Genomic DNA, 72,089 nt, shown 5'->3' with positions numbered 1-72,089 from the left:
CATGATGGAAAAATAAAGTACATGAAAGGTATACTTCATGTTCCTAATATTACAAAAAACAAGTTTCTATTGGATAGATGATTAAGCAGGGTTTGCAAGTGAGGTTCAATCCTCAAGGGTGTTTGGTGGAAGACTTCGAAAATCAGCACCACTTGATTGTAAAAAGTAACAGAAATGGCAAGATGTCATATGAATATATAGTGGCTTAAGTCTATGCATGCCCAAAATATTGTTGTAGGTTTGTCAAAGTTTAAGGTTGATGGTATGCACAAAGTATGTGAAGCATGCCAACTTGGTAATAAGCAAGATATACATGGTCTCCCACATCAAAGCCACATTAATGCAAGGCCATTAGATGTTATACGTTCTCATGTATAGGGAACCGACCATGTTAACCCAATTCTAAGGTTGACAAGAGCTACCGCCATTATCTTACATCAGGGAGTCAGGGTAGATACACCAAAGGGTCATACATTCAAGATATAAAGCAATGGTGTCCAAAGCTATAGCTTGGACGAGCACCTCTTATGAGCCTAAAGTGCCCAGTTGGCCACAGTTTAAGTGAGTGTGAACACTTATGGCCATGTATATGAGTGTGAACACTTATGGCCATGTATATAAGTGAATATCTCTCATAATACAACATACTCTCTCATAATACAACATACTCTCCCATTGTGCAATTGTGTCTTGCTCTTGCTAATCCTCTTGATAATATCTCTCTCTAATGCATGGTAGTGAGTGTGTGTGAGTGAAGTGAGGAAGGGACGAGGACCCGTAGTGCAACGCGGCGGTGTGACAACGCTCACGTGGGAGGCGTGGTGGAATTGCTTCTCAAGGAGTTTTAGAGCTTGGAGACCTCAAGGGTTACGAGCTCAGTCATTGGAAAGATCCTTAACAGTTGCGGTTCACCAAGTAATCTCTTTTGGATGTGTTTCAAGGAGAGTTAGGGTGAGCCTTAACATTTTTGGCGCCATTGTCAGGAGCCATTCCTTGGCTTTTTCCATCGTTTTTTCTCTAATCTACGCATTGCCCATTATCTTGATTAATGGTTATCCATGAAAAAGATGTGGATTTGATGGTGATTTTTGTGTGATTTAGTGTAGAATAGCTCTCTTTTTGTTTTTGAGAAAAGAATGCCTTTTGCTTAATTTTTAGCTTAATTTGTTGTTTTTGTTGTTGTTATTGTGATTTTTCACATTCTTAGAACTTGCACATAGTTTGTAGTAGGCTTAGTTTACATGCATTGCATCAAACAATGTAATAGAATGCAATTTTTAGTGAATGTTAGCTCTCTTTAGTGTTGAACATAGAACTAAGATCATTAATTTTAGTTTAATTGTTGAATTTGTTGTTGTTGAATTTGTTTGGATTAGAGTGTTCGCAAGCATTAGCAATAGCTTAATCTTTCAAAAAATTTCTTTAAACCATCAACAAAAAACCCTTGAATTTGACTAATTTCTCTTAATTGACTGCTTTTGTCTCATTAAGGGTGATTAATCTTGTTCAAAAGACAAAACATTTAGAAAATGTGTTAATTGGGGTCTAAATTGATCATACGAATAGTTGAAATTGGTGTTTTTGAGTGTTTTGAGAGCATCTAGATGCATCAAAATACTTAATTATATCAATTTTTTTATTAATTGGAGAAATTTGACTCTCTTTGGTTAATTTTATCTTAAAAGAGGAGACCACAATTAAGAGTCTAATTAATCCCCTATTTTAGATTAATTTACACATTTGTTAATGCACAAAGATTAGCATTCCCTTGCTCTAGCCAATGATGTGCTTAATTATGTTAATTAATTAGGAATTATTGGTTAATTAAAGTCTTTGATTAGTATAAAAGAGGATAAGATTAGTGAAAGAATTAATCTTGGATTAATTCTTAATCACTTTTTTACATAACTCATTAAAGCTAATGAGCATTCAATGAGTAGATACTCATGAGTTGTCAAATTGCCTATTTTGGGGGGTCATTTATGAATGAAGGGTGTAAGGGGTGTCATAAAAAAAGTTGACTTTTTTTATTCCCACTTACCTTTTTGGAAAAATGCCCATATCTCTTTCATTTTAAATTCAAAAAATATCCCTCCCAAAAAGTGAAATTCGTATTTTCCGCTAGACTCCCAAAAAAATTGAATTTAATTTTTTCGTGAAGTCCGATTTTTTTCACGTGTGAACTATTTCTGTTGCAACTTCACGGCCTAAGGGTTCATGCCCTCGAACCCACACTAAAAAAAAATTAATTTAATTTTTCTATAAAATCCTGTTCACAACATGAACCAATAAGGGTTCACGACGTGAGACCCTTCGTTCACGCAACCAAAAAAAATCAAATTTAACTTTTTTGTGAAGTTCGGTTCACGGCGTGAACTGATAAGGGTTCACGGCATGAGACCCTTCGTTCAAGCAACCAAAAATTTTGAATTTAATTTTTCCTTGAAGTCTGGTTCACGCGTGGACCATTTTTGCAACTTCACAGCGCCTAAGGGTTTAGGCCCTCGCGAAACTCGTGCCAAAAAAAATGAAACGAATTAAATTTTTTTGTAAAGTCCAGTTCACGCGTGAACCATTTCTACAACTTCACGGCCTAAGGGTTCACGCCCTCAGAACCCGCAAAAAAAATGAATTTAATTTTTTATGAAGTCCAGTTCGCGACATGAACTGATAAGAGTTCACGGCGTGAGACCCTTCGTTCACACGACCAATAGAATAAAATAAAATAAATAAAAACTTTTTCGTGAAGTCCAGTTCACGACATGAACTAATAAGGGTTCATGGCGTGAGACCCTTCATTCACAGTGCGATGACCAAAAAAAAAGTAAAATTTAAAAAATCCATGAAGTTCGCTTCAGGGCGTAAATTGCACCTTGCTAGTTCACCATGTGAAAGGGGGATCCATCGACCAAAAAAAAAAGAATTAAATTTTTCCTTGAAGTTCAATTCACGCATGAACCATTTCTGCAACTTCACGGCCTAAGGGTTCACGCCCTCGTACCCGTGTCCCCAAAAAAAAAAGCGAGTTTAATTTTTTTGTAAAGTCCACTTCACGATGTGAACTAATAAGGGTTCACAGCGTGAGACCCTTCATTCACGCAACCAAAAAAAAATCAAATTTAACTTTTTCGTGAAGTCCGCTTCACGGACGTGAACCGATAAGGGTTCACGGCATGAGACCCTTCGTTCACGCGACCCGAAAAAAATCAAAATTTATAAAATCCATAAAGTCTGCTTCATGGTGTGAACTGCACCTTCCTAGTTCACGACGTGAAAGGGGGTCCGTCGGCCAAAAAAAAAACTCTAGAAAATGCCCATGTTTGGAGGCTCGTATCTCCTAAACCGTATATCTAATGAAGGCGCTCTAGGGCTCATCGAAAAGCTGACATTGAGCTCTTCAACTTTGGGCTTGGTTGTCCGAAGTCAAAATTGATCATTTTGGCCTCCAACCAGTAACCTCAAAATTCGTTCCAAAAATCGAGGTAAAAAACAGCCAAAAAACCACAAAAAATCATTAAAAGTAACAGCGCGAAAACGATGACGAGCCATATTCGGACTATTTTTTGAGGATCTAAGTAATAAAATCACGGACAACTCAGGGAAACAAAGTTGTAGTACTCCAAAAATAGTACAACTCTCTCATAATACAGAGTTTTTCAAAATTCCTTTTGGAACACCCTAAAAAACGTGTTGTGAAACAAGGAAAAAAAATTTCATCTTGAGAGAGTGATGGAAAATAGGTTTTAGGACCTCCTCTTCCATCTGGGAAGCTACTAGCATATGCCTTTTCGAAAAATTATCTCTAATAAGGGGTCGTTCACATGCATATAGCGCCTAAGCTATTTAGGGCGAACAAACACCCGTTTGACCCAACAAAGAGTACGCTAGGCCTCTTGAGACTATAACGGGCTATGAGAAAATCTAAAAAGCAAAAAAAAACATGTGTGCTTGCTCATTAAGGAGCAATTACAAAATCAGACATGGCAACGATAGAGGGTTTGTCAGGGATCACACAAGGACTGTACCCAATGGCTGACATCTTCGAGCCATTGAGATCTATGCCGCAAATGCACCTCCCAATACCATTGGCTATGTCTATAACAAGCGTGTCATTGGGTTTTACACCCCCTATCACTTTGATCCCACCGGACTTTGGTCCCTTACCTAACATTCCCACAAATTCTATAGGTACCAACCCTTTCCTGGATGCCCACACCTTAGACATACTTACTAGTCTAGGAAGGGGGTAGTCCAAGGACTCAGTGAGTCTCTCCCAACAAGAGCACTCACATATGGCCTTAGTGACTCATACAAAAATATGGCCGTACAAATTTCCAAAATTATGGGCAAATACGACGGAACAATAGACCCTATTCAATTCATTCAAATGTTTGAATAGAGATGTGAACCCTTTGGAAATCCCAACTGTCCCACCAAGGTACATGCGTAGTCGATGGTTCATCACATTGATGCCGGGGCAATCAAGACCAACTTCAAAACCTTGAAATCAACCTTTATACATGGCTTTTCTAGACAAGGTGATCAGTGGAGTGCAGCAACGGAACTCTACTCAATTGAGCGTCAACCAAATGAATCTATTAGAGACTTTATCCTTCGAATAAAACTCGGACTCACAATGCGAGTCATGGGAAAAATTAAATAATATTCAATTGAAGAGATGTTTCATATTGGGGTTGAAGAATAATAGCTTACACAACTTGATCATTGTATCCAATCGAAAACATTCGATCAATGTTGTAAAGAAGCAATACATTTAGATGACAACATGCTGGAAGATGATCATGCTACATTGTAAAAACAATTTTAAGATTACAAGATTCGTATTTGCACAACGCTTATTTTGGAGAGTAAAACATTGAAATCATTTTATTCCCAAATATTTCCAAATATTTACAAGGACGAGTTTTATTACAAAGATCTGAGACTAATATAATTAGTCTTATTTGCCATCAAGGGAAATTCCTAGGCTTGACTATGACATAAGGGTAGAGCGATCCAGACTCAGATTGGGCTGGTTGCTATGACACAAGAGTGTCCACAAGTGGTTTTTGTTTCATGCTCGGTAAAACATTCATTGCAAAATAGTCCTTAAATGGCAATTCCTAGGAGCTAAGATCGGCTCTCATACCAATTGTAAGGTTTCAGCATTCTGGCGTAAGACATTCCTTTAAGAAAACAAGGTTTCTATGCAAGTTTTCAATTTTGATTTTCTTTTGAATACAATGAGTATATCTTAATTCCGTATCCCAAGACTTCTAGATCACAGGTTTGGATTCCCAAGCAGAATTCCTCGAATTCTGAATTCTTGATCATCCGATCAAAATCAAAGGTCTCAACTTAGTTTCAGATTCGGTGGGTAGCTTTGAGTTATTTTGTCCCCTTGTTTCACGTTAGACTTCCGATGTGCGAGGCACCGCACAATTTTTCCCTTTCAATGTGAAGGAGATTGATGTTTTATCCAATTATCTAATATCTTAGAAGAGAAGGTTAGATTGCTATGGTCTTTCAGGGGATAATTTTTAAGTAATTGAAAAATTAAAAAATGGTCAGCCATACAAAGGAGGTTATGGCAAAAAAATTTTAAATTATGTGAAATAAGTTTTATCTTTTATTATTCAAAAAGAGTAATCCCCATCGTTTGTGTATTCTAAAAGTGTTATTTTCATTCTAGGCATACAATTGCATCGTGGCATGTCCACAGCGCAATATCGCCACTACGTGCGTAGCCAGTTGAGGCATTGACTTTTTGGAGCTATGTTGCTCTATGTATATATTACAAACCTTATGTAAATAAAGAATGTTTTGTGAGAATTCCATATTGTCTAAGTGATTATGAACACCAGATATTGAGTTTAAAGAAATAAGTTCTGTTTTCTCAGGACATATGTCGTGGATTTATAGTAGAATGATCACCTTGTTGAATGAATTAATTTTGAACTTCTTAAGTCTTAGAATCTTAGAACGAAGTTGAGTAGAAAATTTAACGATGTATCATTTTGGCAAAATCATGAGACGTGCGAATCGTGTGGTAGACAGCCAAATCCTCAAAACGGATGAGGATGAGCTTGACCCTGACATTCGCAAAGCTCTACACAGGCCCCAGCAGCCAGGTCCCTTCAAGGGTGAAGGGGAACACTTAGGTGAGACTCTAGAAAAGTGGATCGAAGCAATGGAAGAATACTTCGATGTCACTAGTATAATGGCAAAAGTAAAGTGGCTCTTGCCAGGTCCCTTCAAGGGCGAAGGGGAACACTTAGGTGAGACTCTAGAAAAGTGGATCGAAGCAATGGAAGAATACTTCGATGTCACTAGTATAATGGCAAAAGTAAAGTGGCTCTTGCCAGGCTGAAGATTATAGAAATAGCCACAGTAGCATGGAGAAACCACTGCAAGATAAACCACTTTGATCGAAACACCCAGATGTGGGATGATCTCAAAGCATACCTCAAGAAGAGATTATGTCCTCCCGGCTTCTTGGAAACAAAGATGAATGAGTTCCTAGAACTAACCTAGGGAAGCCGTACCATCGAGGAATATCACCAGGCATTCGCTCTTCTCCTCAAATACTCGCCATCGCTAGATGAAGAACAGCTGATGGCCAGGTTCATTTGGGGAATGAACGAACCTTTGGATACCCTAGTGAAGAATGCTAAGATGATTTCTATGGCGGGCCGAAGCAGTATGGATGGTGAAAGATTTCACCAAGGCCTTTGTTGTTGTAAGATTCCTCCCTCTCCAGCTTTTGAGGTGTAAAGGAGTAAGAACTTCCCCTGCAGCCTTGCTTAAAACCTTACAACTAACTTCTCTAAGAGAGGATGAGATCCTTCAAAACCAAACATCCTTAATGCCTCTACAAGTGAGGAACGAAATGCCTTGTGTTGAGTGCAATCACTATTATACGACCATCCCAATCCTCATTGTGCATACAAGAAACATGTTCTTCTATACTGCATACATTGTAAAACCTTTGACCATGATACTAAAAAGTGTCCCACTTCATCCACAATTGACTCAAAACCTCCATCTCCCATGCACCAAAGTAGAAACAGTCCAAAGGGTAGAAACTGCTCAGGAAGCAGTTAATCGAACACTTCAGTGTTTCTATTATCGTGGACCTCACAAGGTGGCAAACTGCACAGTTTGGAATACTTCCATGCCCATAGTCACTAACACTTTGCGACCCATGTGTGGACGATGTGGCATTGATCACATGTTCCTAGATTGCCCAAGACGAGTTAATTCAATGCAACTTGTCTCACAAAATACAACTCAACATCTTAAGCGTACAAAATAGGCAATTGGCCACAGTACCCTTGAATGTGCTTACATGCTTACAAGCCAAGGCACAAGAGAGACAGACAAAGAGGACACAAAAGACAATATCTCAATGTGGGTAGAAGAACATGCTTTAAATCAAAAACCAAAACAGAAAACAAAACCTTCTAAACCCAAGAAAGACAAGGGACTACAAACTATCAAAACCAAGGTTGAATTAAAAGACAAGGAAACGAAGCCTGTAGAGGACATGAACCCAAACAAGGACATAAACCCAAAAGAGCCAAAAGCTATACATGATGCAGAAGCATCCACCGCAAGAGCCACCACACAAACCACAAAACCCATATGTGCGACACATGGTACAAAAGCCCAAAAGAAAATTCGATCTCGTCACACATACGGGCAAATATAATGAAAAACTAACAATCCTCCAAAGAAAGTCAGAAAATGAAACAAGTTTTAGTATGTCACTAAGTGAGGATGAAATAAGTTCTGACTCTTCACTCAGTGCACCTCATAAACCAATCAAGAAACTAGAACCCACCCAACCACCTCAAATGGATAATAATGATCACATGATATATGCGGAACACCAAAAGCAAGCTCAGGAGAGCATGCTTAGCTTGGTTGAATGTCTTACAGGATCACCGTTTGTGATTGAGCCTCGTAATGCCAATCCTAAAAAACCAACCAAAAAACAAAGCCCAGAGAAGTAACGCTTCCCCTTTCAAGAGGAAGACATACTCTCTGCAGAAGAGTCATTTGAGACAGATTGCACAAACTATACGCTTGAGAAAACACGTGAGGAATTTAATAATTCCCTTACGGAATTAAAGCAGTTTCTCAAAACCCCATTTGGAGGAATGATCTTCTCTCATTTGTGAAGCTAGCATAACATCAACACTTGCATCTTTAAGGGCTCAACATGAGTTATACCAAGACATAAAGAACTCTATAAAATAATAGGACTGTGAGGATTCACAAGTTTCTAAACAGACCTCATTAAGAAGTGTCAGAGGACAAAGTGTGCCAGTGTACACATTGGGTACTCTTGAAAAAGCTGAGAGCCAAAATGAGGATGAAAGTGAATGGGAGTATGAAACAAAAACGTGATCTGAAGCCGAAACAAAAACTGAAACATACATGGTTCCTTTGGAAGATTCTATCATGGTATGGTTGGATTTCTCTACAGGCAATGATGTTAAGTACAAACGTGCATTGATTAGCTCTCAAGCTAGTCATAACATCATGACAATAGACACTTGGGTGTCATTGGACAACCTAAACTCATCCCTACACACAAATAGTCTTGTAAGAGGAGCCAATGGACAAAACATTGAAGTTCCAGATGTCGTCCTTGTTGGTGGAACTTGGACAGGTGAATCATTGTATTCAATAGATGAATCCATGCAAACAGCCACCTTGAACACTCCTGGAGACAATGTACAATTGCTATTTATGGGAGGAAGAGACCTTGGAGGAGTTGGAACTCCAACATATCTGAAAAGATCCCTAGGATTCTGGTTGGATTGGAAATTTCAAATAGAATCACCATAGCTCAAGCACAGCTTTATCCAACACGAGAACACAATCTCATGACCCTCGAGCTATGGGATTTATTAGGGCAACCAACACTCACGGAACATCCTGAAAGAATTTCCTTTAAACAAGACTTAAACATGCCATTTTTGGGTACTTTGAACATATAATGTATATTAAAACTAACCCCCTTATTACTTGCAAGTTTTTTGTGGTTGAGTATGTGTTGGAAGCAGATTTGATCTTGGGGCATTAATGGACTATTGATTCCCAAGCACCACTGTGCTTTGCTAGAAATAGAGTCATCATGGTGGTTAATGACAAAAAGTTGATAATACCATACTGCAAGGAAAAGGATCCAACTTTAATGGATTTCTATGATGCTAAACAGAAAAGGTTACAAGCCTCTTCCACAAAAGCCCCTCTACACAATGACCTGCCATTTGCGTCAACAAACTAACTCCGTTAGAGCATCTACTCCTTCAACCCCATCCTCACCTACGAAGTTTGATGCCAAAACCTCGTAATCAACAGCTATTCTAGAAGAAGTTCCTACAGCCACGAACCATCTATCTCTAATTGAAGGAACTCAAAGGAAAGGCCCCGGAGCCTATGCATCTTCATCAACAAACCTCGCCAAAGGAGACAACCACATGGTCAAAGGCCTCATCATCGATAGCCACTCCATAGGAGACTCTTGCCTCATCATCATCATCATCGACAGCCACTCCACACAAGAGACTCTTGCCTCATCATCATCAACAATGTCCATGAGCCTCAAACCTACAGCCTCAACGTCGCCAACCAAATTCAAGGAGGGCCCCAAACCTTCCACAACCACCCAAAAGAAAGCTCCACCAAGACAACCACAATCAAGGTATCTTCATAGTATCAAGATGTGGGTGGCAAAGCAGCTACTTGTAGCTCAAGGCTACTATGAAGGTGCCAATAAAATTTGGGTGCCTCAACACTCAAAACCTCTTCCTCCTCAACGCAACACTCAAAGGCCAAGGAAAAAGAAAAGTACTCCATAATACCATCCACAAAAGCCTATGCAAGTTCCTCAAGGAACTCCACCAAGTCAACAAGTGTGGGTACCAAAAAGATTACTACAAGCACAAGGGTACTACCAAAATACCAAAGCTTGGATTCCCAAGCGCATCACAAAGTCCCCTAAGCTTGCACAAAGAAGGAAGCCTCAGCACCAAGCACATTAGCCACTAGTTTATAATGTTCATTAAAGGTGGTTCTCATGCATGTGCTTCAACACCAAGGATACTATGCTGGTAATCCCATTAAATGGTTGCCAAAATCAAACAACGTGAAGAAAACCTCACCACAGTCTTCAACCCTAATAGCTTCACCAAAAGTTCGACAAGAGTGGAGGCCCAAGAAACACCAAGCAAGTCACTCAGCCACTCTCCTACACAAGAGCTTGTATGTTCAAGCAACACCAATGGTAACCAACGAGTAGTCTTATCTACTGCCTCAACAACATCTGAGCCAAAAATTCAAGAATCAATTTCCACATCTACCAACAGAGACTTATGAGCGCATCAAAGATAAACTCACCCCTCTGGATGTGAAGCATAAGGGCACAAGAACCTGTTGCTCGCATATCATGCTCTAGCTGACCCATAGAATCATTCATCGGGGTCAGAACTTGCACTTTCAACAATTTAGGCCATTTCTTGGAATAACCTTTCACGACCTTTTTAAAAAACCTACAATCTCACGGAATTACATCTCACAGAATTCCAACTTACGAAATTACATCTCACAGAATTCCATCTCACAGAATTACATCTCACTAGGAATTCCAACTTGCGGAATTCCATCTTGCAACCAAAAACCTGCAATCTCTCAGGATTAGGCCATTTCACGAAATATCCCTTCACGTGGCGGCGGCCAAAAAACCTGCAATCTCAAGAGTTCATGTTTCGCATGAATTAACAGACTCACGGCTTAAGAATCTGCACTTTCACTATTTAAGCCATATCACGGATTAAGTCATCTCATGTGTTAAGACCTTCCCAAAACGATCTTCAATAGCCATTATATATTTGTTAAGCTTATTGCTTACTATTCTTTTGGCTAAGTTAATGTAGCAGCTCCTTCATGAGTACATATCCATACTCATGCAGCACTAGAGAACATTTGCACCAAAGCCTCACCATTAACAACTTCTAGGTACATCTCTGGATGGGGGTGCCATGGTGGACAAAGCCTGGTCAATGGTACAACCCATCGCCTGGAATTTTCCTTCAAATTACAAACCTCTCCAAATGACACCACCATCTTCACAAATCAATGATCTTAAATCCTTAGTGAAGATATCTATATTAGCCTCGCAAGTCGACGTAATTCTTTCAATCCTCACCAACAAGTGTCTACTTCAACACAAAGCAGTTCAATAAGAGTCTATATGACTTAATTCTTGTACTTCACGTATATCTGCTTCATAAGAGAACTTAAATATACATAAAAACATAAAAAGCACATGGGCAGAAGAAGACAGGAACAGGTCCTACTCAACAACATTTGACAAGAATCCTGCCACACAAAGGGACATCATCAAAGGCCAATTTCTTCAAATGATGAATGTCGCTTCAATGAATCAAATGAGGAACTGAGAATCACCATCTCGTTCTGATGATTAAGTCTACATTCCTCCGGATCCTTCCCTCTTATCTCCCATTATTAACATCTCTTAGTGTCCCCACTAACAAATATCACATGTAACCTTGCTAATGATTGCCAAAAACAAATAGAGCCAAAAAAAAAAAACTCACACAAATACGCAATCATTCTCCCACAAAAAAACCCCACCCCCCACCTCGTTAGGAATTCCCAATAAACCAATAACCTTTTCATCCACTAATTAGATTTTCTTATTCCTTCTGGAGGGACAAAGACCATTGAGCGTCAATCAACTTCAAAGCCATCAACAAAGCTTGTCCAATCTCCCCACACAAAGGTCTTCAACGCGATGCGAGGACGCGATCACCATTAGGAAGGGGGGGATGTTAACCCAATTCTAGGGTTAACAAGAGCTATTGCCATTATCTTATATCAAGGAGTCACGATAGATACACCAAAGGGTCATACATTCAAGATATATGACAATGGTGTCTAAAGCTACATCTTAGACGAGCACCCATAATGGTGTGACGGTTTATGGCGATTCCCGCTTCAAAAGCTTGTAGTAGCAAGTTAGGATGAAGTCCTGAGTGAATTATTTTATGGATATATTATGAGAGTAGTCATTGTAATAGCATTAGGCCTCTTATGAGCCTAAAGTGCCCAGCCGACCATAGTCTAAGTGAGTGTGAACACTTATGGCCATGTATATAAGTGAATATCTCTCATAATACAACATACTTTCTCATTGTGCAATTGATTCTTGTTCTTGCTAATCCTCTTGTTTGGCTGATAGTTGTCCCTAATGCATACTAGTTAGTGTGTGTGAGTGAAGTGAGGTGAGAGGAGGTACGAGGACCCGTAGTGCAACGCGACGGTGTGACAACGCTCACGGGAGGCGTGGTGGAATTGCTTCTCAAGGAGTTATAGAGCTTGGAGACCTCAAGGGTTACGCGCTCGGCCATTGGAAAGATCCTCATGACAGTTCGGTTAACCAGGTAATCTCTTTTGGATGTGTTTCAAGGAGAGTGAGGGTGAGCTTTAACCGACCAAGACTGCAACAATTGCAGGTTTCAGGTACTATATTACATTCATTGGGTGATCACATTACAAAGTATGGGTTTACTTTATGAAGTAGAAAAGTGAGGTGTGTCCTCACTTTTAGAGATTTAAAGCCTTGTTCGAGAGAAAAAAAGATATACAAATCAAATGCCTAAGAATGGATGGTGGGAGAGCATATTTCTCCAATGAGTTACTGATTTCTTTTTGAGAAAGCTAGGAAATTAAGAGGCAATTCACATTCAAGTACACTCCGTCGCACAATAGAATGGTATTGCAAAAAGGAAAAATAGGCACACTACAGAAGCTGCTCTACTAATGCCTTGATGTCTAAAAAGAATATGCCGAATTATTTTTAGGTTGAAGTAGCAACAAATGTTGTTTACATTTTATGAAAAGGACCCCCATACAATTGTTCATGGTATGATGCCTACTTCAAAGTTTACAGGTATAAAACCAGATGTGTCTCACTTGAAAGTATTTGGATGTAACACATATGTGTATGTTCTTGATGAAGTGAGAACCAAGTTGGATCCAAATGCAAAGAAATACATCTTTATTGGTTAATATTCTTTGGAGCAAAAAGGTTATAGATGTTATACCCCTACCACTCGTGAGATGTGAGAGAAAAGACGTCTTTGATGAGATGAGCAGCTAGTACGCACTAGTGAAGGCAAATAAAGATGTAGATGTAATAAATAATGATGTTATCCCACATGTAGAGCAACAATCACAGGTGCTGATGAGTGGACTTGGAGAGTCCTCTAGCAATGGATCCAGTGCTAGTCCATGGTCAAGCAGGTTGAGGACAGCTATAAGGAATGTAGATACATCATCTCATGGTACTACATGTGTGCTAGTACACATGTATCATGCAAAGGTAAGGAAAAGGTAGATCAAACTTTTGTGCATGATTGTCAATGGGTCACACTTATGTGGATGGTGACTCTAGTGGATCCAAGTTGAGCCTTGATGAGGAGCTTGGCATTCCTTTGGTGGTGGTTACTCCTGGTGCATGGAGAACTAGGTTTTTTTTAAGACACCCGACAGTGATCTAGGTGTATGTAGGTCTACACCCGTTAGATATCTAGTTGACAAGTTAAGATATAATGGATATAAAACCCATCATTATGCTTAGTTAAAGCAATACAGGAGATAGATCCCACTTGTTTTGAGTAGGCACTTGAAAATAAAAAATGGAAAGATACCATAGATGAGGAGATGGTAGTATTATATACAAATGAGACATGGGAATTAATGCCTTTGCCTAAGGATAAGAAGGTAATTGGATGTAAGTAGGCGTACAAGGTCAAGCATAACTCAGATGGATCTATCAAAGCCAAGACTCACTTTGCCAGGGTTATACGTAGACATATGGCATTGACTAGAGGAGACATTCAGCTTAGTTTTACAAGATTGGTAGCTATGAGAGTTATCATTACTCTAGCTATAGCAAAGTGTTGGTATTTACATCATCAGATGGATGTAAAGAATGTGGGACCCGAGAGGGTGGACATGGCATGATCCAGAGAAGAAAATGAGGAGATTCTTGGAATTCCCTTTTTTGTATACTATGCATGGCTAGGTTGAGTGCACTCTAGCAACAGCATGACACTGGTAGTCCCAGGGCAGATGCCTAGGTTGAGGGCACTCTAGCAATAACATGACACTGGTAGTCCAAGGCCTCTCATCGCTTTCTCTCAGATTTCTAGAAAAGGTTGTGGGATAGTTTTTGGCCCGCAGAAGATCATTCCACAAAGCAAGCACATAGGAGCTTGGTAGTTGGAATTTGGTTAGCCGTTTAGAGATGGTCCATCCCAAGGAGTCCCAGCATCATTGTCTTTGGGATTACCCGAAGGCTCACTAGGTTTGACAGTGACTACTACACATTTTTACTATGGACTGGGCCCCCTCCCACATTGTTACATGGGGCACAGTTCCTTGGGCCATCCAGACCATGGCTATCATGTCATATGAGGAGGGTGAGGGACTAGCCTTTCACGTCTCTCACTTTCCTATTTCTATAGTGCCAGTTCCAACTCCACGTACAGGTCACTAAACTCTAGGTTCTAGCTAGAGATGGGAGATTTGTAGCAGTATTTCTGTATGGCACATCTAGAGAGCTCGATGGAGCAAAGCCATTGAAGGCACCCACACCCCACCAGACAGTGGAGTCCATCCAGAGACGAGTTTGTACTTAACTTTTGACCACGTGTCCCAAACTTGTGGGAAATTCCCATATTCCCCAATATGGTGTTCTAGAGGATGCATAGTTGTTTTACTATACTTTTCCATTTTGCATGTCACTCTGCTTCTTATAGCAATTTGCTTGAATAGCCACGTGTATCATTATGCTACCTTTTCCAATTACCACGACCTCGTTGACCCCCCTACCTCTAAACTGGCCTCTTCCACCTATATGTTGTTGTTGTGAATCCTGGCATCGACTCTTTTATGTTTGCACATCCTTCCCCTTTTATGTTTTTGGACTCTCGTTTTCCCATCATCTGGAGACGACTTAGCCATCATGGTAACTAATAGAAGGATCTTTTTCCTTCCCCTTTTATGTTTTTGGACTCTCGTTTTTCCATCATCTGGAGACGACTTAGCCATCATGGCTATTTTCTTGGTAACTAATAGAAGGATCTTTTTTCCAGAAAAAAAAATGTGTTCGTGAAGACAGACAAAGGGATTATGTTGTTAATCATCTATGTGGATGACTTGAATATCACCACTGATAGTGAGGTTGACATACATGACGTCAGGATGGTTTTGAAGTAGAAGTTCAAGATGAAAGGTTTGGGTGATCTACGATATATTCTTGGTGATAGAGGTGGTTGATGGCATTTTGTTATTACAGAGGTAGTATGGCTTGGATATGTTGTCCAAGTATGGTATGGCAGGTTGTAATCCCATTTAAGTGCCATTGGAGCATAACACTAAGCTTTCCATAGATACACGTGAGATTTTGGAATACCCCATTTAAGTGCCATTGGAGCATAGATACAGGTGAGATTTTGGAATACCCCACTATGTACAGGCACATAGTGGGTAGCTTGGTTTGCATGACAATTACTGGGCCATATTTGAGCTATGATGTTGCATTTGTGAGTCAATATATACAGGCCCTGAGGAAGCCGCACTCAGATGTGGCTATTTCATATACATAAAGTCCACTATTGGTTATAGGCTTTTCTATGAGGTTGACAGAGAGATACACCTACATGGGTTTACAAATGTTGATTGGGTTGGACAAAAGATCAACCAGTGGCTTTATGTTTTCTTTTAGGAGTGTTGCTCTGAGTTGAAGTAGCAAGAAATAGCCAACATTTTCCTTATCAAGTAGTACAGAGGCAAGAGTACAAGGGTGTTTCTATGGCAACTTGTGAAGTAGTTTGGTTTTAGAAGCTACTTGGTGATATGGGTGAGCCCGTGCGGATAGGGATGATGTCATTTATTGGACAACATGAGAAACATATAGTTAGTAAGCAACCCATTATACCATGCTAGGATGAGCACATCTAGTTGCATTATCACTTTGTGAGGGAGAAGGTTCTAATAGGTGATGTGGATTTGGTATATGTCAGTAGAGAGGAGGACCAGATGTGGCTGACCACAAAGGCATTGGATACGAAGAAGCTCCACAAGTTTAGGAGCTTACTTGGTGTATAGTGTGTGGAGTTGAGCTTGAGGGGGAGTGTTGAGATATCAAGCTCAACTAGTGCTATGGACATTTATGACCCACTTGGGTGATAACTTTTGCACTGGTGCCACTAGCATGGTTAGTGAGATTATGGTCAGCCAGTGATTTATAGGCTAGCCACTTTGGTGTACTAGAGTTATAGCGTAGTTATAGTGCTAGCTCATGTAGTCAAGTTCACACTATGGATTTACCATTATATGTTATAGTAGGAGAGTACTTTCCCTTATAGTATGTATTCTTATCTCTTTTATGTAGACTTGGCACTCTGCCAAGTAGGATGCATGCTTGTGTGGGCTATGTGACCGCATTAGTGAGTGTTCGAAACACTATTCTTGGGTTGCAGGGCCGTTTTAAGAGTTGCCGTGGGAGCTGCTTGCATTCCCTCTATGAGATTGTGTTTTAGTCTAATATGGTCCTAGGTAGATGATGTGGTTAGTTGGTCATTTTGGACTAAGTTATGGGTTGGTCGATGTGGCCGATCTATGTCCGCCAACCTTGGGTACTATATATAGACTAGTTTGGTAGCCTTAGTTGATCATTGAGTTCATTGTGTTCAAGCACTCTTGTAAGTAAGACATCCTCCATCTATAGTCTATCTAGATTGCCATCAAAGCTCCTTACCCGGAGCATACGGGTGAGCGAACGCCATCACTTTGTAATCAAGTCTTTGCGCGAGCAGTAATATTGTTTACTCTCACTTCTTTCTGCAAAGCTTGTATTGTGTTGATCAGATTTTGTTATTGTGTATTCTTACATGGTATCAGAACGTAGGCTCTAGGCAAAGCCTGTTTTTGGCAGTTTTTGCTACTTGAAGGAAGATTTGGAGAGATGGCCTAAGTTGAAAATAATGCAACCACTTGTGCCCATCCTCCACCTTTTGGTAATGGGAAGTTGGATGGGACAAATAACTCTCTCTATAAATTTAAGATTAGGTCTATTTTGGTGACCTCATTTTCCCAACCACACATCTCACACCTGCCCACCTTTCTCTCATAACCATAGTGCTCATGGGGTACTAGCACAAGTTTGTCAAGCAATGCACAATGTGAGGATAAATCGTTGTATGCTTCTAAATTTTGACAGAGGACTTGACACTCGAGCTGCCAGTTATGAATGCAGCTTGTATGAGCTATCGGCTTTTACAACCCGAGCCGATGTCAGGACAAGTAGGTTCTGGCGCATGAGATATTTAGGCACCTGAGCTTTGTATTAAAAGAGATGAAAAGGTATGGGATTGTGGCACATCTTCCAATACTTTCAAAGATGTCAGATGTGTGTAAAGCTTATATGATGGGCATCATCGGCATGCAATCCCACAGGAAAGCAAGAATCATGCAAAGGCTCCTCTAGTGCTTGCACATGCATATCTCTATGGTAAAATGCCAACCACTACATTGGGTGGTTCTTCCTACTTCTTGTTACTAATAGATGACTTTAGTAGGGAGATGTGGGTGTATTTTCTTTGAGATAAAGTTGAAGCTTTTGGAAAGTTTAAAATATGGCATAACTTGGGAGAGAATGAGATAAGAAAGCGGCTAAAAAAGTTTTGAATAGATCAAGGAGGAGAATTAACATCAAGTGAGTTTAATTCCTACTGCAAGAGCACAAGATTAAGATAGATTTGAGAGTTGCTCATACTCCACAACAAAATGGTGTTGCACAGAGAAAAAGAATTGTAGAGTGGTGGATATGGCATAGAGTATGGGTAAAAGACTACATAATTCTTTTTGGGCCAAGGCAATTAACACTACAATGCATATCCTTTTTTTACAGGAGTTACACAAAGACAGTGAAGGGTATGACATCTCAATAAGCTTATTCAGGTAGAAACCCTCAGTTACATATTTCAGGATGTTTGGTTATGACTATTTTGTGCATATTCTAGACTCATCCAGAACTAAGTGGGATTCCAAGAGAAGAAAGTATTTCTTCTTAGGGTATAGTATGGAGTCAAAGGGTTATCGACTATACAATCCACAAACAAAGAAGATAATAGTCCACCGATGTGTTGTTCGAGGAAAACCTAATTAGGTGGAGGAGAGGGTTCCGTCCACACTATCCTTTAATGAAGATGTAGCCCAATAGACACAACCACCAGTGATAATACCAACTCCATAAGAGCTGGATTCATCTGATGATAAAGAAGAGAAGAATGCAACACCTCATAAGGGGGCCATATCCTAAATTGGCGAAGCAACTCTTAAATAGGAAAGCTTTGTCGGCAATCATAGAAGAGACAATAGCTCTTCACAAATCCAAGAGAATAGAGGAATAGAAGAGCGAATCCTCTCACATTATCAATATGGCCTTGATGGTGGGCTTAGATAATGAAAGTACAGGAGCCAGCCACCAGCCTGGAGGAAGCATTAGTAGATCCAAAAAGCCAATAACAAAATCCCTTAAATTATTACATTTCTTAAGATCTCCACTTAGGTTAAAAGTTGTAATATTTGTATATTGTTCCACAATGTTGGTTTTGTGACAACAGTAAGGTAAGATTTATATTGTTCCATACTGTTTTGACAACCGTAAGTCTCCATCTACAAAAACATTTTTATGCTTACTTTAAGATCCCACATAAGGAAATTCATTACAATATCAAACCGTAGGGGTCTAAGGGTATCCTTTTTTAACACTCCTATTTAAGATGATTAGATGGGTCTATTAAAACCATTACTCCTTTGGTAGGAAGATCCTTGGTAGTTAGATGCACTATATTCTGAAATACTTTCATGAGCAAGAATCTTTCATCGCATCCACATTACCTTAAATTCCTTTTTAAAATGGAACTTTTGAGTAGAGAGGAATTTAGTTTAAAGTTATTTTTATGGAAACAGCCTTAAAGGTCCTTGATTCCCCTTTTAGAAAAAGTAAAAGGGACCACAGTTCACTAACCATAGTATCATGAACACAATCTATTACCCAAAGGAAGAAGGGACTTTAGTTTAAAGTTTTTTTTAGGGAAATGGCCTTCAAGGTCCTTGATTCCCCTTTTAGAAAATAGAGGATTATAGTTAACTAACCATAGTATCATGAACACAGTCTGTTGCTCGAAGGCAGTCTATGATGTTGCATTTACATAAGTTATGTTGCCCAAACGAAGTCTATGGCTAATGTTGCCTTTACATAAATTATTTCTAGTGTAGAAATTCTCTTAGAAGAACCTTCAAAATAGCTATGAGAGTTATTAAGACCAACCACCTCTAAGTATTTGAGTCTATAAGTCATCTCATTCTACCTAAAAGTTTTTTATGTGTTTATTAACCACTCTGTTTAACATGGTTTCACTTGCCCAACTTATCGTCGTAAGACGCTTTGCCATATGTTGTAAGACAAAGCTAGAACACGTAAAGCGGTATTACCCTATGCTTAATGTCAAATAGGGGGATTCTATGGAGTCCATATACATAGTTACTTAAGCCTAGTAATAGAGGCTAGACCATTTTTAAGTTTGGTTGGCCTAGTGTGATGGATGCATGCTAGATAGGTTTGATTATAGGTTCTCCTCTTCCATTAGCTTCTTCTTCTCCCACCTTTTATGAGAGAGTACCATCAAAGAAGGACCATCTCTTTTTGCCTCCATCTAGGCATAGAGAGGTGTCCCTTCACCCCATTGGCAAAGGAGCATTCCAGTGTGACAATAGAGTGAGGACGTGACGAACAAGCTAGCACACCCACATAGGGAAGTTGTAGATTACTGCTCTAAGAAAGACCCAATGACACAATACTTTGGCAATGCTAAGGTAAGCTCTTGACTTGAATAGTGTTTCCTACCTCTCACGATGGAAAAGTTTCTTCTTAATCTATCTTGAGAAGTTAAACACATAATAAATTATTTACACATGTGATATTAATTTACTTGTTTAAATTCTTGATATTCAACCATAGAGATTTATAATATCTCTCAAAATTGAAAGCGCAATTAGATGTAATATTCAAAGGTGCGTCCTCTTTCTTATAGAGACCCAAGCTCATCTCTTAAGTCCTCAAAAGCATTTACTAGCGTTCATTCATTTCTCACACAACAATGATTATGCCATCTTTGCAATTGATACCACCTAATCCAAGTGGCTAATAATTTTTGCTTGTGATGTGAATTTGACACAACCGCTCGGACCGCTTCAGTCCATATTTGCAAAGCATGCAATGCAAAAGCTCACACCACGTTGATTGATATAGGTAGAGCTTGTAACAAGATATTGGATGATGAAGATGAGGACCATGAATATGAACCCCTTCCAAATCATACCGACCTAGACGACTGGATTCACATTCTCGCAACCATGGACACTCTTTCACAAAAGCTTGAGACAAGGTTCACACAATTGGATAGTGCCGAAATCACATCCCTCTTTGTGCTTAACGCATTTAAGACAGAAACAGTGGTGGAATCATCTCGCACCTTAAGTTAGAGTTCCCCCAAAAAGACTATCTAGCTGCATAGCCTGCGTTGGTTGACATCGGGACTAGCCACAACGTGTTGCTTGGACCTCATTAGGCCATCCAACCCTCGAACCATATCCATAGTAACCATTACAGTGGTAAATAATTTCCAATCTATGAACGTTGATTGTTTTGAAATATAGTTTCTAATTGGATCTAAACTTGTGTCGTACAATTTTCATTGGATGCCAGGGTACGTTGGATCCCTGGTACGTTAAAAGAGAGCATCATCCTCAAGGGGATGGATCGAAGCCATGGATTTCATCATCAGAGCTGAGAGGGACTACAATGCTCGAGCTTCCCTTTGGAACGGTTATCGTAACCTTGGTGGATGAGGACAATCCAAACCTATCAACATCCCAAGCCTCATCCTCCTCCACTTATGAGTCACCACCTTAGGTAAACACTACACAACACTCTTGTCTCAACGCATCGGCTATCCCCTCAAACCATTTTTGAGATCCTAAACCTCATCGACGAAGATGAAGACCAACTCAAAAACGTCAATCTCAACAACCCTTTAGAAAGAAAGAATGTGTACGCAAGAGCTAGCTAAGGAAAGTACAACGCCCCCATGGCAGCCACCATGTAACAGAAGCCCAACCATGAGCGCATACCTGCCAAAGCGGGCACCCCAAGAAACAAAGTTTTACCCAAATCCTAAGCCTCGTTGGATCCCCATCAAGTTGTTAGATGCCAGGGCTTCTACAAAAAGGAAACCTGTCCATCTGGGTCCCAAAAACCTTGCCTTGTATGCGCCTCGTGTCATGACACCAACTCGCAAGCTAGAATAGGAAAGACACAGCTTAATCAAGCATACCAAACAAAGCGTGCCCGCGGTGGCATCTAGGCTTTCGTCATGGATGGGCAATCGACTCTTTGCCTTCGCTCAGTGAGGCTACATGGCAACCCGAAACCTTAACACCTCATTGTACATATATAATGTAGCGCTTCCTATTAATTGTACATACACATATCCAAGAATGATAAAAAAAAAACTTGAAACCTAAAACAAAACTAAAAATCGATTAAAAAATAAAAACACTCACACGCTCCTACGAGCACACAGTGCATACACACACCCCCACTCACCAGCATGTGCATCCACACATACACACATGCACACTCTAAGCATCCCTCTATAAACTACCCTTCTTTAGGCCTTTTTAATTTTTGTCTCCCTTAGATCCTTTAAAGTTCTTCCCCTAAATTTTTGAAACACCTCCCTTTCCTAGGAGAAAATTCCACAACCAGATACAGACCCAAAAAAAAAAAAGAACACTTCAAAAAGAAATGTTGGCTTATGTCACCACATCATCACATTAGTTCACATCACCACATCATAACATACACTCACGTTGCAACGTCATCACCTTAAAAGAAAAACCTTTAAAAAGAAATAAAAATCTTGGTTCACCACATCATCACATTGGCTCCCATTGCCACATCATCACCCATCAAAAATAAATTAAAAAATATTTGTTCACGTAGCCACATCAGCACAAAGGCTCATGTTGCCATGTCATCACCCGAAACAAAAAAACTCTTTAAAAAACTATTTCAAATCTATTACTAATCTTAAAGCGACTATGTACACTAAGTCCGTAGACTTTTCCTATTTGATATTAAGCTCATGGTAAGGCCACTTTATATGTTCCAACGTCAGGGTACAAAAGGTAGCCCATTCACACGCGGGCAAGATAGCAAAGCACTTTTCAATAGGTTAGGCAAGCGAAACCATCATAACCAACGGAGTGGCTAACAATTTACATATGGTATGAGTTAAAGAAGACCTAATAAATTACTAAAAATAACATAAAAATGGCATTGTAGTGTTACCTTCAAGGAGATGTGTATAAAAAATTGTCTTTAGTTATTAGAAGGTACATACCAATAGCCTAAATACATGTAAAATAATTTCTGTATTGCATTTGTAGTGTGCTTAAAAAATATTTAAGGTACTTTCAATGTAAAATTTGTAAATTATAACTTTTTAACAAAAAGAACCTAAATGATAACCATGAAAGACTATGTTTTTATTTTTATTTTTTGCATTTTTGTTATGCTTCTATTCTTATAGTCCATGACCAACCAAATTTTTAAATATTAATCCTCTCTTCTTCTTCTTCTTCTTTAGGGGGGATTATTATTACATAAAGAATGTCATGAAGTTATCAAGATTTTTCACTTTAGAATTATTATTCATGATAAGCCCCATTGAACACTCAAATGGATTTCACCAATAGTCATCAACCACAAGATTCAGAAGAAAAACAAGAAAGAACCACTCACTAGTACAGTTAACTAGCGTGCTGTTCTCACCCCACCCTTCATGGTGTGTCAACTGGCGTGTGCTCTCTCCCACCTTCATGGTGTGGCAGAAGATCTAGTTTTTGGAAATAACATCTATAAAGCCGGTGACAACTTCGCAAAGGCAGTTTGCTCTATACAGCACCCCAACCACCTTTCAATGAATCATCAACAACCCAACTGAATCATCACGTAGGTCTTCCACAAGTTTGTCAGTGACATTCTGTAGTTTTCTTCAATGGCTTCTTGTGGTCTAATGGGATCCAATGGCCAAAAGACTAAAAGGTGCATCTAGAGGTAGCCAGCTAAGAGTGAAAAGACTAAGTTTCAAGGGGCATTAAATTCGGACATTCAAATTTTATTTTGCCATGATTCATTTATTGTTTTACTTTTGAAACACCCTCTCCTTCCTACAATCAAGGTGTGTCAAGGTGTGTACACAGCAAGAGGTAATGCCGGCCAAGATTTGACACCACTTTAGATGGAATGTTCTGAGTCTTTTGTCACCTTGCTAACTGCTATTTCATGTGATAATACACTCACGCATGGCATGCATAGTAACATTTCTTTTTAATAGGCCTGGTCATCCTGTCATTACATCAAGAAACATCTTAAGTAAAAAAACCCTTCTTCTTATAATATGTCCATGCGAGTAAGACGAAATCAGCCTTCAATGTTGAGGAGGATGATGATGACCCTTACAATGGACACTTTCCAAGAATACCCACCAACACATCCAGCCTCATACACAATGGCCAAGTATTTACAGGCTTTGATCCAACTACTTCTGACACAACAAACCCTATCTTTGCAGGCTGGCCTTTTCATATCAGTTTTTACACACGTGTCCCTTGTACATGGCAAAGAAGGCAACAAGGAGTTGCCTTACCTACTAGAGAGGCATAGAACCAAACCTATACGGTTGTTATATGTGGGTATTGCTGTCTTACTGCTAGTAATACAATTTTCATACCATAGTTTACGACTGTAATGTTGAAATGGATTTAACATAGCCTTGTATTATAGAGCCAACTTGCATGGCTGCACTCTGCGCTTTATCTGGACTTCCGGTCTTATTGTGAAACTCCTCCTGGAGAAAGATCATGTCATACTTTGTATTGCCCAGAAACAAGCACTCTTAAAGCTTCAGAATATTCTTAAATCGATGTTACAGTAGAGGAGTTATACCATGAGTTTCCAAGTAAAAGGAGATCCATGGAATGTCATGGTGCGTCGCTTCAACACCTCAGAGACTGAAAATCATCTTTAAAGAATTAGTATCGTAGAGACTAAGGATCACAACTCTCATCTCGGCAAGTTCTTAAAACAAAACACCACTATGAGCTCCCAAAAAGCACTAAGCTTTTTGAAAGGATCACCTTCTTGGAAATGACCCGAGCGAAGAGATACAATACACCAGAGCTCTTCAAAAACATCCAACTGTTCATCTGATGCTCCGATTACCTAATTTCAACAAAATCATCTTTTGAAATCCACACATATAAAGTTACCAAAGTTGAAATAATTATGATCCTCATCGCCATACTTTGAGCTGATCGGTGTTGAATAAAGGACCCATAACATCGAAGGCCTGCTTGGAATTTCCCCTTCCATATTCATACAAGCCCTCGGCAAGCTGCAAAAGTGATTCCAACCAAGATAAACAAAGTCCACGACTAACATAACCCCCAATCTGAGGACTCTCTCTCTCTCTCTCTCTCTCTCTCTCTCTCTCTCGTCCCACAAGTGGGATTCAAGGATCAGATTAGTGGATCACAGCTGCAGATTTCAGACCTGTTTCAAATACAGCAGAAGCCACCAGGGGCTTAGGCACTGCTTTTGGACAGAAATATCCGGGATAGAGATCTGTGTGTGTTGTTTTCCATTTGTTTTACTTACACTCTATTGTATGAGGGTGTATTAGACACCTCCCTCAAAACTTCACATGTTACTTTTGGCAATCCATTGTTTTAAAATTTGGAAACTAGCCTCAAGTTTCTCTATTTTTACCGTCAAACACATGGGCAGACCAAGATAACTAATTTTAACACTCTTATATTAACAGCTTATATTAGGGAGCTGAAAACCTTTTGAAAATTCAAAAAAAGTTGGTTGTTTAAAATGTCTACAACAATGATACAACAAACCAAAAACTATTTGGGTTGTTAAACTTGTCTAAAACCCTTGAGATGGAGGAAAGTGATGCAGTACTTGAGTCAAAACTTTTTCTTTTCCACAAACGTGACCACCAGAAGTGGTCATTTTACCAGATAAATACTTGCAGAAATTCAAAGATTCTTGTGCTTCAAATACGTGGGTGGGATGAAAATTTTATGACAAATCCTCCCACTATCCTCAGGGCCTATTATCAGGCATTTCAACTAAACCCGGACTGCAGTTGAAAAGAAGTTGACAGTTGTCACACCTCATCCAAATCCTTGTTAAAATTTACTTAACAAAATAAATTTTGAGTTTCCCATTGAGACTGGCTATGATGAAGTCATTCTTGGAAAGAACTTACCCATATTGAATAGATTAGAGGACCCTACTGCAAGTTATAAACTTGATTGTGCACTCCCACAATATATAATGCTTGAGCATCTATGGTGGTAACTTGTGTATCAGATCAAGCAAGAAAAGATCGATGCCTTGGAGCATGGCCTAGACCAATGGAGGTAATATAGTTACAATCAATAAGATGGCATGATTTGAGACCACTAGGTTGAGTCTAGGTGAAAGGTCTTGCAAGACGGTCTTGAAGTGCTCTGTTGCAAGATTTCTTTGCATATTTTACGGTTAGACTTGAAGAATGATCTAGGGGACCTTTCTGTTGACCCCAAACTTATAAGAGAAACCCTACAACTTGAAAGTTGAGGGTAAAAAAATTTGTCACAAATTGTCAAAAAAAAAAAGCTGAAATTTATGGAGCATCTTTTCATAGCATAGTTTGCATCAAATGGCATACAAGAGCAAACTGTGTCCTCACATTAGTCTACACGTGTCCCCTACTTTGTCAATCCACCTTACAGTTGCCTCTACACTTGTCGTCTCAGCCTTTCTCCACTTGAAAGCCTTGATTCCATTAATTAGAGCCTTTCTCTCATTTTTAAGTCTGTCTCTTGCTGTAGATTAGACCCCACCTTGTTCAAACTTTAATCACTGAGCCTCTACAGCATACTGAAAGTTGCAACACATTGATCCAGATACTCTTCCCATTCTATAGCTATGTTTTCAAAGGCTGAACTTAATCCAAACTATTACTGCTACCCTTGTCATGAGGAGAAACGGATTAGTTCTTGAACTACAATGATGGCTCTTGCTTTTCAATTTCAAGTAGGGCACTTGTGTTCAAAGATGAGAAACGTATAAGAAGAACTGAGTCTATAAGAGTAGTAAGAACATACCTTCAAAAACATTGCCAGACTTTCTTTTTCCTTATGCTCTAAGGAGTGAACTCTGTAAAAAAAGTCAGCAGCTCAAAAAAGAGTTCATAAAAAGAAAACGTATTAAAATATAGGCATGCCTCACCTATGCTCAAGCTGTTTTAGAAAAGCATATGATTTACTTGATTGACCCACATAAGCTAGTGCCCAAATCGCCAATAGGTCCAGAAGCCGCTCCTTGTGCCACAATGGCTGCTCATTACATCAAACACATAGGGAACACCATTAAGTAAGCTTGATGGATCTTGTTCCTTACCAGAACTTGATCTTTAGTGTTCTTTCTACATAGTTCCCAATACAATGCACTGTGGTTTGTAGAATGTGGCCTTACTGTATCATAAAGCTGCTGAGCAACTAGCAATATACGCTCTTGTACAGAGTCTGCATAGCCCCGCAGCTCAAGACGTAAAAGAAGGCCAAGAGCATTCAGTGATACCTGTCATGAAGCCACAAGAGAAACAAGTGTCGTTTGTACAAGGCAGCCAAGCTTTGATACAATTAATCATAAGCTTGTACTTAGAGAGAAGAACATGTACTGCAGCTCCTATTATATTGACAATCTCAGGTCAAAGGTCACAACCCAGTTAGCTGAAGCATAAGTAGTCTGATTGGGAAGTTAGCACCAGAGAACTTGTTGAAGGATATGCTTGTCATGTGCATGCCACAATGGACATGACTAAGATTTATTATGGATTTTGGAGGCTCGGGAGGGACAGGAGCAAGTCCAAGGGGGCTGGACAGCAGTCGGCCAAGTGGACAGGCCACATCTGCGGGAAGTCAGCAGCTTGTTAATGATTATTTATTGTCTTTGACAAGTGTGCATATATAAGGCAAAGGCATGGTGTTGTATAATTTATCTAGTTCCCCTTTTGGGATAGATCAAAGACTAGCATAAATGTAGGACTTTTCCATAGTCAAGTCTCCTTTTAGGTGTGCCTCAGGCCACCGGATTTGCAGTCATACATACACTTTTGATAACATGAATATATTGTATATTAGGTGAAAACTCTCTGTTTTTCTCTCTTCTCTCCATCTATCTTCCGCATGATTGCATCAGTGTTCCTGTGTGAAAAGTGTTTAGGGCTGAAAGAACAGAGCTTCCATGTGACAGTGCTGCTTCTGTTGAGATCCATGGCACTATGGAATCTTCCATATGCTACACGAGGCTCTGATTTTGCCAATTTCGGCCCAGTCCCTAAAATTAATTCAACCTCTTCTTCATGTAACTAGAATGGAAAAGGTATATGGTAGATAGCAAAGAGAAGGTAGAGAAGAGGAGAAAGGATAGCATTATCATCCCTACTTACATACACATTTCACATCATTCCTCATCATTTCACATCATTCCACATCATTTCTCATTATTCCACATTTTTCCACATCAATTCAGATCACATCATTCCACATGAATTCACATCATTCCACATTCATTCACATCATCCTACATCATTATATTGGAAAAGCCCCAATTTTTTCCCAAGTTGCAGGAGCTGATTTTAACAAAATTGTTGTCGTGTTAATTTTGAAAATGCTGAAATACCCGAAATATTGTGGCGATGTTGTGGACGGCTAGAATCACAGAGGCTGGAGGACGCAACAGTAAGAAAACACACAAGTTGAGCTATAAATGGTGGTGCCGCCGGGAGGAAGGCTGAGCAACGGGCAAACTCGGCTCTAGGCAAGCAGGCGGAGAAGCCGGGAGGGGCAGTGCAGCCACAGTGGCGCTGGCCGGGAGGGACAGTGGCAAAACTACTGATGAGCACCGGCAAAAGTGGTTGCCCATGCAGTCGCGACACCTGCTGGTTGGGTGGCAAAGGAAAATCCAGTGGCGGCGGTGACAGAGGACCCTCTACACTCGATCCGACGGCCCAGTGGCAGTGGCCTGCGCTGGGCAATGGCGCACGGCAGTCTCCGGCGATGGCTGGCGGAAATCCTGGTGGGTGGCGGCTGCATTTTCAAAGCAAAGGCCGTGGTCAGTGGTGGCGATGTGCAGAGGTGGCGATGTGCAGAGCATAGTTTTTCCATACGGCAACCATACGGCAAACGCATACGAGTATGGAAGTACGAAAAAAGTACGGCTCACACCCCCAAGAAATTCCATACATTGGATACCATACGGCACCCTAAATTTCAGGGAAAAAACATGCTACATATGACACAAAAAACCAAAGAAACTTGAAACTGCAAAGATTTTGGGATTAGAAAATCCATAAATGATGTAGAGCCAGAATCCAAACTCCGGACTTTATATTACTCTAACTTGTTTGCATCATACATGTATGATCAATGATGTATCATGTAACATGTTACATAAGTAGGTACTAGGGACTAGGGAGTGTGGAGTGGGCAAATGCCAAAACCTGTCACCTGTAGGCATAGTTTTTTCATACGACAACCATACGACATACGTGTATGAGTCTGGAACTATGAAATAAGTATGGTTCAAACCTTGGAGAAATTCCATACGTGGGATTTCATGCTTGATTCTTAAATTAAAGGGTAGACATGCCATTTTCAAAGAAGTGAACCATGAGAGACTTAAAATATGTGAAAACCATGATAGATGGTCTATCATGGTTTTCACAAATTGACCATGTTTCACCCGTCATGACTTTCACACATTGACAATTAATCTCTATGTCTAGAAAAGATGCAAAACATTTTCTTTTTTGGCACGAGTATGAAAAGTTTTTCCATACGTGACCATACGCATACGGGTATAGAAGTATGGAATATTTTCCAAACGAGTGTGAAAAAAACTATGGTGCAGAGAGGCAGCAAACACGGCTCCAAGAGGTGGAAGCAAAGCGGGCTAACACAGCAAAGCACACACAAAAATGCGAGGTGAAAGGGGTTGAACTTGAAAACACGTGTCTGATACCATTTGTGGGATCTTCAATATGTAGGTGACAGCCTGAAGCTATGGGGGATGGAAGATTGCATTGTACTTGGTGAAGCTTAACACAATCCTATCAATCTAATCACGCATTATTGAGTCGTGCAAAATAATCTCTCTCTAAGAGCCTTGTTCTCTCTCTCTCTCTGTTCTCTCTCTCTCTCTCTCTCTCTCTCTCTCTCTCTCTCTATATATATATATATATATATATAGAGAGAGAGAGAGAGAGAGAGAACAAGGCTCTTAGATATATATATATATATATATATAGAGAGAGAGAGAGAGAGAGAACAAGGCTCTTAGAGAGAGTATTTTGCACGACTCAATAATGCGTGATTAGATTGATATATATATATATATATATATATATAGAGAGAGAGAGAGAGAGAGAGAGAGAAATAGAGGCTTTGCACCACTCAATAATGCGTGATTAGATTAATATGATTGTGATAAGCTTCACCGAGTACAATGCTTTTATAGCCTTTAAGGTTCCTCTGAGTGACATCACAGCTTATGTCAAACAAGTATACAATATCTAGATATTATTCCACTAAAAGAGTGGGTTCACACACTCCTCACTTACTCTCGTGAGTGAGTTCACACACACATACAAGGGCGGTTCACACACACACAAATAGGGGTACACGTACATGATGGATACACGCAGACTCCGAAATAGCCAACAATAGGCCAGGGCACTTTTTAACAATGTCAATCAGAAGATCCTTTCTCCGTGAGAACATGCTCTTAATGAGTTGTGTAAGTGGCTATAAGTCACATCTTATCTTGTACTTGGTTATCACTCATTCTAGACAGAACACCATCATCTTCGTTTTGTGTGCGAAGGAGAGCTCTCTCTCTCTCTCACTTTGTTTGTACAACGCAAGCGTGTGCTTTTAGCAACTCTCCACACCCCAAATAATGGTATCAGAGCACGCTCGATTGCTGCCCAGCTCCGCCGCCATCCATTGCTTCTCCTGCTACTCCTTGCTGGTGTACACCACCTTCCGCATCAGTTGGCCACCGCCCATCGTTGTTGTGAGCTGCCACCACCTACCAATGCTACTTTTGCTGCTATGTGTAGCTGCTCTTTGCCGCCCAAAGCCAGCACAACACCGCCAGCGTTGCCTAACACACACCTACCTCAATCTGCCAACGCCGCCCGTCACCTCTGGTTGCCACCAGCTTCCACGTCAGCAAGTCGACATCATTACCTTCATCGGCATCGATTCGTCATCATCGGCCAATCTTGCCAGTGAAGCTTTCTACTCTCTACACTCAGTCCACTTACAATACATTTGCAAGTATTCTGTCATCAATGGGTCACTCGGCAGCTTTATTGGTTGCATTATGTGGGCAATAAACTTGCAGTGTATTGGTTAGGTTACATTGGGTGTGGGTCAAAAAATTTATTTGCACATAAAAATGGTCGGAAATTGTGTGTTTGGGATGCTTGCCACCAAGGACAAGCTGGTCAGAAATTGTGTTTGGGACGCTGGACGGGACCAACCACCAGTTGTGGTCCTATATGATGAGGCATGTTTTGGTTGCAAAGGGGTTTTGGAATGTGGTTAGTGGGATTGAGGCACGCCCTGCCTCACCAGCAAACCAGCAGGGAGCTATAGGTGCATTGGAGGGAGATTTTGCGTCCACTATGGCTACAGATCCAACACCTCCTCCTACTACAAAGCAAGCGAGATGGGATGGTAGAGATGCAAATGAACATGCTTTGATTTCATTTGTCAAGGAAGAGACATGTGTCCTACTCAATAAAGGAGTTGTGATTTTACTATCATGTAGTGTATCAACAACCATCTCAACATCCTTTTGGACTCCTGAATGGCTGTCCGTTCCTCATTCACTACAACATCCTCTTCAATGGACCGATCTATGGGCTATAACATGGACTGATTTTCAGCCAATGTTACTCCGGGTTGATTTGCAGCTGTTAGGTGCTGAGTTTCAGCACCCTGTTGAGCACTTGATTGCACCATAAATGTGCCCCAACTTGTACAAAGGTAGAAGTGAATCAAATGTCTTGTAAGCATGAAAGTATGGGCTGAACTGAGTTTTCCACAAAAACATCTCTACTCACCAAAATCCACTTTGTGGCCGGATGGTAGAATCTATACCCCTTAATTTCCAAACTGTATCCCACAAATATACATTTAAGTGCCTTATCATCCATGTTACAGCATTGTTGCTTAGGCACAAGAGCATAAGCAAGACAACCAAAAACACACAAACGCGCCAGAGAAGGCTTCTTGCCATTCCAAGCTTCGTAAGATGTAATGCTCTCAAAGGCATTGGTAGGGTATCTGTTCAGCACATACGTTGGGATTCGGAGTCGTATGTGTGTGTGTCCATCTCCTCTGTCCACCTTGTGTGGACACCAATGTATTTTGCCTATAAAAGCATTGTACCTTGTAAGCTTCAAATCAATCAGTACAAGCATCACATTGTACATGTAACTCTGTATCTCTCTCTTGAGCTTGGTCGCATCACTCTATATCTATCAACACACACATCATGGATCTGTATGATCTACCATAGCTCCTAAATGCTAGCTTGCTAACCCTAGAATGCAACAAATGGTATCAGAGCCAATTTAGGGTTTCCAAAATTCTTGATTTTTAGGGTTCCTTCTTAGGGTTACAGCTGCCCATCATCCCCACACTGCTGCTTCAGTCCACACCTGTGCGCACCTCTCTTCATTCCGTTTGTGCTGCCCAGCGGGAGCTCCAAGTGCCGCCTAACATCTTCGCCACTCTGGGCACCCTTGCAGAGCTCACTGCCTGTTCAGTCCTGCAGCATCGCCATCCTAGCCGCCTCCTAGTGCACCACCCACACCCCCTGCAGCGCTGCCCACCTCTGCCCAGCACATGCTGCCTATTAGGCAGGCCATTCGCGCCACCTCCGCCGTGCGCTTGCAGCCTCCCACAGCTGCACCCGCCAACGCCTCAATTTGTCATTCCCTCAACCCGGCCCTTTTTGTGCACCACCCTGCAGCACCACTAAGGCGACCTCCTCATAAATCTGCATCAACAGTAAAACCAACACCTGCAGTATTGGTAAAATATAGGGTTTCTCTGCATTGTTCAATTTCAGCATCAAATTGAACCTGCAACAGCCTGAAAAATTTGGGGCTTTTGCAAAATTGCCAGTCTGCATTAAATATTGAAGCTGCAGTATGCCCAAGAATTTGGGGCTTTGGCCAAAATTGATCTCCAAGACCAAAATTGATCTCCAAAGCCAAAATTGAAGTGCATGGTGAGTTCAATTTTTGGGGCTTTTCCCAAAATTGGCACTTCCCAACCAAACTAACATGAATCGATGGGTCATATGCGCTTATTTTTTGGGGCTTAAATTGACACAAAATGGCAAAATTAATGCCTTCTGCATCAACCGTCATCACCCCCATGGCAAGGTGGCAGCACTGCCTTGAGGCACTCTGGCAACACCGGAACTCAGCATCAAAGACACTTGGCTTCACCGACTATCTTCTGGCCATCGCTCCAACTCCAAGTAACAGTGTCTTGGCAATGACACCCCAAAAAGGTTTACATCACCACCATCGAGGGGGATTCTACCCCAACTTTTAATCTACTTATGATTTTATGTGTTTGAGGATCTAGGGTTCTCTACCCGGGATGTCCCCCAAAAGAGATGTCATAATCTCCTGCGTTTTTTTTCCCGTGTCTGTTATATGTTTGTACCGCCTTATGTTATAAAAGGCTCCACTATCTCAGTCTATCCCTATTTAGATCCAAGGGGATTGATCTTTGAGTAGACTGATGTAAGTTAAAGTCATATATGATCAAGCTCCATTTGCAGGCTTGATTGTGCTTTGTTGTATCACGTCAAGAATGGCCATTGTGATCTTTTCCATGACGTGGTGCCAATGAAGCCAAATCACCATGCCTATTGAAGGTCTATCTTGATACATCTCCACCTTCACTTCGAAGGGAGGTTTGTTGGGATTCACAGTCGTACGTGTGCATGTCCATCTCCTATGTCCACCCAGTGTGCCCACCAATGTGTAAGTGTATAGGTGTGAACAACTATCTAGGTGTGAGCACCCCTCATATGTGTACGTGTGCATGTCCATCTCCTATGTCCACCCAGTGTGCCCACCAATGTGTAAGTGTATAGGTGTGAACAACTATCTAGGTGTGAGCACCCCTCATATGTGTAAGTGTGTGTGCGTTTGTGTGTGTGTGAACACTCACTTATGTGAGTAAGTAGAGTTAGTACATGTGAACCACCTCTTGCAGCCACCTAAGTGTGTTTGTGTGTGCGTGAACACTCACTTATGTGAGTAAGTAGAGTTAGTACATGTGAACCACTTCTTGTAGCCACCTAAGTGTTTGTGTGTGTAAGCAATAATATCATCAGTTAGCCATGTGTCATTGTCACATGGTTTGTGTGTTGAGAAAGGTAAGGCATTTTGCCCTATAAAAGCATTGTACCTTGTAAGGTTCAAATCAATCAATACAAGCATCACATTGTACATGCAACTCTATGTCTCTCTCTTAAGCTTGGAGAGATCAGCCCCGACATCGCAGAAATCAAGGCCGAGCTTAAGAAAGGGTTGGCTGTGGTGGTGAAGGTGGAGACAGCTAAGGTGAAACAGGAAATTCAGCAAGAGGCTGAAAAGGATTGGGTGGTGGTCCAAATGAAAGGGCAACGGCTTTGATGAATGCCACCCTTGAGAAGGAGAGAATGCATCAGGTACGCCGATTGAACGTACGGGTGACAGGTATGCCCGAAGGGGAAGGCTCTACTCTGGAAGAGGATGGGAAAATGCTATGCAAGAAATTGGGATACGACGAAGGTGAGAGACCCTTCAAGAAAGCTTGGAGAGTAGGCAGAGACACTTCTAGTCCACCTCCTCTCATATTACAGTTTGAGGATGACACAAGCAGGGTCACATTCTTGAAGAAAAGGATAGTAGCTAGGAGTTTAGCTGGGGACAGAATTTACTTGGATGATGACCTTACCAAGGCACAAGTGGCACATCGCAAACAAGAGATGCCCAAAGTGAAGGCAGGACAAATGGCGGGAAAAAAAGGATAGTAGCTAGGGGTTTAACTGGAGACAGAATTTACTTGGATGATGACCTTACCAAGGCACAAGTGGCACATCACAAACAAGAGATGCCCAAAGTGAAGGCAGGACAAATGGCAGGGTCACATTCTTGAAGAAAAGGATAGTAGCTAGGGGTTTAGCTGGGGACAGAATTTACTTGGATGATGACCTTACCAAGGCACAAGTGGCACATCGCAAACAAGAGATGCCCAAAGTGAAGGCAGGACAAATGGCCTTCTATCGCGATGGTCATGATATCATTGATGGTGGCAAGATCGTCGAATAGGGACTCGCAGCCTATGAGACAAAGATACAGATGGCAGTGTGGAACTACAATGGGTCACTGTGGTCAGATCCAGGACATTTTGAGGTGCTGGGAGATCGGGACATTATTTTTCTCACAAAGACACACCAAAGTCAGGAGAGGAGTTTGCCGAGGGTGACAGGCTATACATGGGAGCCTGCCTTTAGAGGACATACTAGATGGGCAGGAGGTGTTCAAGGAGGATCAGGGGGAGTGGCTGTACTTTTTAGGGAGGAGCTCCGGCCACGTGTTACAGTGATAAGCCGAGATGAGGAGGCTAGGTTCATGTGGGTCAGAGTGCAGCTCACAGATACGAGGGCGGTATATATTGTTGTGTGCTATTTCTCACCAGACAGCTCACCTTTTGCTCAGGGGAAGCATCATAGAGGTCAGATGGAGGATGCAGAGGAGCATGAGGATGCTATAGCAGAGGTGGGGGAGATATTCACAGCATTGTCGGAGGCGATCACGGAGTATAGGAGGAGGGGGGATATTTTGCTAGTGGGAGACTTTAATGCCAGGACCCAGAGTAGACAGTGTGAGGTGTATGACATGGAGGATCCACATTTGAGGGGGCTGGATGAGGACCTCGGGATACAGAGATCTTTGGAGGATTAAGGGGAGATCAAAAAATATGGGAGACAGCTATTGGTGTTTGGTGCGCATCATCGGCTCATTATTTATAATGGGCTCGAGAGGTGGCCAGGCTCAAGGGCCTACACTTGTTTTCCATATGGAGGAGGGAGGAGAACTGTCAACTACATTCTTGGTCCCATAGAGACCATGAGTCTCATGGACTCTTTTTCCATCCCTACTTGTCCTATTGGGCAGATCATACATACCTACTACTATCTTTACGAGCACATCCTTCTAGTTCTACCTCTTTACCTACTACTGCTACATCACTTCGCCCTACTATATATTTCACACATGATTGTGATCATCTATATAGTACTTCCATCTACAGAGGCCGCCTTCATCTAGACCCGCACTCACCTCTTGACACTCTTACTACACAGCTTATAGATTTATTACATACATCCGCCCTATTGAGCTTCCCACATTCCTATAGGCGTACCATCGAGTAACACTAGAAAGATGCCCCAAAATAGTTGGTACAATGACGAGTGTCGGGCTACTCGTTCACGTCTCAAACGGAAGGTAGAGAGAGGTGAAATCTCGGGCCGCAAGCCACCGAGACTTGACCAATATTTAACTCGCCGTAAGAAATGAGGCTGACAGTACATCTGCTTATGGGACTTCTATGATATTGTGTACCAGTCACATGAGATGGTAAAGTTGGGTATGGTTCACAATCGGCCGCACCTTGAACTATAACTGCAACAATGGATAACTCTATGGAGGACATAAATCTTGCGAGCAGTCCTAGTTTGGTTCATGGCTATATGGATTGAACTCTATTTATATACACACTTTTTGAGGTATTATTGCATTCTGGTGCCATTGGATCCTAGTACCATTGAGAATACATTGGGTAATACTCTGGATTGTGTGGTGTGCTGCATGTATATTGGTATGATACATCAAGTCATAGTCACAGGGAACGGAGGGGACGGTTGCTTGGAACGCGGGGACAGTGAATCGGGACAGAACAACGACGGGGACGGACGGACGTCCCCCACGGCGCGTTTCTCACAGGGGACGGCAACGGGGACGCCGCAGGGACGGGGACGCCGATCGGGAACGGCTCTGTGAGGGGACGGCGGAGAGCCGTTGCTCGCCGTTTTTGGCCGTTGCGCTTGCCATTTCTGGCCGTTGCGCTTGCCGTTTCTAGCCGTTTATGGTTGTTGGCTTGGCCTTGGGCCTTGGCCCTTCAGTTTTGAGCCTTTGAGGCTTGGCCCTCTCTCTTTGGATAGTGATGTGTATGATGCTTACCTTTGTTGCTAGAGTTTTCCTCCCAGATGTTATCCATTAGGAGCTCCTAGTACCGTACTTTTCCTCACAGTTATTTCAGTTTCAGTTAGTTGTTTTTAGCTTTTCTTACACAGACATTGTATCAGATCCACCAATTGTTGTAACCTTTTTGGTCTCATAGGTCATTTTGGCCTTTTGAAGACGTTAATATATCATTTCATTTCATTTCATTTCTCTCTCTTGCCCTTGAGGCTTGGCCCTCTCTCTCTCTCTCTTGCCCTTGAGGCTTTCCTCTCTCTCTCTCTTGCCTATCTATATAAGAACAAGCCTCTACAAGGCTACAAGCACACACAACTCTCAAGGCTCAAGCTTCTTCTAGCTTCCAACTTCCAAGTTCCAAGCCTCTAGGCTCTCACACAAGGCCCGCGGACCGCCGCCCTACTATCTAGATTCTAGAATCTAGACTCTCTCTCTCTCTCTCTCTCTCTCTCTCTCTCTCTCCCTCAAGCCTCTTGAGTCTTCCAACTTCCAAGCCTCTAGGCTCTAGGCATCTCTCTCTCTCTCTCTCTCACCTCTCCCTCAACGTTCAAGCCTCTTGAGTCTTCCAACTTCCAAGCCTCTAGAGTCTAGGCTCTAGGCTCTAGCCTCTAGGCCTCTAGGCTCTCTCTCTCTCTCTCATTCATTCCTCAAGGCTCAAGAGTCAAGCCATCTTCAACCATGGCATCCTCCTCACGTGCCGGGGCTTCTCGTAGAAGGACAACGGGATGGACATGGTGGGAGGAGGTTAACTACACCCCATCCGTTCATGGAGGCGGTTCTCGGCCATAGGTATGCAAGCTTTGCCCGTACCGGCGAACGGGTGGCGCCGACAAAGTGCGAGCCCACCTCTTGCATGAGAGTGGGCATGAGGTGAGGTTTTGCACGAATGTCACGCCCGAGAAGAGACGGGAACTTCTTGACAAGCTTAGCGTCTACGAAGCGGTCGAAGCGACAAGAAAGACACCACGAGTGGCGGTGGATCCCGCAACGATGGGGAGAGGAACTCAAGCCTCTACAATGGAGTCATGTGGTGGATCGGGATCATGCACACCATCACCTTCACCATCAAGTCGGAATGTTACTCCATCCACGACGCCGGCACCCTCCATCTCCACGGCCTCTCAATCATTACGTGGCCCACGGCGACAATCTACACTTGGGGAGAATTGGAACCCCAAGTTGAAGGAGGAGGTGGATATGGCGGTGGCCCGCTTCTTCCACGACCACATTGCCTTTCAAGCGGCTAGGTAAGTGCAATCGATCATTGCCAATTCATCATTCATGTTTTCATCATCCTAGTCCCCGTCTCATTAGTAAATTACTTTCTTGAATAGGTCGGAATACTTCAAGGTCATGGTTAAGAAGATTGGAGAGTATGGCTCAACCTATACGCCCCCCTCATCCGAGAGCTTGCGCACTACATTGCTCGAGAAGGAGAAGCGCATTGTAGAGCAAGCGGCCGACAACACAAAGCGGCAATGGGAGAGGAACGGAGTCTCCCTCATTGTGGATGGATGGAGTGACACCCGCAAGAGAAGTATTCACAGCATGGTTGCATATTCCCGCGGAGAGATGTACTTCATCTCATCTCATGATGCATCCGGCACTGGGAAGAGCGCGGATGTGCTTGCAGCGGAGTGGACTACCACCATGGAGATCGTTGGCCCCGAGCATGTAGTGGGCTTTGTTGTGGATGGGGAGCCTTCCAATAGGGCGACAGGAGCTATTCTCGAAGGTATGTATGGACATGTCACGGTGTCCTTTTGTATGGCTCATTGCCTAAACAACCTCCTCAAGGACATCGGGGCATTACCATGGATCAGCACGCTCATTGAGGAGGCCAACACCATGGTCTCCTTTGTCGTCAACCACCAAAGACTTTGGCATGAGTTCAACAAGAGGTCCTATCTCTCTCTCCTCAAATATTCCGACACCCGGTTTGCCTACAACTTTCTCATGTTGGGCCGGTTGAAGGATTGTAGCGGTGCTTTGAGGGGGCTTTTCCTTAGCGACGAGTTTGTCGCCATGCAAGAGTCCCATACAAACACTGGCCAAGAGTGTAGGCTACGGGCAAATGACGCCTCTTGGTGGGAGCGTGTGAAGACCACAGATGCTATGGTGAGGCCCATAGTCCACCTATTGAGGATTGTAGACGCTATGCAACCATGCATAGACAAGGTCTACGAGGCCATGGATCGCATGATAGAGAAGTTGAAAGACTTCGTGCCTGACGAAGACAGATACGAGGAGATCCATGCCTTGTGTCTAGGAAGGTGGAATTCCTACTACTCTCCATTGCATGCAGCAGCTTATGTGGTGGACCCAGAATTCCAAGGCAACAAGCAGGAGAGCGACCGGGAGGTGAGCGCTGGATGGAGGATCATCTTGGATCGTCTTGTGCCTGATGCATCGGTTAGGCGCAAGATCAAGGACCAGCTTTCGATGTACAGGTCATTTCATGGCTCCTATGGCTGTCATGATGCACAGGTGACCGCTCCAAAGTTGGTGCTGCTCTATGGTGGGAGGACTTTGGTTCAAATGGACCAGAGCTGCAACAGCTTGCCATCCGCATACTTAGCCCAAGCCGTCAGCTCCTCTTGCTTGGAGCAACTTTGGAGTACCTACAGCCACATTGCCTCTAGGAAGAGGAACCGACTCGGGGTAGAGCGTGCCAATGACCTTGTCTTCGTCAGCGCGAACTTGCGAATGCTTTGCAAGAGCATGACCAAGAAGGCAGATTCCTTCACCGAGTGCAAGATGAGTCAACAAGAAGAGCAACAAGAGGATGAGGTGCAAGAGCAGCATGCCAGTGAGGATGAGACTGAGGATAAGCTTGATGCTTCTTTGGCACAAGCTACCCATGACCATGAGGTGAGCACTTCACGTGGATGATCATTCATGGATCATGATTCATGGGCCTTACTACTTAGCTCTAGCCTCTAGCCTCTAGTCTTCAGCACTTTTTTGTCATTGACTCATTTGAGTCCGTCCATGTATTCTGCCTCCTTAAGGCTTAGTCCTGACTCCCGACTCTTGAGTCATGACTCATTTTGTATCTACTTAATTATTAATATGACTCAAAAGCTTACCATTTTAGTGTAAATTTGTGCTCATTTTGATGTACTTTCAAAGTAGAATAAGTGGAGTATAAAAATTTTATAAAAAAAAGTATTTTTTGAGTGCCGTTCCCTCCCCCGTCCCCGTTCCCTACTTATGGCCGTCCCCCGTCCCGTCCCCGTCACCGTCACCGTCCCCTGTTCCTTGTGATTATGCAATGTGCATCAAGTGCTTTATTATGTTCATGGATGCACCACTGGGTGTGACTCCTGCGGGATGGCGATGAGACATATGTGAGAAGTACTTAGTGAATGTATTGTTTGGATGCATTGAGTGCTTTCATATGCTCATGTTGTACCATCAATCATGGGTCTTGCGGGATGTCCATGGGCGTAAGGCTTGCGAGCAGCCCTTAGACTGTTACTTTAGAGTAGGTAGAGCATTTTGAGGAGCATATTGTTTGCGAATGCATATATGTGTCATGCATATGTGTCTCATATGTAGAATGATGCATGGTTTTGTTTTTGGCTAACACAGTTAACGTGTTTCCACTTGGTTTTAGACTTTTGCTGTGCAGGTTCTGAAGGAACAAGCAAGAGTTGTTTGTCACTTTGACGTGACGGTGTGACCTTATTGTGCAGGATGATTTTTTTTTCATCACCCAGATGCACTTGAGGGCTATTGCATTTGTAGTATGGGGAGTCTTTGCTCATAAGATGCCTTACTGTGCCATCGAGTGCAATCGAGGACGCTTGCTATTTTTCAAGAGGGGGGTATGTCACGACCCTGTGTTTTTCTCTGGACAGTATGCAGGTGTGCACGGGGACATGGTGGACAGTGTGAATGGCATCAGATTGGAGCTAAAAAGGAAACCCATGTGTGGACAACCCCAAGTGTGAAGGGGGCGAAGAGATTTTAACTCAAAAGGTTTTAAAAACCTTTAAAATCTTTATAATGCCCTTTATATGCCCATATGCTATTTTTGGGGCCACATGTGTGCTTTTTCAAAAGGGGGGCTGGCGGGCAGTTTTCAGGGTCTCTCTCTGTTGGTATACATGCGCTAGGGTTTTCTCTCACACTTTTTGAAAAGGAGGCGAGCTGATGGCATGGCTGCTTACAGGCGCCTTTTGATGGGAGAAAAAGCGCATGGCTGCAGGCGCTTCTCTATTTTTTTGGTGCAAAAGCGGAGGACTGGACTGCTCATGCGCTGGCTTCCTCTTGTGCACAGAGGCGGCTGCTGGACAGAGGAGCACACGTGGGCTGGTTCTCTTTTGCAAGGACAGTAGGCTCTGCAGGCTCTTGATGGTTACAGAAGGGAAGGTGTTAGGTGGCTGCTGGACCGGCTGCAGGTGGACTGAACAGTTGCTGTAGGTACGGGTGTCAGCGCGTCATGTTTTCTCTCTCTTTCTCTTGGCAAACGAGCGGCTGCAGGCAGCGCTGGACAGACAGTGCGTGCTCTTCTCCTGGGTGGACAGGGGCTGGTTTCTCTGGACATAAAGGCGGACAGGGGCTGGTTTTTCATAAACATAGACATCATGTCGATGGCATTCAACTGATGGAACTTTCAGCTTCTCTTTGCTTTGGTTCGGGACTGTTTTGAGATCAGTTCGAGGACTGTTTATGGGTTGTTTTTGGTTGGCTGCAAATTCAGCTATGTGCTTGGGTTTCCGCCTGCAACAAGTACAGGTCAATTGAAAGTGTTTCTTGGCATGGGAGTGATGCAAGCTCGCATGGCTGCGTGCTCATGGAGCAGATTGTTTTCTTCCTGCTAGAAAGGAACAGAGGGACCTACAGTTATGGGCATCTCTATGTTTCCAGATGTTTCATGAGGGAACAGGTAACTAGATGTATGCCGTTGTTGGCACTATTGTTGAATGGTGCCATGAATGGTTCTGTATGGAAACAGGAGAGAAGTTTCAAAGGGAAATAGGCCTAAGGGTTTCATGTGGAAACACGTCGTAGGTTTCGAGAGGAAACATGTATTTGGGTTTCTCCAGGAAATAGGTCACATGCAGGCAGAAGGTACAGGAATGGACACATGTTTGGTACAGCCTTGCTACTGATTGGGCAGGGGACAGGGAATCCATGACAGAGATGGATAGTACCCTTGGAAGGTAGAGAGGGTTGGTACAAGTGTGTCGATTGTATGGTATGCTGTGCTGTGATACGAGTTCTCTTTTGAGAGACAGTTTGGGAGTCTGTGTTGTGATGCAGAAGCACTGGATGTGTCAAGGTGTGATGTTGTTCATAGGGTGAGAGGCTATGGATGGTTGTGGCAGCCCTGATCATGGGAGAAAGCTTCTGTAGGCAAGGACTCAATGTGTGAGAGTCTTTTGATGTGAACAATAGCTGGACTTGTTTGTGGATGCCGAGTGGATATGAAGCCATGATGCAGGGTATTTGCAGGCTTCAGGAGTTCTACTGTGACGACTGAGTTCCCAGCCTTATTGTAATCAAAGCTCTTATGATCAATTAAAGAAGTACTTTAAGGGGCGCCACTTTGTTTTGGGGCCAATCGGTGTCCGTGTACTGTTTGCAGGAGCACTCTAGCTCCCCCTGTTTGTTTTCCTTTTCTAAGTCCTCAATGGTGTTGAAGTGTTTTGTGTGCAAGTTTGTTTTTGCACCGCCCTTTGGTTTTCTCTGAAGACCGAGGCCGGTTTACAGCAGGCTGGTTTCCACCAAAACCACTCCACTCTTGATCATATCTTCAAAGTCAGGAGCCTCATAGAGGCGAAGGCACAGAGACGTAGATTATATTGCTGCTTTGTGGATTTCCACAAGACATTTGACACTATGCCTCGCGAAACAGACTTACGCAGAGATTGCAGACACTTGGGGAACCATCAGAGATGATATGGGGGATTATTGCTTTGTATGAGAGAGTTGTGGGTCGTGTGCGATGCCCGGACAGATTATCAAAGGAGCTTGCTAGCACTATTGGTGTTAAGCAAGAATGTCCATTATCTCCGACCCTATTTGGATTATACATTGATGAGCTAGCAGATTTTGTGGATAGAGGGAGGGGCAATGGATCATCTTTGGCAGATCTATATGTAGCTTTGATGCTTTACGCAAACGATGCAATACTGGTCTCGGATACACAGCAGGGGTTACAGCGGCACATGGATGGCTTGGGAGAGTTTTGTAATCAGAGGGGCTTGATGGTCAATCTTGGTAAAACCGAGGTTATGATTTTCAATACCACGGAGCAGGGGCGAGAGACCACCCATATCATGTACCAAGACAGACGTGTGGATGTAGTGACTTCATATGTATATTTGGGTGTCACCTTTACTAGCTTGGCGGGGAGGTTCTCCATGAGACAGGCAGTTCACGACAGGGTAGCCAGAGGGTATGCAACTTTAGCTTTACTTCAGAGGCAAAGCCCCCAGGCGCATTTTTAGGAACCCCATACAAAGGGATGGCTTTTTGATACCATGGTCACACCAGCCTTGATGTATGCATCCCCCATTTGGGCTCCAGGACTATCAGCGAGCGAGTGGCGAGGTTTAGAGCGCTCACAAATACTTATGTTCTCACGGATGATTCATAGGAAAACCTCGACGCCACATGAGATAGTTTTGGCAGAGTTTGTGTCTTTGCCCATGCTAGTGGAGGCACTCTTTCAAACAATGATTTATTCAACGGGTTAGGCACATGCCCCCAGATAGATTACCGAGACAGGCCCTAGAGTCATCAGAGCAAGTAGCAACATTAGGGCAATAGTCATGGTATGCAGAGGTTTTACAGTGGTTTTCACTACATGGGATGAGTATGGGCAGGCTCCCTCCATTTCAGTATGATGAGGACCATCCGACCATGAGACTCTCCCGTGTGGAGAGGAACCGATTGATACGTTAGGATTTGATACAACTATACACACGTCATACATGGATTGATCCTCCACAGCCTCTTCTTGTGAAGAGGCAACACTACCTCGATCATTTCTTCCAGCTCACAGAGGATGGGTTTGTGCAAAGACTGGGTTACATGGATGTATATGTGTGTTATGCCATGCGCACTCAAGGAGAGCTACAAGAGCCCCGAGGAAGACACGTATCTCCAGATTGTGCCACATAGATGTGGAGACAAAGGAGCATTATGTTTGCCATTGCCCAGTATACTATGAGATTCGGGGGAGATACCAGTGTCTCTTCAGGGAGGGATTCGGTCAACTCAACAGAGTTATGCAGTTTCATGATCAGAGATGCTTGGGGGGATTTTTGATGTAGTTACGATGCCATAGAGAGCGGCTATTACAGCAGCTCCCACAACAGAGCGATACTACATCTCAGACACAGATCACTGCCTTCTTCCAACCACTTAGTGGTGGGACATCCTCCACAGCTCCTTCGGTCCATACCCGAGTCACTCGGAGACGCACTATATCTACATCTCCGAGTCACTCGGAGACGCACTATATCTACATCTACTACTAGAGAAGTGACATCAGCCCGAGCGAGAGAGCTACGATCCAAGAGACGTTCTTGCCCACATGGCCCTCGCCTCCCAGGTCTCCACCAAACACAGATTGATAAGATCTTTTGGAGACATAGCAGAGAGGACAAACCCAAGATTGATCTAGCACAGATTGGGAGATATCTTGCCCCTAACCCGATGTATGACATCCTACACCCAGTCGTTGGCACCGGTTGGAGCTAGAAGCTTTATTGGATGTACCCCCCTCCCTCCCACCCACCTCAGAGTACTTAGCCAAAGGCCTTAATGAGATTTATCTCCACATTATAGAGTACTTTGTACTTTTTTTTCTCTCTTTTATATCCATTTGATGTCCATTGAGACATGATGATGATGTACACAAGTTGTCTCATAGCCCGTTTTTTGGCCTTCAGAAGATGTTAATAAAATCTTCTTGCTAACCCTAGAATGCAACAGCATAAGTGGCACACATAACCGCCTCCAACCAAACAAGTCTTGGCCTTTTACTATGCATAGTGCCATCTCCACGCGAGACCTGTTTTTCCTCACCGCCACACCATTTTGCTAAGGTGTACATTGATGCTTTATGCCTCTTTCAACCATATATGCATGAAATTCCTTCGACATATACTCCCCCTCTCTATATGTACATAGAGTCCCAACTTTACATGCAGACACATTTTCACCATGGAAACAAAGTGTTTGAAGCATATAAAAACTTTTGATTTCTCCTTTGATGGATACACCCAAGTGTGCTTGAAGTAATCATTAATAAAAGTGACAAAGTAGAGAGATCTCCCATTAGATGGAGTCCACATGGGACCACATACATCAGTGTGTGAGCTATAATTTCTGAACAATCCTTACTATTCCATTCTTCAAGAATGATGCCCATTGCATTTTTCCCCAAAATGCGTCCCTTGCATACATGCCTAACGTGGGCCTCAAGTTGTGGCCATATCTTGCCTTTTCACGTGCAACAAACTACCACAATTCAAGTGACCAAAGCGGGTATGCCATAGCCCCACATTTGTCATAGTATGTGTGGCAAAAACTGAACATGCATCATGTGCCAATCTCTCATAACTGTCCAACCTATAAATCCCATGGCATAATGTACCGGAGGCAACAATGTTGTCACCATTATTCTGTTTCCGAATTTTACATCTATCATCCACAAATCTGGCCTCTAAGCCTGCTCTAGCAATGGTCAAGACTGACAGAAAGTTCTTCCTAATGCCAGGTACGTACAAGACATATCTCAGCATGTGATTGCCCCACCATTTGCGTAGTGAGCACTACCTTTCCAACTCCTTTCACTAGATATTGCACGAGATTGTACCTCCTTGTTGAGGAGAAGACCCAAGGGAGGAAACAAAACACCCTGAGAAGTAATGTGCTTGCTACCACCACTATCAAAGTACCAAACATGTGCATCTATTACTGATAAGCATACATCATGAATAGAAGATCATATTTACAATGCACGATGAAAGCCCAATCATCATCTGCATAACTTGTTGACTCCTCCTTTTCAGCACTAGGTGCTCTCCTCCTTTCAGCACTAGGTGCTGATGCATCAACCATAGGCATGCCTGAATCTTTCTTCTTCTCCTTCTCCAACCTTTTATTGCATTCATTTATGTAATTACCAAGTTTCCTGTAATAGTTGTACTTGCCCTTCTTCTTAGGCTTGTCACCTTCTTTCTCCGCATCCTTGCTTGTAGCCACCCTTTAAAGAGGCTTTGCCTTTGCCTCTTTGATTGCCAACAAGTGCCTCATCTCCAATATGCATAACAAATCTGTTTTTCCTTGACTTCTCTTCTTGCAAGAGCACTAAAACCAACTTATCAAATGATAAGGCATTTAGATTACCCTTCAACATGAGTCTAATAGTAGAGGCAAAACTCTGGTACGAGTCCGGCAATGCATTGAGAACAATGGGCACCAATGAATACATCTCATCCACACTTGCAAGCTTCTCCTTCAAATCTTTGATTTTCGTGAGAAAACTATCAATCGAATCTCCCTCATCCATATGCTTTGACTCATGTTGCCAACACAAGAAGGCAACACGTATCTTGTTGCATACCCAGTAAAGCACAGCAATCACATCCCAAGCCTCTTTGGCACTCTTGCAAATTATGCTTCTCTTCACAGACAATGCTATCAAAGCATGTGCATTGGCATCTCTGCCATCCCATCTAGTTTGCTCCACAGTAGGAGGGGGCAAGGGATATGCCGTCAAAGTAGATCCAGTATCATTATACGAAACACCTGTAGCAACTTGCTAGTGTGCTCGCGAGAGCCCAATCACCACATTCAAAAGCCTTTGGCAACAATTACATGCCTCATCATGTATGACCACAATGGATAGTTGGTGCCATTGAACTTATCCTCAGCACCAAGCATTCCAAGTACATCATTACCAGCCATCACTACTAACAGATGCAATATCTGATCTTCACCCAATGCAGTTGTCCCAACACCCTTGCAAGTGCAATGCCACTATGTATGGCTGCAAGTAGCCCACTGATAGACCTGCAAATAATCACTCTAACCAAAACACAGAAGCACTGACTGCAAACTGGTGACTGCAAGTAACTCCTGCAAGTGTACTGTCATGCCGCTCGCTAGGCTAGGCAGCGGTGTTCCCCTGCACACTAGTGCTGCCGGTTGCAGGCTGAGCTGAGAGTGCGAAGTGGGAGCAAAGCCTGGCATCGATTGGAGCGAGGCAACAAGCAACACGAGTCGATGGCACACAGTATGTGGCACAGCACGAAGGCAACGGCACACAGTTTGTGGGCAGCGGTGTGCTCTGATAGCTGACAACAGGAAGGAGAACCTGCTCTGATACCAAACATTGAAGCTAGGGTTTGGATCTGCAGCTACACACACACACACGCACGCACGCACACAGTGAGTGGATAAGAGGACACTCAATAAGTGGATAAGAGGCCATTCACATGCACAGCAGAAAAGACCTCCTAAAGATGCCTGGCTGGTCCAAAGTGTGTTCACACGCATCACTACCATATATATGGCTACAATATCATGCTTGCCTTAGGCCCAAAGATCCTCTCGTAGTTACCATTTTTCACCACCTGTAGGCGCTTTTTTATCCGCCCAGAGGTGCCCGCCTGTAGGTGCATTTTTATCTGCCCGTAGGCGATGCCGCTGAGGAAGCACCATGTAGGGTTTTGAATCCAAGACCTCCTGGTCTTAGACAAACACCTTTACCACTTGAGGTTTTTATCACCTCATTGGCTGTCTGTCAGTGTCTTCTCCACATACCTCTAAGTTTCAATCTTTTCAATATGCTTCTTTGTTAAGGTTATGGGGAAAGCCCTGTGCATCTCCCACCATAGTATTCATGCATATCGTATCGTCATTGGTCTCATGGACCATTTTGGCCCTCCAAAAACATCAATCAACCTTTCTTGCTTTCTTTTCTCTCTCACGGTAGCAGTGTGTTGCACCAGATAGAGGCAAGTAAGGTGCATACTATGCGATTGAGAGCACATGCAACAAGGCCAAAATCAAGAGTTAATTCATCAAGAAAACTCTTTTTGATACCTTAAAACAGAAATCATATACTCTTTTAACAAGAAAAAATGTCAACCTGCACAGAACCGCCCAAATCCCGGCATCGAGCAGGCCAAATATGGAAATCATAAATCTCCACCACTTTATCTAATGCATAATTACAACCCCACTCCATGTGCAAAAGAGCTAAATGCCACCAATTATGACTGTACCTGCCATGCCAAAGAAAAAAACAATTCCAAAGTCAACAGGCAGCACAGTATGTCATTGCAGTGATGTGTGTTAAAGGAAAAGCATCAAACAAGCCTGCTATAGAAAACAATGTGCAATGTGCCGCTCTCACGGTTACATAAAAGAGCAGCAGCTATTCCATGATTCTCTGTTCTTTTCCATAAATAAAATTGCTTCCTGGAAAAGACATCTGTATTGAAGCACATGGCAAAGCTGCAAGAAAACCATGGAAACAATCAGGACCAAGGTAAACAACATGAGGAACAAGCCAGGGCAGAGGATGAGGGAACTTGGGGAAAAGGCGGGGAATCTGAGTCCATACGGCGTGTTGGGCCCACTGATCTGTCTTCTCTATCAAAAGAGCTTTTCTAGCTGCTTCCTCTGCATCATCATAATGACGAGTTTCTAAAAGAGAAAATGCAAGCATTCCATACATGTACGCCACCTCTTTGTTAGAAGGTAGAACCTGATCAAAAGATAAATGTCAGTACAACACTAGATTTCGCTTTGGAGTCATAGGAAACTAAGCAAACTTTATAAAACCGACCTTCAAAGTAAGTCTCAAGGACTCGTCAGATTTCCCCATGTTGAAGCAAAGCACTTGAGCTCTCTTCAAGGAGAACAAATCTCTTGGAAAATGTTCCAAAATCTGGCAAAAGATCATGTTGAGTTAGATTCCAATTATTGCAGTATCATTGAGACTTTTAATTAAGGAAATGAGAAACTTTAAAAAGGAATGGTGTGCACCTTGGAGTATGCACTTAGCGCAACATCCCAGTGCCCTTCTACTAATGCTTCTGCGGCAGTAATCGCCATCTTCTCATAGAGTGTTGCATCTACCTGCATACGCACTTAAGCATTACAACAAGCCTAATTCAAGCATCCAGTCTCACACATATCTGAATGTGTATGGGTTGATCCAATACCACCACACACTCAACTTCACAATATATGGTCTTTTCTTTGAATAAATAAATAAAAGATTCAAATATATGATATTTTTATCAATATAGAGTAGGAGAAGAAAAAAGCAACAAAAAAAATATTTCTCAAGCTTAATTTGCAAAAAAGTGTTAGAAATCAAAGCTCCACCTGGCCACCTCCTCTTGTAACGTTGAAAACCTGCATAAACAGCTTACGCTAGCAGCACTATTTTTGCAAAGCAACAGCAACATATAAAACTTGTTTTCCCCCAGCCAAGGCAGTGCTCAATGTATGCTAACTCATCATAGTCCACTTGTTTTTTGTAAGCCAAGGCAGAGCCCAATAAGCAGTAACGCTATTGCCTTTACCTCCCAACCCCCCCCAAAAAAAAAAAAACACTATGCTGAGTAGAAGCGGAGCAAAACTCAGCCATTTTACTTGCACTGTACATAGCTTTTTGAAAGTGCCTCACTTGCTAGCAAAAAGTGAAATTCAGTTTTTCTTTTTTAATCCAAAACCAGCCCAACAATCATCACTAAAATAGTTGATGGCAAGTGAGGGTGCTGGCAAGTGACATCACCCCATATCATCCTAATGCATTGAGACTCAAAAATCTGGACACCCAACTGGGATTCTTGCTCCCCAATCTTGTGAATCTCTGCAATAATGCTCTTGAGAATCTACTTGAGGAGCTTTAGCTTCCACAAGTTGGTCTCCGGTTATTTTTCCATGCCCTTTTGGAGAAGAAACAGTGACTTACCTACCTAGCCTTGTCCTAACTGCATGCCAACTAATGCTAAATGCAAGACTCCGGCAAATCTATGCAAGCCATGGATGCAAAAACCCTAACCTAACACACATAGATCTAGTGCAAATGGGTATTGCAAACCCTAGGGCCTAAATGTAGCCCAAAATGCAATCAAACCCTAATGTATGTATCTGGCTGAAGGCACATACAAAAAGTTCGTCTAGGTCGCCCAAATTTTTTCCATACATCCTCACAATCCCATACCTATCAATACATCCTTGAGAGCCCAAACCTGTCCATACAGCCGTGCCACAGCATCTGTACAGTCACGCCACGTCAAATCCCGCCACCATACAGGTGGTCGCCCGCCAAATCATCAACATTGTACACTCTTTACAATACCAGTCCACACGGTGCGTACTACCATGTCATCACTAATGTACCTGCATGTGTACCCGCAACTGTGTCCTTTGTGTTGTTATTACATTGTGCTTCATAGAGAGAGAGAGAGAGAGAGAGAGAAAGGTGGACGAGAGAGAGAGAGAGAGAGAGAGAGAGAGAGAGGGAGGGAGGGGGGGGAGCACAATGGAGAGACTGCACAACACAATGATGAATGAATTATAAAGATACTTCCACCATGTACATTGCTTTAATAGGCATCAACAAGCCTCATCTTTTGACCTAGATCTCAATAAGGGCTGTTCACGCCCTAAGGGGTGGTTCACACCAATGGACACACTACTAGACTTCGAAGTACCCAACAAACCCCCCTTCGGAGTGATGGAGGTGATGCTTGACAAACCTTCAATAGTCCCAGTACTCCAACACTAGCAAGAAATCAAGACATAGTCTCCGCAACTAGCTCAAAGGCTAACCAGCGCTCAGAGGCTAACTAGCATGGCTCACGGGCAAATAAGCACAGCTCTGAGGTTATAATAAGCATGGCTCAGAGACTCATGTAGCATGGCTCAGTGCGAAAGACTCAGAGGTCATGTCTTGACTCAGAGGTAATGTCTTCCCTCAGGAGACAAAAGACAGCCTACATGAATCTATCAAGACAACACCCCCCCACACACGGCGGCTCAAGGCAGGGTAAAAGGGAATGATGAAGCATTGCAAAAAAGGGTGGTAGTACTAGGTGTGAACATGCGCTTATCAGGGGCACTTCTTACCTTATATATTGAAGGCCCAAGGGTTTTCCCCCCCTCACCACCTGGTGTGAAAGGAAACCATATGGACAACATTTTATTGTAAACAGACAACCTTATCATTCTAATACATTCAGCATCATGTTGTTCTCCCACCTCTCTCTCTCTCATGGCTGAGCACCTCTCTTATACAGGTGACACCCTAGCACCCCTCCTAGCCCATATGTTTAATAGGGTCCTCTCAGAGGGCTTTCCCCACACCTGGCCATCACACACTATTGCGCCTATCCATAAGGCAGGAGACCTCATGGATCCTAATAACTACAGAGCCATCATGATCGGCCATATCTTGGCCAAGCTCTATGTATCTATACTTGAGCCTGAGCTCAACACACTAGCAAAGTGAGAGGGATACAAGGCACCAAGGCAGGCAAGATTCAAGAGGACCTTCTCCACGCTAGATCACGTATTCACGCTTTGGGCTATCATCGAGCAAGCCAAGGCACATGGCCACTGACTATATTGTTGCTTTGTGGACTTCCGCAAAGCTTTTGATACAATGCCTCACGCCCATCTCCTACAATGCTTATAGCATCTCGAGGTCCCGTCTGACATGATCTGGGCTATCATTGCCTTATATGAGTCAGTTATTGGCAGGGTGAGATGCCCCGGGAGGACTCTCTGAGGAGGTCTCTAGCACCATTGGAGTGAAACAAGGATGCCCAATATCTCCGACAATCTTTGGACTTTACATAGATGAGATCTCAAACTGCATCGACAGAGCTGGAGGCAGAGGAGCTTCTCTAGGAGGTATTCTTGTTTCCATCCTTCCATATGTTCAAGATCCTTCGTAGCCTGCACATACCGCAAGATTCGCAATCCTACCTCCCAATGAGTCTTCAAAGGCGTCTACATGAACGAGCTCAACAGCCCCACAGGAAAGCTCAAGTCCAATCTGGTATTCAACAACCAGATCAATGAACCAACAAGTTTCCGATACAAAGAAGCATCAACCGGCTCACAAGGATCATTCACTGTAAGCTTCGTGTTCGGGTCCATCGGTGACGTGATAGGCTTGCATTCTCCATCCCAAAGGCCTCAAGCAACTCATGAACATACCGCTGCTGAGAGACAAAGAACCCCCTCTGGGTCTGCCAGATCTCCAATCCCAAGAAGAAGTGGAGTAAGGCTAAGTCGGTCATCTCAAACTCCTTTGACAAGGCAGCCTTCGTCACTGATGTGCTCCACATGACCGCCAATGAGAATGAGATCATCCACATAAAGGATGATCAACGTGACCAAACCGTGTTCCTGAAAGAGATACAAGTTAGGATTTGCAACTGATCTCTGAAATCCAGTCCGTAGAAAGAAGGAATCAATCTTCTGATTCCAAGCCCTGGAAGCGTGCTTAAGACCATACAAGGCCTTCCGTAACCTGTAAACCATCCCCTTTGATCCTGGAACCTCAAAGCCTGGAGGCTGCTCAACATACACCTCCTCCTGCAAGTCACCATTAAGGAACGTGGATTCGACATCCATTTGATATATGGGCCACCGTTGAGAAGAGGCAAGGGCAAGAACAGTCCGAATCGTGGTCACCCTCACTGTCGGTGCAAAGGTATCCTCATAGTCGATGCCAGGCCGCTGAGCATAATGGTTAACCCTTAGCCACAAGTCTGGCTTTGTGTTTGTCGATCGACCCATCAGACATATACTTGGTCTTAAAGACCCACTTGACACCAATGACTGACCGTTTTGACAGTCTTGGAACCAACTGCCAAGCTTTATTCTTCTCTATGGCATCCAATTCCACTTGCATGGCTTTCCTCCAAGTATCCTACGAAAGAGCTTCCTTTACGGAAGTGGGCTCTTTGTCCCGCATGATACGAGATATCAAAGCATAGTTTACCTGTAAGAGCTCCGTTGAATGGCTCTTGTCATGCATCCTGCGTCCCAATGAGTCTTCAAAGGCGTCTGCATGAACGAGCTCAACAGCCCCACAGGAAAGCTTAAGTCCAATCTGGCATTCAGCAACCATATCAATGAACCAACAAGCTTCCGATACAAAGAAGCATCAACCGGCTCACAAGGATCATTCACTGTAAGCTTCGTGTTCGGGTCCATCGGTGACGTGATAGACTTGCATTCTCCATCCCAAAGGCCTCAAGCAACTCATGAACATACCGCTGCTGAGAGACAAAGAACCCCCTCTGGGTCTGCCAGATCTCCAATCCCAAGAAGAAGTGGAGTAAGGCTAAGTCGGTCATCTCCAACTCCTTTGACAAGGCAGCCTTCGTCATTGCTATGTGCTCCACATGACCGCCAATGAGAATGAGATCATCCACATAAAGGATGTTCAACGTGACCAAACCGTGTTCGTGAAAGAGATACAAGTTAGGATCTGCAACTGATCTCTGAAATCCAATCCGTAGAAAGAAGGAATCAATCTTCTAATTCCAAGCCCTGGAAGTCTGCTTAAGACCATACAAGGCCTTCCGTAACCTGTAAACCATCCTCTTTGATCCTGGAACCTCAAAGCCTGGAGGCTGCTCAACATACACCTCCTCCTGCAAGTCACCCTTAAGGAACGTGGATTTGATATCCATTTGATATATGGGCCACCGTTGAGAAGAGGCAAGGGCAAGAACAGTCCGAATCGTGGTCACCCTCACTGTCGGTGCAAAGGTATCCTCATAGTCGATGCCAGGCCGCTGAGCATAATGGTTAACCCTTAGCCACAAGTCTGGCTTTGTGTTTGTCCATCGACCCATCAGACGTATACTTGGTCTTAAAGACCCACTTGACACCAATGACTGACCGTTTTGACAGTCTTGGAACCAACTGCCAAGCTTTATTCTTCTCTATGGCATCCAATTCCACTTGCATGGCTTTCCTCCAAGTATCCTAAGAAAGAGCTTCCTTTACGGAAGTGGGCTCTTTGTCCCGCATGATACGAGATATCAAAGCATAGTTTACCTGTAAGAGCTCCGTTGAATGGCTCTTGTCATGAACTCTATGCGATCTTCGAGGTCCGCCCTCTATGGTCCACTCGGAGGGAAGCATCCTGCGTCCCAATGAGTCTTCAAAGGCGTCTGCATGAACGAGCTCAACAGCCCCATAGGAAAGCTTAAGTCCAATCTGGCATTCAGCAACCAGATCAATGAACCAACAAGCTTCCGATACAAAGAAGCATCAACCGGCTCACAAGGATCATTCACTGTAAGCTTCGTGTTCGGGTCCATCGGTGACGTGATAGGCTTGCATTCTCCATCCCAAAGGCCTCAAGCAACTCATGAACATACCGCTGCTGAGAGACAAAGAACCCCCTCTGGGTCTGCCAGATCTCCAATCCCAAGAAGAAGTGGAGTAAGGCTAAGTCGGTCATCTCAAACTCCTTTGACAAGGCAGCCTTCGTCACTGCTATGTGCTCCACATGACCGCCAATGAGAATGAGATCATCCACATAAAGGATGATCAATGTGACCAAACCGTGTTCCTGAAAGAGATACAAGTTAGGATTTGCAACTGATCTCTGAAATCCAGTCCGTAGAAAGAAGGAATCAATCTTCTAATTCCAAGCCCTGGAAGCCTGCTTAAGACCATACAAGGCCTTCCGTAACCTGTAAACCATCCCCTTTGATCCTGGAACCTCAAAGCCTGGAGGCTACTCAACATACACCTCCTCCTGCAGGTCACCATTAAGGAACGTGGATTTGACATCCATTTGATATATGGACCACCGTTGAGAAGAGACAAGGGCAAGAACAGTCCGAATCGTGGTCATCCTCACTGTCGGTGCAAAGGTATCCTCATAGTCGATGCCAAGCCGCTGAGCATAATGGTTAACCCTTAGCCACAAGTCTCGCTTTGTGTTTGTCCATCGACCCATCAGACGTATACTTGGTCTTAAAGACCCGCTTGACACCAATGACTGACCGTTTTGACAGTCTTGGAACCAACTGCCAAGCTTTATTCTTCTCTATGGCATCCAATTCCACTTGCATGGCTTTCCTCCAAGTATCCTAAGAAAGAGCTTCCTTTACGGAAGTGGGCTCTTTGTCCCGCATGATACGAGATATCAAAGCATAGTTTACCTGTAAGAGCTCCGTTGAATGGCTCTTGTCATGAACTCTATGCGATCTTCGAGGTCCGTCCTCTATGGTCCACTCGGAGGGAAGCTCCATAACACCGGACTCCCGAAGGGTGTCAAACAACCACCTGGGTACTCAAACAGAACGCGGAGCCTCCTGCTACTGCGGGGGCTCATCTCCAGCCGCGGGCTTAACCTCTACAACTGACTTAGGCTGTCTAGCTGGAACAATAGACTGGGAATCATCATCACACTCATCTGCGTCTCCAAGAAGTGGCAGCTCATCAACAGTGGAAGCAAGAACATGCTCATCAAAAACAACATCTCTGCTGACAACAATCTCGTTCCGCTTTGGGTCATACAACCTATATCCTTTGGAAAGAGAGTTATATTCCACAAATACAAGCTTCCGGGACTTCGAGTCAAGCTTTGCCCTCTGCTTCTTTGGAATGTGAACATAGGCATCACTCCCAAACACACAAAAATGGGAGACATCTGGTTTCCTGCCAAAATAAGCCTTAAATGGAGTTATCTTTGGTATTGAAGTCATCGGAGATCGGTTGCGGATATGGACAGCTGTAGCCACAGCCTCTCCCCAAAGTGGACGAGCAAGATCACAATGCCCCAACATCGTCCTCGCCATCTCCACCACAATCTGGTTCTTTCGTTCAACCACTCCATTCACTGAAGACGCACGTGTATTGGCCAACTCCCGCTTGATGCCATGTTCCGCACAAACGCATTGGAAGAAAACTCTCCTCCTTTGTCAGCCCGAAGAGTTTTCCAGACTCTTTCTCCACCATCACATGCCACTCCTTGAACCAAGCAAAAGCCTGGCCCTTCTGGGAAAGGAAATAAACCCATGTGAATCTGCTACAATCATCAACAAGCAACATAAAATACAAAGAACTTCCCAAGGATGTGTCTGCATAGGTCCACACAAGTCAATGTGTACCAACTCCAAAGGTTTTGAAGCCCACCTAGAAGCCTGCTTCAGAAAAGATTCCCTATGCTGCTTACCACAAATGCAAGAACTACAGCGTCCCTGCCTACTGCCAACATCTCGCAAGCCATCCACCATCTGGTCCCAGAAAGCCCGTTGCAACGCATCCACATTGAAGTGGCCAAAACGGAAGTGTCACAAATCACCGATCTGAGTGCTTGTCAGAGAAGAGAGTGCTAAGAGTTTGTAGATATCGTTCTCCACTCCGCCTTCCCAAACAACTTGGCCTGTTTCTCTGTCTCGTAGAGCAACAGAATGCTCCTCAAACTCCAGCCGGAAGCCAGTCTTGCAAACCTCATGCAATGACAATAGATGAAAACCAAGTGCTGGGACGTAAAGAATACGAGAGAAATTCCCCCCTTTGCCATCAGGAATAATCTCCATCCTGCCCTCACTATGAATCGGTATAGTAGAATTGTCGCCAATGAAAATGCGACCTGACTATCATTTAAGATCCTGTAAGAACTCAAGCAAAGGAGTCACGTGCCTGGAAGCACCACTATCAAGAATCCACTCCCGAGTATCCCTGACGATGAAGCCAACTGCCTCCTTGCTCGAAGAAGATGAAGCATCTGTGTCCAAAATCTCCAAGTGCACAAAGGCAGGAATCTTTGCAACGGCTGAGACTAAAGAATCAGCACTCTTCCCGATATTCCGCTTAGGACACTTTCTCCAATAGTGGCCTTTCTCGTCACAATCGTTACAGGTCTGCTCGGCCTTCAGTTTCTCACGGTCTGAATCGGGCTTCTTCTCAGAAGACTTCTCGGATGAAGACTTCCCTTTGCCTTTATTGTTGTTGTTGTTATGGCCTTTCGATCGCTGGCCAGTCAAGGCCTCAAAACCTCCGCCCTGTGGAGGGTTCGTCAAACGCTCTTCCTAGTCCAAGACCATAGGCATAAGCTCCTCCCACGTGATGGTGCCGAGCCTACCACTGGTGATCAAAGAGGAGTAAAATACTGAGTACTGAGAGGACAAATGAGACAACAATGTGATGGCCATGTCCTCTGAAGATATCTCTTTCTCAACCTTAAGAACCTCCTACTGAAGGGCTTGCAACTTCTTGATGTACTCCCGCATCGTCAAAGACTTTGCAGGATTCATCACCCGCATCTGCGCTTCCAAAGAGATCCGCTTCATGGGTGATACCCTGTTATACAGAGAAGCCAAATGCTGCCAAATCCCTCTGGCCAGCGTCATATGCTTTATATGATTAATCACTTGTGGTGTGCAAATAAGGAAGATGGTAGAACGCACACGGGCATTGACACAATCCCACAATTGTGCCTGAGCCTCCCGTTCTTTCCTAGTAGAGGGTAACAACTCCTCGTTCTCTAGCTCCGGCCATGGAACACCAACCACAATGAAATCAGCCAAGTCATAAGACTCCAAGGCAGACTCCGTCATTACCTTCCATATGCCATAGTTGTTCCCGTCCAACTGTCGATCCATCGGGAACGTGGGGAGTGTAGGAATCTTCATGTGCTTCTCAGCCATCTTAAGGGTTCACAAGGTCTTGTGAAGGGAGGGTGGGTGGGGAAAAAAATGAAGAGGAGGCTACAAATAGTATGCAAGGTGGCTGTTCAACGGTGATGGCCGCCTTCTACCCGATCTCCAAGTCCCAAACAGCCCAAGCAATCTCCAATCAGCACCACAAATCAACAAACCCTAGAGTTCCCACTATCTCCAAGCTTCAAGCCACCTAGGGCTCTGATACCATGTCAAAATGCAAAGCGGAAATGAAAACAACTGCTGTAGAGGGCAAAACACAAATGAGAGAGGGAGAGATATACACAAGAAAATCCCGAATATGATACAAAACATGTGTGGTTATATGGCCCCAGGCTGCTGGTCGGCCAGCCCAAAATAAGCCGACAGCAGCCGGACATGTTCACAGCCAGCAATAAATACACATGACTTTAAAAAAACAGTCGACCAGCAAAGAGGGTCCGGTCGGGTAGCATAGAAACAGTCGGCCAGCATCTGATACGGCCGACAACCAAAAACAGTCCTCCCACACCTAGCAAAAATGGAAAAAAAACTATGGAGAATGAGGAAAAATGGGGGAACACCTAAAATGGGCGGGCACACCCACAACAGAGACCCTGGTGTAATGTACAGACAGAAGATGACTGTTAACAGTCTCCTCCCGCCGCCACTGCTCATCTTTGAGATTCGGGATTTGGATTTGGGCTTGAAACTTGAAACTTGGACTTGGGATTTGGACTTGGAACTTGGAACTTGGACTTCGAACTTGGACTTGGGATTTGGACTTGGAGCTTGGAACTTGGAACTTGTTGCAATGAAATATGTTCCATGTGCAAACATGGCTGACTTTACCTCAGTCATGTTCGCATCCAAAGTAAACATCTTGCCATTTCTGTTACCCTTTGTAACCAAGCAACACTGATTTTTAAAGTCTTCTATAAAATATCCTTGAGAATTAAACCTCACCTGCAGACCCTACTGAACCATCTGTCCAACAGAAACCAAGTTCTTTATAATATTTGAAACATGAAGTACACTAAGTACTTCATTTTTCCATCCTGTATAGACAATGGCACTTTACCAACATGCACAATGGGATACGCAGTATCATCACCTCTTTCTACATAGCCTGATTTTTCCATTTTCTACATGTCTCTGAAATAAAAGAAATACCGCAAGGGACGCCAGGGTTTGGGACCAATGCAGTTCTCTTGTGCAAGAGTATTCTAACTCCCACTCTATCTCCCTCTTTATTTTCAAATCTCAATTCAATTAAAGTACTTGTGTGTGGCGAAGTGTTTGTTTACTGCTTATCAGAGTTTTTGAAGACCGATTTCAGATGACCTCATGCCGAATAGTCCCAAATGGCCATGCGCTACAAATCTGACTAGACTATAGCCTCCCCTTATAAGGCCCTAACCCATGTGGGGTTACCTCCTAATCTTGGGTTGCCCTAACCCTAGTTTGGACGTAACAGTTTTGAAAATGTTTCAAAACATTTTTGGGCGTGAAACATTTCATTGCTTTTGAAATGACAAAACGTGTTTTTTTGTTACTATAATTTGAACTGTTGTCTTTTGCTCACTATATTTGGCAACTTGGTGATTGAGAATTACCACAAGTTTGTAATGCGAACATTCAAAATACCTAAAGGTGACAGAAGGGAAGAGGGTAGGGTGGTCGGGGAGGCATGTGTTGGCCCATCTTCCACACCTAGGGTGGTTGTTGATGACCTTGATTCATTTTTTGCACATTCTAGTGCCACATTAACAGTTTTGGACGTGTTTAAATGCATAAGTATTTTTTAAGTATTCCGAGATCAACGCTCCCAGTATACACAAACCAAAGTCGACCCCACAAATGAGCCATCACGACAACCAAACTATGTTGACACTAGCTCAAGGAACATAACATAGTCCGTTGTCACGCCATGCCCACCCCATTGGATGTTGTCAGGTGCAATCCCCATGTATTTCAAACCAAGACTCACTTTGCGCTGGCACTGCCAAATCTCCCAAATCCATTTTTCTTTGTCATACATCACTCCAAAATGTGTTGGAAATTGGGAGCCTTAAAACTAGAGCGAGTTGGAATTACGACACAACTTCCGGAGAGTAAAGGATCACATATCTGCTACACAGGAGAGTTTCTGATACAGTTTAGCTACTCATGCCAAAATTTCTCTATGATCACATCGCCACGGCCAAAGGTCAACTGGATTGAGATCACAAAGTTAGAAGGGATGATCTCAACTGGATTGAGATCACAAAGTTAGAAGGGATGATCAGCTCACAAACATCAAGCTTTTGTTTTTCTGGTCAATGGGGTTTTTGGTTTGTAATTGAAGGGGTTATGAATTGGCAACATCATTTTTTTCTCCTTACTTAATTTCTTCGTTTTTGATTTAGAGAGAATGTGTTTTGTATAAGGGTTAAAAATTACAGAAGGATTCACTCACTTACCAGGAAACTCTTAGCAGCTGCCAAGAGGGAGAGTGCATCAGCAGAGCCACATTTAAGGGAATGCAAAGCAGAGAGGGCAAGGGCGAGGGCACAACTGGCGTCGTGTTCCACTGCTTTCAAAATGATCTTCTGATTTGATCCATAAGTTAACACCTACGAGAAACACACACACACACACACACACACACACACACACACAAAACAAGAAATTAGATTAACACAGACACACACACACAACACGAAATCAGATTAACACACGCGCACACAAACACACACCACCCACCCCCAACAAGAAATCAGATTAACAGGGAAAGAAAAACAAGATTATCCAAATATATAAATCTCTCTCACACACACACCTCCAGGTAGTAAGAGTTGATGTGTTGGATGCAAGCATCCGAAGCAGTGTGGACTTGATGGCCCCAGTGGTCCAGCTTGTAACCGTGAAGCTCGTTTTCAAGAGAATCGGTGGTTTTTCGCATGATGGGTTGCTAGGGGTCGTAGGCACAGAGAATCGCAGAAAACTTGTATATACGCTTCCTCAAACCACACGTGCCTCTCGAGTCATCACACGATTCACATGACACGAACAGATATTGTTGTTTACCTTTCACGTCAGCAGCTTACACTTTTGCACAAGGCTTTATTTTCACTTCTGTTCTTCCTTTTCACTCTTCCCATGCCTTATAACCGAACTTTCAAAAAGCGAGCTGGGTCATTTACTCACACACACACATATTTATACATATATATATATAATTTACATTGATTTTCAGCCAGATTTATGTGGCCTTAACAGTTGTAAATTAGTAAATTAGAAGTCAAAAACATTCTTGAACTTTCTAATCTTCAGCATTCTAACAGTTTTGACCGTGTGTGTGTGTGTGTGTTTTTAGTCTTTTACATCAGCACTCGAAAAAATCAAGAACCTTATCTAACTTGACCAGTGAAAATGTTAAACATGATTATATAACAACATATTTATATACAATAATCATGTTACAAGTAAGTGGAGCCAGTGACTCCATTATTTGGAAACTTTTGGTGTAGAGCATAAACCCAAAGATATTTTGAGAGAACAGATCCTGTTACCTGCATCCATCCAAACATACAAACAAAGAGTGAATCGGTGTGTGTCTTGCAAGTGTCATAGGATCTACCACATGTGATAGATGTCACCCAAAATATCTTATGGTTTATGAGGTGATGGGATCTAGTCCCTTGATATGTATTAGGATTGTCACCCTAGTATCATCCCTAAGTAAAGGGATCAAACCTTATCTTCATCTATAAGTATGGAAGACAGTTGGCTTCCAGATACTATCAAGACAATTGGCCTTATAGTAATCCCAATAACCTAGTAGTTATTCAATCTATCTCCTCCTGTCACGTAAGTAGAAACTAGCATGTATTTGTTTCAAAATTTCGTGTATCTCAACAAAATACCCTAACTCATAAACAAATGATTTAGACAAATGATTGTCATAGTAATATCCTACTATGAAAAATTCAGAAAAGATACCATGAGGCATGTATGCCTATCAGAGGCAGTATTAAGACCCAAAAAAATGTCGTATTATGAGCATTCGTGGTGTTATAACCCGTAAAAGCATCCATTTTGTCATTCTAAAATAGGAGCTATATCATCAACAGTATATGCAATCATCCATGTAAAGCCGTATGAAAATAAAACGTCAGAATGCCATTTAGACAATATCATTGCAGTAAGCTGCTATTCAACCATATTTCTAGACATACATAACCTTGTATCCTCAATAATCACACAATATGTGTGCATAAGGAATTAGGACGTTCTATGTTAAGATTAGGATCCCGGTTCTGCCCGTCAGCAAGGGCCAAGTGAAATTTTAATCTCATAATAGTCGTTAATTACTCGACCGTAGGTGTAACCTACAGGACGAAGAGAGCTCAACAGAGCAAGCCCGATGAGTCATAATCAAAAACCCATAGTTATGCAAGACCAAAGGTAAAAGAGATTATTAAAAACTTATTTGTAGTATTAAAAAACAACCAGGGCATTGTATATCATTCCCAGTTAAGCGCATCCCAGTATCATCAATAATCCAACACTCCATGTGTGAGGGGATTTAGGGCATTCATAACTTCAAGATTTGCCCATATTAGCAGAGTAGGTGTAGTGTTAATCATACATAACAGTCAAAGTGCAGCATGCAAAACTGAAATAATCTCAAAAACCAAAGAACATATTTTCATCATCCAAATATTAATCCCAAATAGGATACCCCGAGAGGTATGTATCTTGTCATCCTTTAAAGGTTGATAACATGAATATTATGGTCAGAGCATACTATGGGTTTCCATCAAGTCCTTAACCCATAATCAGATACAAAGTTAAAAACAAACAATAATATGAAAGCCATCGTGGGATTCCATAAATCAATAGCAAGTTCTATAAGTTACCTGAGAGGAAGAAGAACTCCCTATTATTGCAAGCACAATAGACATAGCACAAGTGTTATGGCTCACCCTAAACACATCCAAAAAGAGATTACCTGGTGAACCGCAACTGTCGTGAGGATCTTTCCAATGGCCAAGCTCATAACCCTTGAAGTCTCCAAGCTCTACAACTCCTTGAGAAGCAATTCCACCGCGTCTCCCGTGAGCGTTGTCACACCGCCGCGTTACACTATGGGTCCTCGTCCCTCCTCTCACCTCACTTCACTCACACACACTCACTAGTATGCATTAGGGAGAGAGATTAGCAAGAGCAAGGCTCAATTGCACAATGGGAGAGTATGTTGTATTATGAGAGAAATTCACTTATATACATGGCCATAAGTGCTCACACTCACTTAAACTGTGGTCGGGCAGGCACTTTAGGCTCATAAGAGGCATAATGCTATTACAATGACTACTCTCATAATATATCCATGAAGTATATCGCTTAGGACTTCATCCTAACTTGCTACCACACGCTCTTGAAGCAGGAATCGCCCATAAATACTCCGTTATACCATTACGGGTGCCCGTCCAAGTTGTAGCTTTGGACACTATTGCTTCATATCATGAATGTATGACCCTTTGGTATATCTACCGTAACTCCTTGATGTAAGATAATGGTGGTAACTCTTGTTAATCCTAGAATCGGATTAACATTCCCCCCTTCTTGATGACAATCGCGTCCGCGTGTCCGCGTCGAAGACCTTTGTGTGGGGAGAATGAACAAGCTTTGTCCTTGATGGCTTTGATGTTGAATGATGTTCAATGGTCTTTATTCCTCCGAAAGGAATAAGAAAAGATAGTTAATGAATGAAGAGGTTAGTGGTGTATTGGGAATTCCTAATGGGGTGGGGGGTTTTGCGAATGATTGCATTTTTATATTTTGTGAGCCTTTTTTTTTTGCTCACTTTGTTTTCGACAATCATCGGAAGGTTACATGTGATTTTTGTTAGTAGGGACACTAAGTGATGTTAATAATGGGAGAGAAGAGAGAGAAGGATCCGGAGGAACGTAGACTTAATCATCAGAAACGAGATGGTGATTCTCAGTTCCTCATTTGATTCATTGAAGCGACATTTATCATTTGAAGTAATTGGCTTGTGATGATGTCCCTTTGTGTGGCAGGATTCTTGTCAAATGTTGTTGAGTAGAACCTGATCCTGTCTTCTTCTACCCATGTGCTTTTTATGTTTTAATACATAATTAAGTGCTCTTAGAAGTAGATTTTCATGAAGTATAAGAATTGAGTCATATAGACTCTTGTTGGACTGCTCTGTGTTGAAGTAGCCACTTGTTGGTGAGGATTGAAAGAATTACGTCGACTTGCAAGGCTAATATAAAGATCTTCATCACTATAGGGATTGAAAATCATTGAGTTGTGAAGATTGTGGCGTCGTTTGGAGAGGTTTGTAATTTGAAAGAAAATTCCAGGCAATGGGTTGTACCATTGACCAGGCTTTCGCCCACCATGGCCCCCCCATCCAGAGATGTATCTGGAAGTTGTTGATGGTGAGGCTTTGGTGCAAATGTTCTCCAGTGCATGAGTATGGATATGTACTCATGGAGCAGCTGCTACATTAATTTAGCCAAAAGAATAGTAAGAAATAAGCTTAACAAATATATAGTGGCTATTGTGTGTAATATGGCTTAATCCATGAGTGATGAGGCTTAAATCGTGAAAGTGCAGGTTCTTAAGCCGTAAGATGGAACTCCTTGATTTTGCAGATTTTGACCCTCTCTTTTCTTTTCTTTTCTTTAATAAAAATAATCTAGGTTATGATTTGCAAACAACAGCTTCTTGTGCGCTCATTTCTCATTCTCAGAGGAGTGACAAGAGCATTGTTATTTTGTTCTTGATGTGCTCTTAAATCTCCGTATTTGATCTTGAATTTGTTGCTGAAATGATGTCGAGGCAGTAGGAAAACTGCTGATTGTTTGCCTTGAACAAACAAGCTCTTGTGTTGATCTTGAATTTGTTATTTTGTTCTTGATGTGCTCTTAAATCTCCGTATTTGATCTTGAATTTGTTGTTGAAATGATGTCGAGGCAGTAGGAAAACTGCTGATTGTTTGCCTTGAACAAACAAGCTCTTGTGTTGCTAGTGCTGAATGCACGAGAGTGGTTGAGTGATTTGCTTGTTGTTTCTTGGGCCTCCATTTCTTGTCGAACTATAGGTGAAGTTGTTGGGGTTGAAGTCGGTGGTGAGGTTTTCTTCACATTGTTCAATTTTGGTAACCATATGATGGAATTACTATCATAGTATCCTTGTTGTTGAAGTACATGCACAGGCACCCATCTTTGATGAACACTGTAATTTGGTTGCCGATGTGCTTGATGTTGAGACTTTCTTCTTTGTGCAAGCTTAGGGGACTTTGTGATGCACTTAGAGACCCAAGATTTGGTATTTCTTTGGTAGTACCCTTTGTGCAGCAATGTTTTTGGTACCCACACTTGTTGCATTGGTGGAGTTCTTTGAGGAACTCGCATAGGCTTTTGTGGACGTTGTTATGGATTACTTTTCTTCTTCCTTGGCTTTCGAGTGCTACGTTGAGGAAGAGGTTTTGACTGTCGAGGCACCCAAATTTGATTGGCACCTTCATAGTAGCCTTGAGGCACCCAAATTTGATTGGCACCTTCATAGTAGCCTTGAGCTATACTGCTTTTCCACCCACATTTTAATACTATTAAGATATCTTGATTGTGGTTCTCGTGGTGGAGTTTTCTTTTGGGGTGATGTGGAAGGTTTGGGGCCCTCCTTGACTTTGGTTGGCACTAAGGCTACAGGTTTGAGACTCATGGTGGGCATTGTTGATGATGATGAGGTTAGAGTCTCTTGTTGAGTGGCTGTCTCGATGACGAGGCCTTTGAGCATGTGGTTCTCTCCTTTGATGAGGTTTGTCGATGAAGATGCATAGGATCAAGGGCCTTTCCTTTGAGTTCCCTATTAGAGCTAGATGGTTTGGCTGTGGGAATTTCTTCAAGAATACATATCGATTGCGAGGTCTTGGCATCGAACTTCGTAGGTAAGGATGGGATTGAAGGAGTAGATGCTTTATTTGAGTCAGTCGTTGGCGCAAATGGTAGGTCATTGTGTAGAGAGGCTTTTGTGGAAGAGGCTTGTATCCTTTTGCGTTCATCATAAATATCCATTAAAGTTGGATCCTCTTCCTTACAGTATGGTACTGTCAACTTTTTGTCGTTGACCATCATGATGACTCTATCGCTAGCAAAGCGCAGTGGTGCTTGGGCAGCAACAGTCCATTTATGGCCCAAGATTAAATCTACTTCTAACACATAACCACAAAAAGCTTGCAACAAGTGAGGTGGTTAGTTTTAATATGCATTGTATATTCAAAGTACCCCAAACATGGCATGTTCAAGTCTTGTGTGAAGGTAATCCTTTCAGGATGTGCCATGAGTGTTGGTTGACCTAACAAATCCCATAGCTCGAGGGTCATGAGATTGTGTTCTCGTGTTGGATAAAGCTGTGCTTGAGTTGTGGTGATTTTATTCGTAATTTCCAATCCAACCAACCAAAATCCTAGGGATCTTTTCAGTAAGATATGTTGGAAGTTCCGGCTCCTCCAAGGTTTCTTCCTCCCGTGGCAATTGTACATTGCATGTAGGAGTGTTCAAGGTGACTGTTTGCATGGATTCATCTAGTAAATACAACGATTCACTTATCCAAGGTCCGCCATATAATGATGACATCATACTCAAGGGAATCTAGGGTGACATGAAATGTAAATTCCATATCGCCATCGATTGTTCGAGTAGTGTATCTAAAGTAACCTGGAACTTCAATGTTTTGTTCATTGGTTCCTTTTGCAAGACTATTGCTTGTCGGGGTGAGTTTAGGTTGTCCCAATGACACCCAAGTGTCTATTGTCACCATGATATTATGACTTGCTCGAGGGCTAATCAATGTGTGTTTGCGCTGAACATCATTGCCTGTAGGGAAATCCAACCATACCATGATAGAATCTTCCAAAGGAACCATGGGTGTTTCGGTTTTAGCTTCAGGTCCTGTGTTTGTTTCGTATTCCCATTCACTTTTATTCTCTGTTTGGGTCTCAGCTTTTTCAAGAGTACCCAGCACACTTGGCCCTCTGACAATTCTTAATGAGGGCTATTTGGAAACTTGCGAATCCTGATAGTCCTATTTTATATAGTTCGTTATGTCCTTGTATAGCTCAGGTTGAGCCATTAAAGGTGCAAGTGTTGATGTGAGGCTAGCTTTATTATTATCAGAGAAGAGCATTCCTCCGAAAATGAGGGTTTGAGAGACTGTTTTAATCTTGTAAGGAAATTATCGAATTCCTTACGTGCTTTCTCAAGCCTATAATTCGTACAATAATCTGTCTCAAATGACTCTTCTATATAGTAGAGAGTATGTCTTCCTCTTGAAAGGGAAAGCAATACTCATATAGGCTTTGTAATTTGGTTGCTGTTTAGGATTGGCATTGTGAGGCTCAATCACAATCGGTGACCTTGTAAGACATTCAACCAAGCTAAGCATACTCTCCTGAGCTTGCTTTTTACGTTCCACATGTGTCATGTGATCATTATTATCCATTTGGGGTGGTTGGGTGGGTTCTAGTTTTTTTATTGGTCTATGTAGTGCACTGAGCGAAGAGTAAGAACTTGTTTCATCCTCACTTAGTGATGTACTAGAACTTGTTTCATTTTTTGACTTTCTTTGGTTTGTTAGTTTTTCATTATGTTTACCCATGCGACGAGATCAAATTTTCTTTTGGGTTTTTATATCCTGTGTCACACTTATGGGTGTCGAGGTTTGTTTGGTGGCCTTTAAGGTGGATGCTTCTGCATCATGTATAGCTTTTGGCTCTTTTGTGTTTATGTCCTCTTTTGGGTTTATGTCCTCACAGACTCCTTTTCCCTGTCTTTTAATTTGACCTTGGTTTCGATAATTTTTTGTCCCTTGTTTTTCTTGGATTTAGAAGGTTTTGCTCCTTCTTTTGGGTTCTGTTTTAAAGCATGTTCTTCTACCCATGTTGAGGTGTTGTCTTTTACATTCTTTTTGACTATTTGTTATGCCTTGGCTTGTAAGCGTGTAAGCACATTCAAGGGTACCGTGGCTAATTGCCCATTTTGTACACTTAAGATGTTAAAAGTTGTATTTTATGAGACAAGTTGCATTAAAGCAACTCGTCTTGGGCAATCTTGGAACATGTGATCAATGCCACATCGTTTACACACTGGTTTCAAGGTGTCAGTGACTATGGGCATGAAAGTATTCCAAATGTGCAGTCTGCCACCTTGTGAGGTCCACGACAATAGAAACACTGAAGTGTCCGATTAACTGTTCCTTGAGCAGTTTCTACCCTTTGGATTGTTTCTGTTTGGTACACGGGAGATGAAGGTTTTGAGTCCATTGTGGATGAAGCTGGACACTTTTTAGTATCATGGTCAAAGGTTTTACAATATATGCAGTATAAAAGGACAGGTGCCTTGTATGCACAATGAGGATTGGGATGGTCGTAGTGATTGCATTTGACACAAGGCATTTCGCTCCTCACTTTTATAGGCATTAAGGATGTTTGGTTTTGAAGTTTTCATCCTCTCTTATAGATATTGGGTGTAAGATTTTAAACAAGGTTGCATAAAATTTTGGGAATGTCAATTCTGAGATTGATCTTTCTTTTGCCATTGCTTCACTTGGTTTATATGAGGAACACCTTGTAGCATAATCATCTTCTAGCATGTTGTCATCTAAACGTATTGCTTCTTTACAACATTGATCGAATGTTTCCGGATTGGATACAATGATTAAGTTGTGTAAGCTGTTATTCTTCAAGCCCATCATAAAACATCTCCTCAATTGAACATCGTTTAACTTTTCCCATGACTCACAAACGTGAGTCCAAGAGTTTTATTTGAGAAGGATAAAATCTCTAATGGATTCATTAGGTTGACACTCAATTGAATATAGTTTTGTTACTGCACTCCATCGATCACCTTGTCTGGAAAAGCCATGTATAAAGGCTGATTTCAAGGTTTTGAAGTTGGTCTTGATCGCCGGTATTAATGCGATGAACCATCGACTAGCTTTTCCTTCTAAGCATAAGTTCAGCGCATGTACCTTAATGGGACAGTTGGGATTTACAAAGGCTTCACATCTCTGTTCAAACATTTGAATGAATTGAACAGGGTCCTTGTTGTTCCATCGTATTTGCCCATAATTTTAGAAATTTGTACGGCCGTATTTCTATATGAATCATTGAGACCGTATGTGAGTGCTCTTGTTGAAAGAGACTCAGTGAACTAGTCGGTGTCCAAGGTGTGGGCATCCAGGAAAGGGTTGGTACTTATAGGACATGGTGTGGGAATGTTAGGCAAGGGACTAAAGCCCGGTGGGATCAAAGTCATAGGGGGTGTAAAACCTGATGACACGCTTGTTATAGGCATGGCCAATGGCATCGAGAGGTGAATTTGTGGCATGGATCTCAATGGCTCGAAGATGTCAGCCACCATTGGGTTCAGTCCTTGTGTGACCCTTGGCAACCCCTCCATCGTGGCCATGTCGGAGTGCCTAAATGCTTCTTAACGAGCAATTATAGTTTTTTTCTTTTTTGCTTTTTATACTTTCTCTCGGCCCATTTTACAGTCTCAAGAGGCTTGGCGTACTCTTCGTTGGATCAAACGGGTGTCCGTTTGCCCTAATTAGCTTAGGCACTATACGCATGTGAACGACCTAAGAGATATTTTTTTAGAAAAAGCGTATGCTAGGAACTTCCCATATGGAAGAGGAGGTCCTAAAACCTATTCTCCATCACTGTCTTAAGACGAAAAAAAATTCAAGGATTTTTTCCCTATTTCGCATCACGTTTTTGAGAGTTCCAAAAGGAATTTTGAAAAACTTTGTATGAGAAAGTTGTAGTATTTTGGACTACTACAACTTTGTTTCCCTGAGTCGTCCGTGATTTTGTCGTTTAGACCCTCAAAAAGTAGCCCGAATATGCCTCGACATCGTTTTCGTTGCTGTTTTTTGCGATTTTTCATGGTTTTTGGGTTGTTTTTTGCCTTGATTTCCATGTCAAATTTTGAGGTTGCTGGTTGGAGGCCAAAATGATCGATTTTGACTTCGGACGACCAGTCCAAAGTCGAAGAGCTTGATGTCTGCTTTCCGATGAGCCCTAGAGCACCTTCATCAAATATACGGTTTAGGAGATACGGGCCTCCAAACAAGGGTGTTTTCAGAGTTTTTTTCCCTCTCCCCCACGTGAAACTCTGCTGGTGTTTCATGTCGGACTTTACGAAAAATTAAATTTGGTTTTTATTTTTATTTTTTTTATTTTTATTTTTTTTAACTGTGAATTGGTGTTTCTCGCCGTCGTGAAACAGTTTTCATGCGTGAACCGAACTTCATGCGAAAATTAATTAATTAATTTATTTAGCCGCGTGAACTAGTGTTTCACACTGTGAACCGGTTTTCACGTGTGAACCAAACTTTACGCAGAAATTAAATTTCTTTTTTTTTCACGCCATGTTTTCGTGTCAGATTTCCGTTTACGTCATTTTTTCATTCACGTTGGATTTTTGTTCACGTCATTTTTCCGATCACGTCGTTTTTTCGTTCACGTGATTTTTTTGTTCATGTCGGATTTCCATTCACGTGGGATTTTTTTTTGAGGTCTAGTGGTGGGAAATATGAATTTCTCTTTTTTGGGGGGAATATTTTTTGAACTTGAAATGAAAGGGATATGGGCATTTTCCTAAAAAAGGTAAGTGGAATAAAAAAAGTCAACCTTTTCATGACACACCTTACACCCTTCATAAATGAACCCCAAAATGGACAAATTGACAACTCATGAGCATCTTCTCATTGAATGCTCATTAGCCTTAATGAGTTATGTAAAAAAGTGATTAAAGATTAATCTTTTTACTAATCTTTTCCTCTTTTACACTAATTAAAGACTCTAATTAACCACTAATCCCTAATTAATTCACACAATTGAGCACACCATTGGATAGAGCAAGGAAAAACTAATCTTTGTGCATCAACAATTGTGTAAATTAATCTAAATTAGGAGATTAATTAGACTCTTAATTATAGTCTCCTCTTTAAGGCAAAATTAAGTAAAGAGAGTCAAATTTCTCTAATTAATCAAAAAATTGATGTGATTAGGTGTTTTGATGCATTTAGATGCTCTCAAAACACTTAAAAACCCCAATTTCGACTACTCGTATAATTAATTTAGACCCCAATTAACACATTTTCTAAATTTTTAGCCTCTTGATAGCCTCGAACAAGATTAATCACCCTTCATGACAAAAACCAATCCACTAAGAGAAATTAGTCAAATTCAAGGGTTTTTTTTTATGGTTTTAAGAAATTTTTTGAAAGATTAAGCTACTCGTAATGCTTGCTAACACTCGAATCCAAATAATTTTAATCAAAAACACATAATTAAACTAATATTAATGATCTTAGATCTGTTTAAACTAAACAGAGCTAACATTCACTAAGAAATGCATTCTCTTACATTAATTAAACTAATATTAATGATCTTAGATCTGCTTAAACTAAAGAGAGCTAACATTCACTAAGAAATGCATTCTCTTGCATTGTTTGATGCAATGGATGCAAACTAAGCCTACGATAAACTATTTGCAAACCTTAAGAACATGAAAAACCATAAAAACAATAACAAAAATAACAAATTAATCTAAAAATTAAGCAAAAGCATTCTTTTCAAAAACAAAAAAGAGAGCTATTCTACATCAAATCTCACACAAATCACCATCAAACAAAAAAGAGAGCTATTCTATATCAAATCTCACACAAATCCACATCTTTTTCATGGAAAATCATTAATCAAGATAATGGGCAATGGGTTATGCGTAGATTAGAGGCAAAACGATGGAAAAAGCCAAGGGATGGCTCCTCGGGCAATGCTTTAAATTCATAGTTTGATTTTAAGCATAAAAGAGGAACTACTATCATATTTTCATTACAAGCTTTTATTCTTCAGAAAAAAATTGAGAATTATCAGTAATAGCAGTAGCGAAGCTATGGTAAAAATTTTAGAAAATAATACATATCTTATTTTTATGCATAATACTAAAAGAGGACATCCTACCATATTCTAGGATTGGACATCCTATGCAAAAAGAATGATTTTCATCATTAATATTCTAGATGAGGATAAATAACCTATTTAAAAGCAATACCATTAAGAGGTGGAAAAGTGCCTACATCATGATAATATTCTAGATGAGGATAGATAAACTGTTTAAAAGCAATACCATTAAGAGGTGGAAAAGTGCCTACATCATGATAATATTCTAGATGAGGATAGATGAGCTGTTTTAGCAATACCATGACTGTGGGGCTTAGTCCCGACTCCTCCTCTCCACAAAACAAAGCTTTTAGTTTTAGACATGAATAGATTTTTAGAAGATTTGATTTTTAGAAGGTGCCTAATGGAGTAAAGAGTCTTTTATAAATTTTGAAGCAAATTGGTAAAAGGAAAAGGCAAATACGTTAGCTTGAAAAAGCTTGCAAAGCCTACAATAGCAAAGCCTACAACAAAGGACACATCGTAAAAAATAGGACAAAGGGAAATGTGCAAGGACCTTGGGACAAAGGGAGAAGGCAATCTTGTGACCCTTGAGTTTAAGGGATAAAGAGTAGCCTTGGAAGGCTAAACAAGTGATATATTTCACCAAAAAAACCATACAAAACGGTCGCTCCTGAGGAAGAATGGCCCCTTCTCTTGGACACAATGGAATTCGCCATACCACGACTCTTTAGTTTGCATTAAGCGTGATTAAGCAAGGAGTTAAGTGTTGGGCCCCAAAGTCCATTCACT

At 42.3% G+C, this 72,089-nt stretch overlaps 1 protein-coding gene across 1 annotated transcript; it reads right to left on the bottom strand.

Moving 5' to 3' along the window:
• Positions 1–23,679: 23,679 nt before the first annotated feature.
• Positions 23,680–60,457, bottom strand: LOC147624830 (Tetratricopeptide repeat (TPR)-like superfamily protein). Its single transcript, XM_086818055.1, has 14 exons — positions 60,132–60,457; positions 59,773–59,925; positions 48,660–48,752; positions 48,460–48,561; positions 48,235–48,378; positions 48,031–48,125; positions 47,758–47,893; positions 26,768–26,872; positions 26,522–26,628; positions 26,398–26,449; positions 24,540–24,629; positions 24,373–24,457; positions 24,182–24,246; positions 23,680–24,083 (listed from the first exon to the last, which is right to left on the bottom strand). The coding sequence occupies exons 1-14, from the start codon at positions 60,252–60,254 to the stop codon at positions 23,973–23,975; spliced, it is 1,461 nt and encodes a 486-aa protein (XP_086674181.1). The 5' UTR covers positions 60,255–60,457; the 3' UTR covers positions 23,680–23,972.
• Between the last annotated feature and the right edge of the window lie 11,632 nt (positions 60,458–72,089).

Source organism: Cibotium barometz, chromosome 24, assembly GCF_041138505.1.
Source record: "Cibotium barometz isolate CiBa-2024 chromosome 24, ASM4113850v1, whole genome shotgun sequence".
Taxonomy (NCBI): domain Eukaryota; kingdom Viridiplantae; phylum Streptophyta; class Polypodiopsida; order Cyatheales; family Cibotiaceae; genus Cibotium; species Cibotium barometz.
Note: the sequence above shows the minus strand (reverse complement) of the source record. Positions and strands in the feature narration are given on the sequence as shown.

Coding starts and splice junctions, on each gene's coding strand:
- LOC147624830 (XM_086818055.1), bottom strand. CDS start 60,254: ATGCGAAAAACCACCGATTCTCTTGAAAACGAGCTTCACGGTTACAAG. Junction 48,379..48,459: donor CCTTGAGACTTACTTTGAAG/GTCGGTTTTATA, acceptor TCTTTTGATCAG/GTTCTACCTTCTAACAAAGA. Junction 26,450..26,521: donor CTAAAACAGCTTGAGCATAG/GTGAGGCATGCC, acceptor CTTTTTTTACAG/AGTTCACTCCTTAGAGCATA.